General features: G+C 39.2%; 6 protein-coding genes and 1 pseudogene across 6 annotated transcripts in view; 4 read left to right on the top strand and 3 right to left on the bottom strand.

Annotated features, from left to right (window-relative positions):
* The window catches only part of LOC123602212 (putative olfactory receptor 10D3), a 9,923-nt gene extending 9,765 nt beyond the window's left edge, over positions 1–158 (bottom strand). The window contains exon 1 of the mRNA XM_045486559.1: positions 1–158. This exon is cut by the window's left edge and continues 754 nt beyond it. Within this exon, the coding sequence (XP_045342515.1) occupies positions 1–158 (158 nt within the window).
* Positions 159–11,136: 10,978 nt separating this feature from the next.
* On the top strand, positions 11,137–12,066 carry LOC123602211 (olfactory receptor 10G9-like). The gene has a single exon (XM_045486557.1). The coding sequence runs from the start codon at positions 11,137–11,139 to the stop codon at positions 12,064–12,066; it is 930 nt and encodes a 309-aa protein (XP_045342513.1).
* Positions 12,067–25,845: 13,779 nt separating this feature from the next.
* LOC123602378 (olfactory receptor 10G9) lies at positions 25,846–26,766 on the bottom strand. The gene has a single exon (XM_045486887.1). It carries the CDS (start codon positions 26,764–26,766, stop codon positions 25,846–25,848), a length of 921 nt encoding a protein of 306 aa, XP_045342843.1.
* A 1,975-nt stretch (positions 26,767–28,741) lies between these two features.
* On the top strand, positions 28,742–28,901 carry LOC123602860 (annotated as a pseudogene).
* Positions 28,902–41,844: 12,943 nt separating this feature from the next.
* LOC123602377 (olfactory receptor 10G6) lies at positions 41,845–43,099 on the top strand. The gene has a single exon (XM_045486886.1). It carries the CDS (start codon positions 42,045–42,047, stop codon positions 42,978–42,980), a length of 936 nt encoding a protein of 311 aa, XP_045342842.1. The 5' UTR covers positions 41,845–42,044; the 3' UTR covers positions 42,981–43,099.
* Positions 43,100–55,242: 12,143 nt separating this feature from the next.
* Positions 55,243–56,442, top strand: LOC123602210 (olfactory receptor 10S1). Its single transcript, XM_045486556.1, is given in 4 exon segments — positions 55,243–55,719; positions 55,721–55,944; positions 55,946–56,104; positions 56,106–56,442. Coding segments are annotated over 4 exon segments (1,197 nt in total).
* A 9,748-nt stretch (positions 56,443–66,190) lies between these two features.
* LOC123602376 (olfactory receptor 147-like) lies at positions 66,191–70,690 on the bottom strand. The gene is made up of 2 exons (XM_045486885.1): positions 70,682–70,690; positions 66,191–67,129 (listed from the first exon to the last, which is right to left on the bottom strand). The coding sequence occupies exons 1-2, from the start codon at positions 70,688–70,690 to the stop codon at positions 66,191–66,193; spliced, it is 948 nt and encodes a 315-aa protein (XP_045342841.1).
* Between the last annotated feature and the right edge of the window lie 1,399 nt (positions 70,691–72,089).

Below are 72,089 nucleotides of genomic sequence, written 5' to 3'. Positions count from 1 at the left end.
AGGTTAGAGGAAACCAGAATGGTGAGGAAGATGAGCAGGTTCCCCAGCAAGGTGAAGAGGTAGAAGGCCAGAAAGAGGACAAACAGCATGTTCTCCAGCCCTTCAGTATTTGGAATTCCCAACAGGGTGAACTCCGTCACAGAAGTGTAGTTCTGCATGTTTGTGCCTCGGGGGGTCCTGGAAAAGTACAGCGATAATCGTGATGTGAGACCACAAATAACTGTGAAAATCTCTTCCTAATAGAATTCTTTCTGAGGCGGTGTCTACAAGCAAAGGGAGGTCAAAAAGGGAAAGGAGACCCACGCTAAATCTGGCCTTGGAGCTAAGTCATTTGTCAGATTTGGCCTCAGTTTTTTCATATATTAGATTAAGTAGCAGAATAATTTATCTTTATAGTTGGCAACCTCTCGCAGGAATCAACTCTTTCTAAATTTATTTATTTATACTGAGAGAGAGAGAGAGAGAGAGAGAGAGAATGAGAATGAGAATCCCAAGCAGGCTCTTCACTGTAAGCCTGGAGTTTGACATGGGGCTCACACCCATGAACCATGAGATCATGACCTGAGCCAAAATCAAGAGTCAGACACTCAATGGACTGAGCCACCCAGGAATCAGCTCTTACTACCATTTTTATATAGTTTCTCCCAATCTGATTTGTTGTCATACAAACTGGCATGTTTCAGAATCCTCTTCTCCATGGAAAATTTGTCATCAGATGACAATCTTATTTTAATATCAGGATGTCATAATTAGTTGGTGGTAAATAGGCCAAACTGTGCATAATTGTGGTAAATAGGCCAAATATATGCACAGAAAAATGTGAATCTACATAGAAATGATACACATTTGCCTATTATTACTTTCCACAACACTCTTTCCATTCTCCACTGTTTATATTCAAGGAAAAAGTATACAATTCATATTTATTACTTACCCACACACATACAAAAATTGGACTGAATCTAGAAGAAGGCATTAGGTAACAGAAGATAATAGAAATAACTACTTCATCTCACTAGAAATGTATCTCTCTACAGCTAGACTTTATTTCTATACTACAGATCTCACAAATCTAAATTTCAATGACATTAATATCATTTAGCTTTATTAATTAATGTCAGTAGATAAACCTTTAAAAAAACCCTCAGTTATATTTTCAAAAGGACAGTATCTCCTGTTCACTTGTGTCCCATTTTATGTTAGGCTTCCATATCTGTCATTGGATATAACTGATTTCCCTCTGTGATCAATACTTGTTCATAGAAGATAATCTGATAAGTCTATTCATACCAGTTTATAAATTGCTGATCTGTTACTATTTCCTACATTATTTCCATTTCACAAGGATCAAGTCTTATGTTACAGATAAAAATCTCAGTAAGTAGAATTTCTGGAAAGATTAGAGAAGTAGAGGAAACAGGACCTCTTCAGACCATTCTTGAAATCAAACTTTGTAGCCAGGACCCTGTAGAAAGCTTGTCCTGCTCCAAATGCTTGAATGGGTTTTTATCCCAGCAAAAATAGAGAGACAAAAAGACTCTTTTGCAGCCCAGAGTGCAATTTAAACATTGAGCTTGGGCCATGGCAGTCAATCTAATCTCACAAACATTCATTTTTTATCAACATGCTAGAAATATACAGATAAATAAAATAAAGTATTCTCCCTGTGAAAGTTCATCTAAAGTTATATAAAATTGGTTTGTAACCCTCACTCTATCTCTACCACTTGCTAATGCTGGGGTCATAAGCAATTTGCTTAACATCTCTGGGCCTCATCTCCTGCAAAAGAGTAATGCATCATAATATTGTCTGCCTTATAAGGTCTTTGTGAGGATTGAATGAGATAATGAGCATGAAATGTTTAGCTCAGGGCTTGGCACTTAGTGGTAAATGTTCAATATTAGTTTAACAACTAATTTCATCCATATAAGACTGTGATAGTGTAGGTGATACTATGGTAATAACAAAAGCAGATGTGATGAATATATAAAGTGGGCTTAAAAAAGGATCTGTGAGAGGGGCGCCTGGGTGGCTCAGTCGCTGAGTGTCTGACTTTGGCTGAGGTCATGATCTCGTGGTTCGTGAGTTCAAGCCCTATGTCGGGCTCTGCGCTGACAGCTCGGAGCCTGGAGCCTGCTTCAGATTCTGTGTCTCCCTCTCTGTCTGCCCCTAACCCACTCGCATTCTGTCTCTGTCTCTCTCAAAAAAAAAAAAAAAAAAAAAAAAAAAAATTAAAAAAAAATTTTTAAATAGTGTCTTTCTTTAAAAAAGAAAAGAGAGAGACACCCAGATCAGGAAAATGCTATTTTCATTAGACCCACAACAGAGTATTATGTAAATATACTGGCAAAATTAAAAGATATCTCTATAGGCTGGAAGTGCATAAATTCTCCTTTTAATCTGAACCTTTCTGTTTCTAGATCAGCAACCAAATTCACAAAGATATCTGGTCCAAGCTTTGCCCTAGGCAAAAGTGTAAATTTCACAAATTACCTTATATCCACTTTCAAAATGCTTCTCAGTCCTCCCCTGCAATCCGCACTCAATGCCTCCTCTCCATCCAAACCTATTCTCAAGAAAGAATGTGACATCAGTCCAAAAAAAAAATTTCTAAGGATAGATGTTGCATAATCATAAAGTCATTTGGAAAAGTACTGAATTTCCATCACAGAAGATTTTTAAGCAGAATCTATAGGCTCATCTCTTAAGGAAAGGAACAGAGGAATTATTCTCCTGCTGCAAAGAAGGCAGACAACATGTTTTCTTCCAAGTTGAAATTCTACAATTTTATATTATTAACTTGTTATAAATTTTGTGTTGCACTATCACCACATTTGCATTTTAATGCAATTCCTTCGTCTTAAATGAAGGAATGAAAACATGCCTGTTGAAGGAAGTTCTCTTATCGATAAAAGAGTGGGCTGATATTGATAAGCTGTTGCAAGTGGAGATAATTTCTAATTTTTATACTCTCTGTAAAGCAGAATTCACAAAGATTCTATCCCCTTCAATATCCCACCGTCCCTCCACACACCATTCTTTGCCTTCTCCCCTTCATTTCTTTCAGTGCAGACTTACTAATGGGTCATTGAACTCAGCCACATATAAGAATTTTCTTAAGTTCCGTGATTCTCCCTCTTCAGTGGAGCAGGGGAAATGACCGGGACAAATACAGAGTAGAAATAAGACACAGAGAATGGAAAGAGTCATAAAAGAAGAACATATGTTAAATAGAAGCAGGTGAAGTTTTAGACACATGCCAGCTGATGGAAAACCCATCTAACATGATAGAGACGTTTTTCTGGCCTCTAGGCAAGAAGAATGTGTTCCTAAAGCTAAAATTCTATTTTAGCATAAGATGCCTTGAACCCAAGACACATAGATTCCACGCTCAGCCCTGCTATGCAGTCTGGTCCTGAAATCCTGGATTTATGTTTGCAAACGGGAGAGTTCCTTTTGAGACAGTATCTCCAGTGGCCCACTACTCAGACGTACTGAGCATGAATGAGCAAAGGGAATAATTAAGGCCTTCCTCTCTTTCCTCATGCCTCTTCCCCATCACAAATCTCATTATTTCATAATAACATATATTCATTGTAAGAGTAGCATTGCAACCTTATACGCCACTTGGTCAATATTCAAAAAAGCAAGACAATACACCATACTTCCTCTACCCAAACATTAGCAATGTTAACAGTTTAGTGTTTTCTTTCCAATCACTGAACCACGCGGTTATGGTATAGTTTTCTTAAGTTTATTCATTGATTATTTCTGAGAGAGAGAGAGTGAGTGTGTACACAAGCAGGGGAAGGTCAGAGAGCAAGAAAGAGACACAGAATCCGAAGCAGGCTCCAGGCTCTGAGCTGCCAACACAGAGCCTGACATGGGGCTCAAGCCTGTGAACCCCGAGATCATGACCTGAGCTGAAGTTGGACGCTTAACTGCCTGAGCCACCCAGGCACCCTGGTTATGGTATATTTTTAACTGCTTCCAATCATACCACATATGCAGTGTTGCAAGTCTACCTTTTAATTTCTATTTTTAAATTAACAGTTTTCCTTATACTTCCCAAAACAAGTAAAGCAGGTAGGCAGGTAGATAGGTATACATACAAGGTACACTGTGATGAAACTCTGAGTTCATATAGTTATCTAAACTTGAGATCTTATTAAAACTAAGCTTACCTAGGGCACCTGGGTGGCTCAGTCAGTTCAATGTCTGAGTCTTGACTTCAGCTCAGGTCATAATCTCAGGGTTCGTGAGCTCATGTCAGGTTCTGGGCTGACAACAGGAAGCCTGCTTGGGATTCTCTCTCTCTCCGTCTCTCTCTCTGCCCCTCCCCCGCTCATGCTCTGTCTCTCAAAATGAATAAATAAACTTTTTACCAAAATAAGCTTACCTAAATAGAAATGCTATAAAAATTATGAATATTACGGTTTTTTAAGATTATTCTCAGATTATGTACTTTGTTGGCAGTAGTGTTTAGGAGAGCCAATTTTACCAGCATTACATAATAATGTTTTCAAAAGTTGTAAGGATTATTTCATAAGCAACTGACAACCAACTATTTTTTAATATTCATTTCCAGTAACTCTTAAGGCTTACCATGTTTACAAGCTGTCTATTTATGATTTTTCCTTAAAGCAACTGAAACAATGTGTTGATGTAAGGTTAGACAAATAGACAAATGGAATAAAAGAGAGAGAACACGAAAACATACTTCCTGGATATATGGATAACTGACGTTAAGTCAAAGGTGATACAGAAGATCATGCAGAAATTTTTTTTTCAATAAATTATGCAACTCGATCAATAAGGAAAAGATAAATTTAATCTCTTACCACATACCATATACAAAATCAATTCCAGGGTTTGGTAAATTCAAATTTGTAAGGCAAACAGTGCAACTTGTCAAGTTAAATTGGGGAAAGCATTTCTGACCCAGATATAGAAACCAGTAACAACAAAGTAAACATTGATAATTTTTGTTGCTTTCAAATTGAAAATAACATTAAAAGACTAACAAAGAAAACCAAAAAGAAAAAGTGAAAGTCAGAGATGTTATTTACAGCACATATTACTAATAAGGACTCAGATTCAAAAATATGTAAAGAACTCCTAGAATTCATATTTTATTATTTTATTTTATTTTATTTTATTTTACTTTATTTCACTTTATTTTTAGTAAGTACATTGTAAAAGTAAGCAATCCAATATTAAAGCAGGCAAATGACTTGACCAGTTTTCACCAAAGAAATGCAAATAGCCAATAAACAACAGCAAAAAATCTGCTCCATCCCTTGAAGAAATAGGGAAATGAAATTTTAAATTGCAATGAAATTTGCTTAAAGTAAATGTCAAAATCATCAATTACTGGAACTTTCACATTGCACGAAGGGAGTATAAATTTATAGAACCAAAAAAAAATTTATAGAACCACTTTAGAAAATAGTTTATCATTTTCATGTAAGGTGAGAGATATTTTCCTCATAAGACAGAGAATTCTCTATAGAAATCCATACACATGTGGATCAAAATAATGTATGAGTATTCAAGGCAGAATTTTTTCAATAGCTAAAATGCGAACACACAAATGCCTACCAAAAGTATGCTTTACAATGGAATAATACACATCAATATAAGGAATGAATTTACAGTGATGTATATCTATATGTACATGTCACTGGAACACAATTTTAAATAATAGAAAATGGACATTAAATAGTAGTTCATGATTCCACAAATATAAATTTTAAAAAGGCAAAGTTATTGTCTAGTTAACTTCAAAATTAATAAGAAATCAGAATTACTATAGATGTCATAATAGTTGAGTGGGAGAGGGCTGGCTTCAAGGAAAGGTCTGTGAAGGCTTCAAGGTTGCTGGCAACATTTAACTTCTTAACTTGGACGGTGGTAACATACGTGTTTGCTTGACAATAAACTTTAACTGTACATTTATGCTTATGCACTTTTATCTGTATAAGTTATATTTCACAGCACAAGCAAATGACTAAATTAGAAATTAAATACAATTTTAAAATTTTATGCGATTTTAAGTAAATTAAAAATAAAAACAGTTTAATTAGAGGTTTTTCATTCTGGCCTGTGATATGATAACAGGAACGGGGTTTATTCTCCCACCATAAATATAGAACTTGACCAAAAAATATATAAATGGATATTTTCATCTATTGGACAACAGGCAGCACAAGACTGTAATCTCTGACAGAGGAAAAATAAAGGTGAGCGATTATGCTGGGAGGCACGTTCTGGACCATGATATATGAAAAGAGATACTCTTGCTGAATACCAATTTGTCTTTCAGAAAATTGAAGAACTAAGAAGATTTCCTATACATTCTATGATTCCAGCATTAACTTTGATACAAAAACTAGTCAAAGACATTGCAAGAACAGAGCTACTGATTAATATCCTTTAGAAACACAGATGCAAAACTTCTTAACAAAATTTTACCAAATCAGGTCCTTTATATATGAAAAATAACTATACCTCATGATCAGGTGGGGTTGATTCCAGGAATGTAGGTTTGGTTTAACATTAAAATTCAAGCAATATATTTCACCATATTAACAAACTGAAAAAGGAAAACTATAGTATCATCACAATAGATGCAGAAAATGCATTTGACAAATCCCCAAATGCATCCCAGATAAAAACTGCAGCAAATTAGGAATGGAAGGGTCAACTTATTAAAGAGAAAAACAAAAACAAAAAATTACAAAAAACCTTACACCTACCATCATACTTAATTTTTAAAAAGCAACATCTTCTGCCTAAGATCAGGACCAAGACAAGGAAGTCCACACTCACCATTTCTCTTCAACATTATCTTAGAGTTTCTAGAGGACAATTAGGTAAGAAAAAGAAATAAAAGTCATCCAGATTATAAAGAAGAAGTAAACTATCTATATGTGTAGACAACATGATCATCTATCTATATAAAAAATCTGATGGAATATCTAAAAAAGCTATAAGAGCAAATGAATGAGTTTAGCCAAGTTGTAGGATATAACTATTATAAAAAATCCATTGTATTTCTATTTATTCACAATGAATAATTACCATTTAAATTAACATCAAGACGGAGCGCCTGGGTGACTTTCGACTTCGACTCAGGTCAAGATCTCACGGTTCATGAATTCGAGCCCCGCATCAGGCTCTGTGCTGACAGCTCAGAGCCTGGAGCCTGCTTTGGATTCTGTGTCTCCCTCTCTCTCTGCCTCTCTCTCGCTCGTGCTCTGTCTCTCTCTGTCTCTCAAAAATGAATAAACATTTTTAAAAAATGTTAAATAGTGTCAAAATAAAAAATAGTGATGGGGCACCTGGGTGGCACAGTCGGTTAAGCGTCCGACTTCAGCCAGGTCACGATCTCGTGGTCCGTGAGTTCGAGCCCCGCGTCAGGCTCTGGGCTGATGGCTCGGAGCCTGGAGCCTGTTTCCGATTCTGTGTCTCCCTCTCTCTCTGCCCCTCCCCCGTTCATGCTCTGTCTCTCTCTGTCCCAAAAAAAATAAACGTTGAAAAAAAAAATAGTGATAAATCTGACAAAAGATGTGCTAGAACCTGAACATGGAAATTATGCAACGTTATTGAGAGAAAAGAGATACCAAGTATTCGTGGTCAGATATTGTTAAGATGCCAATTCCCCCAAATTGATGTATAGATTCAATGCAATTCTAATGACACTGTCAGTGGGCCTTTTTGGTATGATTCTAAAATTTACACAGGCATACAAAAGACCTTGAATAGCAAAAACAATTTTTTAGGAACAATGACGTTGGAGAAGTGGTCCACTGGTAGCACAGGCCCAATGATGAACAAGTTCAGGCCCAATGATGAACTTGTGTTTGTCACAAGTGCATGGGGCTCCGCCCTTCTCTAGTCTTTGTTAAAATATTACCAGAAGTCCCAAGAATGTGGGACCAAGAATGGGTGGCCTTAGCTTGCCTTTACCCGTGTGCAAACAACAATCAGCACAGAATTCTTGATGGTTTCAAGTTCTGGCTCATTCATCACCTAGAACTCCACTGGGTTTTAGTGAAATAAAAGGCTAAAAAGCTAAATCACTCCCTTCTTGTTCCTGAAGAGGATGAAAGTTAGCAAATGTCATTATCTCCTGAAGGAAAAAGGGACAGAGGAATTTGTGCAGTATTCTTAACACACTTCGCTAAGTAATCCCTGAACACTAGCTGGGCAACAATAGGGGTTTGGGCCAAAGTGCTAATATAGGAGAGAAAATTAATGGGTGTCTACTTTTGGAAAGGAAAAGAAAATTCCTATGTTATGAAGATGACATGAGTGTATGTCTATATAATCAAAGAGAACAAAATGGAAGTTAATAGCTTTCGTAAGAGTATATAAAAGAAATTGGGTAGGAGTTTAAATTACCAAAATTGTTATCATGTATTTTATAGCAGCATTTTGAAATATATGAACTGGAGTTAAATTGCAAATAATTCTTGAAGTAGCCATTCAAGACAGCATTATGATTTTACCTTGATTATACATATACGCCTCATTCTAAATGGATAGCCCACGTGAGAAAATTGTGTAATATGATGGGCTAATTGATAGAAATATTAATGTGGGAAGCTTCAATTCCTCAAAATCCATCCTATAGAGTCATACAGGTGAGCACTTCTCTCAGCGAAAGGCTAGTAAGGCTACAATTTTCTTTCCCCCAAACCAACAGTGCTGTGTGGGCTTCTGCTGTGTTAGGTCAGGTTTTCTCGGTTTCACAAAGCCCTTTTCCTGATAACTAAGACATACATGAATTCTAGAAGAAAAGTGTATTTTCCCTCTCTTGAGTTATATTAATTCAAAATTTAAAAAAACACACTTTCACAGAAAATGTGAATATATTCTAAGAAGGCACAAAGGCAGGAGTCCCTGAAAAGAGAGAAAATCTCTGAATCAGACAAGGTGAGGTAGCATCATCCATTCTGGACTAGAAACCTGCACAGCCTGCCAAGCCATGGAGGGAGAAAGTTTAATTACTAAGATGTTTATCTAGTGTGAGTAGTACTCAGATCATCCCTGGAGCAAACTCCAGAGCTCCTGTTCATACTGGTCATAATGACTAGAAAGTAAAAAATTCATCAAGGAGACTACGAGCCTCACCAGAGAATTGTCCCTCTGGGGACTAAAGCCCATATTTTCTACCTTTGAATTTAAGGAAGAAATCAGAGAAAAGAACAAAACAAAACATTCCCAGGGCAAAGAATTCTCACACCCAGAGTGTCATTGTTATTTATTTTGGAAATTAATTTTGAGCAAAATAAAATGCTTTCTGGAATGGTGGCCCGTCATATATAAAACCAACTTCAAGGAATTTGGAAAAGAATTCTGAGTGTTTATCATAATGGGGAAGCATTATCTTCATCCATGAGGACTCAAGGGTGAAAGCAGTATCTCCTGAGATATCAAATCAATTTTAAGCTCTGTTGTTTAAAATGTTTGTTTCTCTGGCTTGTTTTTTGTGGTTTCACATATGCAAGAAGAAGAAACATCCTACTCATTAAAGACTGAGAGTTTCTTTTAATGTTGAATTTTGCCTCATGATCCAAACCTTAGCTGTAAATTGGTAAGCAGCAAAAATTGACAAAACTTAGCACTTTCCATCATTGGGAATTGTGGGGTGATTATGACGTATTTATGTTTATCATTTTATTTTTCTTCTTCTTCAGCTTTGGCTTATATTGATTAGTCATGGCTGCCAAGCCAACTTTGCACAGTTTTATAAAACACTCAAAATTTTATAAAATCACAGTCAATAAAGTGCTTTCTCTGTAAACCTTAGCATTACAACTCTGAGTTGAAACAATAGAAAATTCTGTTTTTATCATATACACCAAAATAGAAACACATTGCTGATATGACTGTATATACCAGAAGCACCTTAGAAATCAGTAAAGATTTCTACCTTTTCTACCAGAGAGGCCCAGGTGTCCAACCAGATTTCTCTTCATTTCTTCATGACTATTTGTTTTCTCTTTGAATATATAATTTGGAAGACCTTCAGACCATGAAAGAAAGAAAGAAAGAAAGAAAGAAAGAAAGAAGAAGGAAGGGAGGGAGGAATAAAGGGGAAGGAAGGAAGGAAGGAAGGAAGGAAGGAAGGAAGGAAGGAAGAAAGGAACTTACAGTCTGAGCCCTGGAATAATAGAAATCCTAGAAATAATAAAAATGATTTCAGACTACATATTTTCCTTTATTTTTCAAAGAGCATTGGTGTCTGTTTTATAGTGAGTATCAACATTCAGTTCTGGAACTCAAACCTCAAACATGCCATTTGGTCCTCCTAAGTAAGCAGATCTAATTCTTCATGGGAAGCTCAAAATATATTCTGAGATGACTTGATTACAATTCAGAAGGAGGATGATTGATTGCATCAAGGGAGATATAATAAAAATTTATAAATAGAAATAAATATAGGATAAGAAGAGGTGAGGAAAGTGATAGTACTCTGACCATTACTGACTGCATTAGTTTAGTGTCAGATTTCACATATGATGAGGAGAGTATGATCATGGTTTACTGTAGGACAGATGAACCTGGTTCACTGAGATGCTAAATCCTAGGAGTTCTTCCCTAACACATCAGCTGGCTGCTGACCAGGGAGTTTTAGGAAGGCAGCTTTCTCAGCCATTATGGATGAAGCTTTCTTTATAAATGTATATTTATAATGGAAATTCTCTGATGATTAAAGAGACTGAATCTGTATACATGGCAGTGTGTGGTTGTGTGTGTGTGTATTTTGTGGGGGGTGTGGGGTAGGGGGATGGTTAGAGAGAAAAAAAGAAAGAGAGATGCTTGGATAAAGGCTCATCCATGGGAGAGCATGCCAAAGTTGCTGGTTTGGGTATAACTTTTCTAATTCTATGAAAAACAATACCCAATTTACCCCTCTTTTCTATTTGGTTGATTTGGGTAAAGTAATAAGGAAGTGGATAACCCCCCTCAAAGCCCCACGTAAAGCAAAAATGTCATGTAACATTTATATGACAATTTACATCTTGTGTTTCCATTCAGTGAAAACAAAGTTGCCACAATATGATCTCAGTAAATGCTGAACTTTCTTTGCTTTTGGTAGGGACAGAGCTCCATATATGAGAAGAAATGAGAAACATGAGCGTAGTGACAACGTTCATCCTCACGGGTCTTCCCCACGCACCAGCACTGGACATCCCCCTCTTCGGAATCTTCTTGGTGATTTATGTACTCACTGTGGTGGGGAACCTCCTCATCCTGCTGGTGATCACGGTGGATTCCCACCTCCACACTCCCATGTACTATTTCCTGGCCAACTTGTCCTTCATCGACATGTGGTTCTCCACCGTCACTGTGCCCAAAATGCTGATGACCTTGGTCTCCCCGGGAGGCGGGGCCATCTCCTTTCACAGCTGTGTGGCCCAGCTCTACTCCTTTCACTTCCTGGGGAGCACCGAGTGTTTCCTCTACACAGTCATGTCCTACGACCGCTACCTGGCCATCAGTCAGCCGCTCAGGTATGCCAGCCTGATGGGTGGGAGAGCGTGTGCCCTCCTGGCCACCACCACGTGGCTCAGCGGCTCTCTGCACTCTGCTGTCCAGACCACACTGACCTTCCGCTTGCCCTACTGTGGGCCCAGCCAGATCCAGCATTATTTCTGTGACGGACCTCCTATCCTCAGACTGGCCTGTGCAGACACGTCCATGAACGAGAGGGTGATCTTTGTCAACATCGGAGTAGTGGCCTTGAGCTGCTTTCTCCTGATAGTGCTGTCCTATGTGTCCATCGTCTGTTCCATCCTGAAGATCCGCACCTCCGAGGGGAGATGCAGAGCCTTTCAGACCTGTACCTCCCACTGCATTGTGGTCCTTTGTTTCTTTGTTCCCTGTGTTTTTGTTTACCTGAGGCCAGGCTCCAGGGATGCTGTGGACGGGATTGTGGCAGTTTTCTACACTGTGCTGACTCCCCTTCTAAACCCTGTGGTGTACACCCTGAGGAACAAGGAAGTGAAGAAAGCTCTGTTCAAGGTGAGAAGTCAGTCAGTATTCACCGAATAATGAAGAAAGGCCAGCTATGACTGGCTCCTTTTTTATTTTTTTTTTAATATATATATATTTATTTTGAAAGAGAGAGAGAGAGCATGCACGCAGGAGAGGAGCAGAGAGGGAGAGAGAGAATCCCAAGCAAGCTTCATACTGTCAGTGCAGAGCCCTAAGTGGGGCTCAATCTCACAAACAGTGAGATCGTGACCTGAGCCCAATGAAGAGTCTGTCGCTTAACTGGTGCCCCCAGATGCCCTCTTTTTTATTGATTTAGAATTAAATTAAACCACCAACATGAACATTACACTGTAAGGAATATTTCAATTATTCGATCTTAATTTTTTAATTAAAATTTAATGCAGTTTAATATTTCTTTCTACATTATTTGCCAGAATCCCAGTATAAACAGCCATTTAATGATGATAATCTGGCAGGAAGGATGATTACCTATTCTTCTCTTTTATGTTCTACAAAGTAGATTATCAGAAAAGTAGTTTACTTCCATCCCCTGTACAAATATTTTCCAGAATTGCTCTCCAGGATAATTCACTTACATTTTATTTTGTGCAATTTAAATCAAAGCTTACTAAAGATCCCTTTTTTCCATTTTTAAACCTTTATATTGAAAAATAATCACATATAATATTTCCAATTCATTAATATAGTACATATATGATGAAATTTTTACATTACAAAAGATCACACCAAAAATACTTAATTCTTAATAATGGCTTTATTTATATTTATGAGTTAACTAAAACTGTATAACTCTATAATTTCTTCACTTGGAGTGATTTTTTAAAGTAAATATTTGTCTACTTATGCAATCCATGCACTATTTGTACTGAATCGGTCATGGATACAACTACCTAGATTTTTGTTCTGTATTTACAGAGTTACTGTCTTTTCTCTTAAATGCAAAGCTTCTATTTTTAGCAATCTTAAAATTATTTCTGTGAGTAAACAAGGGACAGATAACAAATATGTGAAAAATAAGAAAATAATCTTAGAGACACAAGGATACTACCAAAGAATATTGAGAGTACCTCCCAATTTTAAAAGCAGACCCTAGGTGGTACTTCCCATGTAATTATATTGTCTTTAGTTCACATTTGTTTGACTTAAAGTGTAAAATGGACTTTGGACACCATCTGGGAGCTAAGACTTGAGCCATGAAGCTTGAAAGCAGTCATTCAAACATACACCTCAATTGATAGCATAAATCAATTTTTCAGAAAATAAATCCTTCATTCAAATGTCACATGAATCCTGTTAATGCCAAAACTGCCTGGCATACCAAGAAGGGAAGAAGAGAAAACTGATAGGCAGCTGTTAGAACTAGGGATCACTTCTGAGACTCCTCAGACTTGGGGCACCTGTCTTCCAGAGACGCTTTAGGAAGACAACCCATCTGTGCTCGTTTGTATATCTGGTTCCAAATAAGCTACACGTCCATGCTGAGAAGAAAACCATACTATCTATAAACGCATGACCTATATAAACCAGTGCAAGAGGTTAATTACTAGTGTTCATTCCAATAAACCAGACCGATATGGCCTATTCTACAGCCCTACTAAATTTGCAAAGGAGAAAACTGATGACGAGTTAGATCAAAATTCCTTAGCCACTGGGTTCACTTGGATGCTTTCCAGTTTCTTATAATTCCTACTATTTTACTTAACTCACAATAGCACAAATGTTATAGGACATTTACTGAGCATTATGTGTGTCTGTATTGATGAAGGCCATCATCCAGTGAGAGAGAAAAACAAGTGTAGCATCATCCAGGGAACAGTGTCCTAAATATAATGGGTGTTTAAGGAAAGACCCATTAATAGTTTTCACTTGGAAAGATGATGAAAGATTTAAAATTCTATAATATGTAGTAAACACAAGCATGTTGAAAGTGATTTAAATTTTTAATGATTTATAAGATAAATATCAGCATCATTTTTTAGCTGAAATTGTTATTGAAATAATTGTAGAATCACATAAGTTGTATAAAATAATATGAAGAGATCGGTTGTATAACTTTGCTCAGTTTCCCCCAATGGCAACAATTTGTACAACTACAGCATAGTATCACAACCAGGATACTGCCATTGATTTAATCCACAGATCTCATTCGCATTTTCCCAGTTTCATTTGTACGTGTGTCTGTGTGTGTGAGTAGATGTGTGCTAATAGCATACAATTATAACACCTGAGTAGTTTTGAGTGTCTACGACCAGAGTAAAGATACTGAACAGTTACAAGACTGTAAGGATGTCTCATGTGAGGAATTTTAGCTAATATAAAAATTGACCACTGAATAAAGTTACCAAATGTTAGTAGTTTAATGGTTAGAGGGTTGGATAAAACAAATTAAAAAAAAAACTTTTTTATGTTCTTTTTTCTCTTTCCTACTTGAATCTACCTACTTATCCATTCAATATATGAATATGTGTTAAGTGGTAATTGTGTGCTATGTTCCATGAGCACCAAGATTAGACAGACACAGACCTCCTTTTCAAGGAGCTTATAGTCACAATATAAGAGAATCATGGGTGGGGGGGGGGGGGGCGGGAGTTGTCTGGGTGGGTCAGTTGGTTAAACGTCCAACTCTTGGTTTCGACTGAGGTAATGATCTCACAGTTTGTGAGTTCAAGCCTCCCATTGGGCCCTGTGCTGATGGTGTGGAGCCTGCTTAGGATTCTCTCTCTCTCCCTCCCTCTCCCTCTCTCTCTATGCCCCTCCCTTGCTCTCTCTCAAAATAAATAAATAAATAAATAAACTTTAAAAAATAAACTAAAAGAAGCATAAGGGCATAAGAAGAGGAGTCAGAAAATTTAGACAAAGTCATTTAGAGGAACTCATACACAACCTAGGAAAAAGGAATTTTCATTTTGCAAATTTTGGAAAGGTATTGAAATACAACAGATGTAACAGTAATGTGATAGCATTTACACTTAGAGATTATAATTAGTAGCAACATGGAAGATAGTTTGCAGGAAGGTAGGCTTTAGGGGAGAAAGATGAACTAAAGAGGCTTTTCAACTGTATCTCAGAAAAGAAAGGAAAACACATTCATGACAATCCAGGTCAGGCAGAAGCAGCAGGAATCGAGAGTGGTGCGGTGGATGGCAAATGGTAACTAATCGTGTGAGGAGGTCAAGTCGATGGAGAAGTTAGGATGCTTTGGCAGTTGTGACATAACTCAACACAGTAGAGGAAGTAATAAAAGTGCGTTCTGAGGGTAGAATGAAAAAGTCTAATTTTGGAAGTATTTGGGTTAAGTACCTGACGAAGTTTCAGGTAAAAGTATCTGGTTGACAGTGTAGTTGAAGGTAAAGCCTACAAGGTTAAGTAAGTAGAAGGGTTGTTCACTACATTCTGTGGTTTGTGCTGGCCTTAAACATCCATTCCCTATATGTGGAGAAGGAACCGCCTCCCATTCAATGGGCGACATAAGGAGGGGCCAGATCAGGAAAGGGTAACCGCCACCTTTCTTACTTTTCCAAAGCAAACCCAAGAAAGATAGCCTGGGAGATCTGTACAAATCTGTTGTTGAAGCTTACAGAGTTATCTCACACAATAATACCCAAAGACCTTTACAGAGATTGTAAATTTAAAGAGAACTGGAGATAGCACTTACAAGAGCAGCTGCTTCTTGATGGCATGGTCCTGGGAGATACCAAAGGATAAAGGGCCAAACTGTGTTCTTCCAGTTCCCAAATGCTATTGAACTATTCCGCTATGGAAATTACATTTACATCGCATCAAGAGCATATTTGAAGGAGATTAGAAAGAAATGAAGTCAAAAGCTGTAATTTGAATCATGAAGGGGGAGCTGGAAGGTTTGCAGGATGAAGGTGTACATAGTAGCCACAGAAACATACAACCTGTGTGTTTAAAGGTAGCGATAAGCATTGTAAATCATAGTAATCCAGAGTGTGCCAATTGGCATAAGTATTGACATACAGATCAACGGAGAAGAAAAGGACTCCAGACCCATACATATCACTCAGTTGATTTTTTTAAACACTTTTTAATTTAAATTCTAGGTAGTTAATATACAATGCAATATTGATTTGAGGAGTAGAATTCAGTAATTCATCACTTACATACAACACCCAGCGCTCATCACATCAAGTGCCCTCCTTAATACCCATCATTCATCTAGCCCATCTCCCACCCACCTCCCTCCATCAACCCCCCAGTTTGTTCTCTATCATTAAGAGTCTCTTGTGGTTTATTTCCCTCTTTTCTTTTCCCCCCACCTTTCCCACATATTCATCTGTTTTGTTTCTTAAATTTCACATATGAGCAAAATCATATAGTATCTATCTTTCTCTGATTGATTTATTTTTCTTGTTATGATACATTCCAGATCCATCCACATTGTTGCAAATGGCAAGATTCCATTCATTCTTTTTTGATGGCTGAGTAATAGTCCAGTAATATTCCATTGTGTGTGTGTGTGTGTGTGTGTGTGTGTGTGTGTATACACACACATACATACATATATATGTATATACACCACATCTCCTTTTCCATTCATCAGTTGATGGACATTTGGGCTCTTTCCATAGTTTGGCTATTGTTGATAATGCTGCTGTAAACATTGGGGCGCATGTGCCCCTTCGAATCTGTATTTTTGTATCCTTCAGATAAATTCCTAGTAGTGCAATTGCTGGGTCATAGGGTAGTTCTAATTTTAGTTTTTTTGAGGAACCTCCATACTGTTCTTCAGAGTGGCTGCACCAGTGTGCATTCCCACCAGCAGTGCAAAACATTCTCCTTTCTCTGCATCCTCACCAACACCTGTAGTTTCTTGTGATACTCAACATCCCTCACCATAAGGGAAATACAAATCAAAATCATGATGAGATACAACCTTACATCTGTCAGAATGGCTAAATTAACATCACTCAGTGGATCTTAAATCAAATCTGCCAAAACACTTAAAAAGGGATAAAGTAGTGCTTTCAACAAATGATGCTATCTACCCATCAATAAATACTGACCTTTGACTACTACTTTCCTGTATATACAACAGTTATCTTAAATTGGATTATTAGCTTTAATGTAAATGCTACAACTATTACATTTGTAGGGCAAAAATCATGAGAAAACCTTTGTAAATATGAAGCACTTACAAATTTCTTAGAAAAGACATAAGAGCATGCACCATAAAAGTAAATAAAAATTAGATTTATTAAAATTAAATAAAAACTGTGTTCTCCAGATGATATTAAAAGGGCATGAGTAGGCAAGATACACACTGATATGCATATTAGTAATGCATATGTCAAAGAAAAAATTTATATCCAAAATGTGTAAAGATATCTCACAAATCAATTAGCAAAAACAAATAACCCAATGAGAAACAGGCATAAGATTCAGCCACACACTTTGCAAATGAAATACGTGAGTGGCCAATAGAAAGATGAAAAAGTACTCTACATTATTGATCAGCAGTGATATCTAAATTAAACCATAATAAGATACTACCACACTTAATCAAATGGATAAATTTTTTAAAAACCTGGCAATGTCAAATATCAGTAATGCTAGTGGATATATAAAATGATATAATCAGTTTGCAGAACAATCAGTTTCTTAAGGTATTAAACATCCACTTGTAATTTGACTTGCCTTTTTACATAGCAATTCCACAATCTGATGTTTACTCAAGAGAATTGAAAACTTATGTCCACACAAATACTTGAAAATGAATCTATATAGCATTTTTATAAATAATATGCCCAAACTGGAAGCAATACAAATGTTAAACAATAGGTGATCAGTTGTGACATATTTACACAATAGACTACCATTCAGCAAGGAATGAATTATTAATAGGCACAAACACATCAATGAGTGAGGAAAAGAAGGATGAGCGGAAGAAGCCAGTCACAAAAGTATATGTACTATACGATTACATTGTAGGAAACTCAAAAAAACAGATCTAACCTGTAGTGAGAGAAAGCAAGTCAATTGGTCTCAGGTTGGAATAACAGAAAGGACACAGGTATTCCACTGTGGTGATGGGAAGGTTTTTTACCTTGATTGTGGAAGTAACCAACATTTGTTAAAACATCAGACTGGGTGCCTAAAATGGATACATTTGATATATGCAAATTATACCTTTATATCATTTTTTTTCCAAAGCAGGCAAGGAGAAAAGTTAAATTACAAAGTAAAAACAAAAAAGAGGAACCATTATTTCTACACAGCCATGACAAAGTAGCTGTCAGACTTAAGCTCCCTCTGTAAGGAGTATGAACTGCATAAAATATAACCGTGCACTATAAAAATTACTAAAGGAAATTCCAAAATTGAATAAAATGATCCCAGATCAAAGTATAAGAAGGAATAAAAAACACTGGAAAGGGAAAATATAAGTAAATATAAAACACTGTTGACTATTTAAAGCACCATAATAATACAAATCAATTAATTAATAAACTGCCAATAATAATGTCCTGTAAGGCCTATAATATATTTAGAAATAAAATATAGGACAAAATATAAAAGTATATAAGATGCTACATGGAATCAAATGACTGTAAGGGACTTGGGTCATATAGGATATGGTAAAAGTGCTAATTTAAGTAAATTAAAAAATTAAATATTATATTAAATATCATAAAAAGATAATAGAAAAAGAAAATACTTAAATAACAAAAAAGCAAATAAAATAATGAAAAAACTTGATTAATACATTAAATACTTTGATTAATACAAAGGAAGACAGAAAAAGTACAGGAATAAAGAAAAAAGAATTTAAGGTATGAACTGAAAACAAGTAGCAAAATGTTCAACTTAAACCTAACTATATCAGTAATTACAGAAACAGTAACCACGGCAAATAAAATAAAAATATCACAGACAGCCTTAAAATTCTTAATCATATCTAGTTCATAAGAAACTGCAATGGAAATTAAAACAATGGAAATTAAAAAATGGAAAGCAACAGAGTAGGAAAAAAAGGATATTTTTTAAAATTTTTATTAAATGTAGTTGACATACAATATTAGTTGTAAGTGATTGGACAATGATCTGCATTAGGAAATGCTCACCAGGGTAAGTTGAGTCACCATCTGTCACTATACAAAATTATGCATATGCTCTACTTTTAATCCCCATGACTTACTATTTTATAACTGGAAGTTTTTACTTCTTTATCCCCTTCACCTACTTTGCTCATCCCCGCACTCCCCAGCTGCCTGCCCCCCACTCTGACACCACCAGCTTGTTCTCTATTTGAGCCTGTTTGCTATTGGTAGAGCCTGTTTCTGTTTTACTGTTTGCTTGTTGGTTTGTGCTGTTTGTTTTGTTTTTTAGATTTCACACATAAGTGAAATCGCATGTTATTTGTCTTTCTCTGTCTGACCTGTATCACTTAGCATAATACCCTCTAGGTCCATCCATGTTGTCACGAATACAAGATTTCATTCATTTTGTGGCTGAGTATGAAGGGCATTTTATAAAGATAAAAGAGTCAATTTAACAGGAAAATATTAAAAATCCCAAATTCTTATGAACTTGGCAAAAGAGCTTCAAAATATATGTCTTGTGAAAATTGCTATTAGTAAGTTATTCTTCAATGAAATAATATTTTAACAGCTGACTGAGCCTCAGCAATGATACAAATCAACAAATATTGAAATAAAGTGCCAAGACTGCAAAGAAGTGGCTGTGAAGAGCGTGAGGAGGTAACAATCAAGAATTATATGCTAATAAATACAGAGAACAAACTGATAGTTGCCAGAGGGGCTGGGGGGTGGGTGAAGTTGATGAAGGGGAATGGGAGGTGAGGGCTTCCAGGGATGGAATGAGGAAGTCAGGGGATGAAAGGTGCAACATAGGAAATATAGTGAGTGTGATATTGTAATAGCCTGTGTGATGACAGATGGTAGCTACACTTATGGTGAGCAGAGCATAATGTGTAAATGTCCAGAATCACTAGGTTGTACACCTGAAACCAATACAACATCGTGTATCAACTGTATTTCAACAAAAAATAAACATAATTGAATGCTAAGCAATTATCAAGAATGAGTGTGAAATACCAAACTCCACACCTGAAAAACAAATAACCCAGTGAAGAAATGGGCAGAAAACATGAATAGACACTTCTCTAAAGAAGACATCCGGATGGCCAACAGGCACATGAAAAGATGCTCAACGTCGCTCCTCATCAGGGAAATACAAATCAAAACCACACTCAGATATCACCTCACGCTAGTCAGAGTGGCCAAAATGAACAAATCAGGAGACTACAGATGCTGGAGAGGATGTGGAGAAACGGGAACCCTCTTGCACTGTTGGTGGGAATGCAAATTGGTGCAGCCACTCTGGAAAACAGTGTGGAGGTTCCTCAAAAAATTAAAAATAGACCTACCCTATGACCCAGCAATAGCACTGCTAGGAATTTACCCAAGGGATACAGGAGTGCTGACGCATAGGGGCACTTGTACCCCAATGTTTATAGCAGCACTCTCAACAATAGCCAAATTATGGAAAGAGCCTAAATGTCCATCAACTGATGAATGGATAAAGAAATTGTGGTTTATATACACAATGGAGTACTACGTGGCAATGAGAAAGAATGAAATATGGCCCTTTGTAGCAACATGGATGGAACTGGAGAGTGTGATGCTAAGTGAAATAAGCCATACAGAGAAAGACAGATACCATATGTTTTCACTCTTATGTGGATCCTGAGAAACTTAACAGAAACCCATGGGGGAGGGGAAGGGGAAAAAAAAAAAGAGGTTAGAGCGGGAGAGAGCCAAAGCATAAGAGACTCTTAAAAACTGAGAACAAACTGAGGGTTGATGGGGGGTGGGAGGGAGTGGAGGGTGGGTGATGGGTATTGAGGAGGGCACCTTTTGGGATGAGCACTGGGTGTTGTATGGAAACCAATTTGACAATAAATTTCATATATTGAAAAAAAAAGAATGAGTGTGAAATAATGATATTTGGAGACATTAAGAAATGGAAAGTTCTTACCACTACTAGAACCATAAGTAACTTAAAAATATACAACACAATAATAACTTATCCTGAAAGGACTATTTGAGATATAGGAAGGAATAGAAAGCTTATATTATTCATACACTGTATGTAGTAATTATTATGAGTTGTGTGGTTGAAGCAAGCTTTTGTTACCTGTACACGTAATTTTCTTTATTTTCACCTGGTAATTCAATCTACTACCTAATCTGTGTTAGATGCCATGTAGTTTACTGTAGCACCTCATATATACTTTAGGACACTGTAAGATTCATTTGTTTACTTATATGTTTCCCATTGGACTCTGGAGTTCTGGAGCACAGATTCTGTCTTAACACTGTATTCCCTGTGCCTTAAATATAGAAGTCACTTAAATTGTCGAAGGACTTATGGCATTGATTAATTATTTGAAAAAGTATGACTGAATGAACAAGTATCAGCATTGGAATAATTTTAAAAAGTCACCTGGGCACCGGCTGGCTCAGTTGGTTAAGCATCTGACTTCTGCTCAGGTCAAAATCTTGTGTTTCATGAGTTCGAGCCCCACATCGGGTTCCACACTGACAGTGTGGAGCCTCTCTCTCTCTGCCCCTCCCTCACTCATGCTTTTCTCCCTCTCTCTCTCTCAAAATTAATTAATTGATTTATTGATTAAAAAGTCACCCTGTTTATTCCAGATTTGAGCAAGATTCTTTCTATATTATTTACTTCTTCCAACTGAGCTATTACTTCTATAATAGAGACCATGTTCAACTACCAGTAAACTCAGAAAATATAGCTTCAAGGAATCAATCAGACACATCATGCTATTACCAAACAATATTTTAAAAATTCAAGTTACCAGTGCAATGGCATCACTAAGAATGAGCCTCAATACACAAGTTCAATACTGCAGAGCTGCTATTTTGAGGAAAAACCTAAGAGGATACATCAGAATGTGGCTCAATGTGATGAGAAATTTGCTCAGATTTCATCATTCGTTATGTGGAACACAAACACCAATTTTCCAGTATTTTATTCTTTTTTTCATTCCCCCTCTTTTAAAAACAGTCCTAATAGCTCTTGGGGCATAATCACAAAACAATGAAATATTTACAAAATAAGGTTGTCCCAATTATTATTTGATAATGTAAAGGATTCATTATTGAATATTAAAATTATCCAAAATTTTTTATTTTTCAGAGCTTTCTCATGCCCTCTTTCCTCCATCATTTCTTCTCTTACCCCTTTTTCAATTTCATGAATAAATACATGAGTAGAGACTATGGGAAAACCTTCGAGTTTCGGGGTAGCTTTTATGTTGCCAATCATACCACAGAGAGACAAATATTGAAGAAGAGGCAAAAAAAAAAGTTTTGGTTTGGACATGCAAAGTTTGATGTAGTAGCTTTAACTCCAAATGGAAAGATCAAATGAACTAAAGTTATCAGGGGCTTGAACAAAGAAGGTAGAACTGCATGGAGGGAAAGAACGCATCTGTTTAGGAATGATGTCTAATATTATGAGTGTAGATCAGAAGCTGGGTCCCTCAAAAAGTAAATATTTGGAAATAGAACAGGTCTGTAGCAGGGAGAACATGCTAAAGAAAACAGACCAAGATTTATGTCAGCAGATTACTACAGAGCTATGACAGTATTTTTCCTAGAGGAATCCACAGCTTAATGTGGAATATGTAAATAAACAGATGGAATGATATCAAGCGATGAAGCACTTACAACCTCAGTTAGGTGGAGGTAGGGTAGATAATACACTTTTCATAGTCTATGAGGGAAAATGTAGCTTCTTTAAAAATCCTACATTGGATATAGAAAAGGTGCGTAACTATTCAAAAATCTGTTTTGTTATTCCAGTAATTATTGATGTTCATTGACATTGCTCTGCTCCTCACAAAATGGAAAGTTCCTGAAATTAGCGATCATAATGTATAGTAGAATTTAACACCAATGGGCTTTAGTGCCAGATAGTCTGAAATCAAACCGTATGCCTTCACCATATTCCTTACTAGTGTGTGAATTTTACCAAGTAATTTAACCTTCTTTATTTTCTCAATATATATAATAATGGAACCTATCTCACAGATGCTGAGAATATTTTGGGGTGACAGTGGGGTTCATGGGGTCCGGAGCCAATTGCCAAGAAGGAATTCTTGAAGATGTCTTTGGTGCAAAAAGGTGATTTTATTAAAGCACAGGGACAGGACCCGTGGTCAGAAAGAGCTGCCCAGGGACCATCAGGAGACACTGGTTATATACTATGGAGTTGGGGGAAGTAAAGTCCAGGGGAAGTTTCCAGTGAGATTTGCATATGCTAAAGAAGGCTCACAGGATCCTGGAGGCCCAGATATTGTCAAGCTAAGGCTGTTTGTCCCTCTAGCAAAGAATTAGCATCAAGACAGTAGGGAGTTCTGGAGAAATGTTTTACTCTGTCTGCCTCAAGTATTTGTCAATGGGCTGCAGGTTACACAGAAATTTAATTTTATCTGCAATTTCTGCCTTTGTTTCCCACATCAATAGAGTTCATTTAATAAATTAAATGATTAATTTATGAAGTATCTAGTATATCCCAAGCTCAATATTGTTTACTGCTTCTGCCTCTGAATTATTCTAGAATAATTTCATTTATTATATATATTTTTTCATTTATTATAATTTTAACCCTTTAAGTATTTTCCTACAGTTAAATTCCTTGAAAATAGTAAACATAGGAGTACCACATTTATCAAAATAGTTAATTAATCAGAATGATTAAATTGTCCACAAATTAGCTACAGTAATTTATTATGTATAATTTAAGGTGATTTAAAGAAAGCAACATTCATGCGTCTTCAAAAATACTATTTCAGTGGCTGGGAATCATGAAAACAATTTGTGTAGAGAATAATTCTGAGAATCCGGCTATCTGGCTGGTGGCCCCAGGATTGAATTTGAGGACTTTAGTTAAGATTCTGTAATGAATCAGGAGTACCTGGGTGGCTCAGTTGGTTAAGTGTCCCACTCTTGATTTTGGCTCAGGTCATGATTTCACAGTTCGTGAGATTGAGCCCACATCAGCCTCTGCTCTGACAGCATGGAGCCTGCTTGGGATTCCCTCTCTCTCTCTCTCTCTCTCTCTCAATTCCCTTCCCCTGCCCTCTCTCTTTCAAAATAAATAAACACTTAAAAAAAGAATTTATTCTGAATCAGTGTCACTCAAGCCACTTCTATTTAATCTCATTTAATCCTCATAACAGTATTTTGAAGTCTTTATTATTATTATGTTAATTTTATTTTAGAGAGAGAGAGAGAGAGAGAGAACCCATGGGAAGGCTCAGAGAGAGAGAGGGAGAGAGAATCCCAAACAGGCTCCACGTTATCAGCACAGAGCTCAACTCTGTGCTCGATGATCCCATGAACCATGAGATTATGACCTGAGCTGAAATCAAGAGTCAGACGCTTAACCAACTGAGCCACCCAGGTTCCCCGAGAGAGAGTCTTTTTTTTTTTGAGATAGAAAATTGAGGTACAGAGCATAAAATTATTTCCAAACTCATGTGAGCCAATATTTGTTTTTGTTTGGATGCAAATACAGCATTTCATCCGTTATATGTGGAAGCCCACAAGTATGAACTATGTAGCTCGACATTAAGTACTTTTACAGTGTTTTGTCCTCACTAGACTTTTTTCCTGATTTGGAAAAGAAATATGTTGAAACCCCATGAGGACATATTCCTTAAATATATTTTCACTTTTCTACCTTTTACACCGGAAACATCACTGGCCCCAGCCTGCAATGTGGGGTGCTCCTGTCCTAAAGCAGTTTGTAGTTTGGTGCAGCTAAATTTCCAAGACCCTAGGATGGTAGGAGAGGCAGCTACCTGGGCAGATGACCAGCAGCCACCAGCTGTAGTAAAAGAATCCAGTATCAAATGGTTTGATCTATCTGCTATCCAATACTATCTGGTCAGCTAGCACAGGAATTCAAGGTCAGAGTATGTGACGGAGACGAGTGGTTTCTGCCCTTAACTTCATCCTCATCTGCCTCACCCAATCAGGGAAACTGCAGGGCTCTCACAAGGTGAAGACTGTTTGCAGTCACTGAGAAGAGCACGTCAGCACCACAGCCTGTCCTGGCAGACCCGCCTAGGGAGATAATGAGCTGCTCTGAGCTTAGAACTCTTGTAGTATGGGCATGGTTAGCACGATTGTGATGTACCAGGAAGAGGGGTGGTCACACGGGGACACCCTCACACCACACACACACACACACACACACACACACACACAGCCACTAACAAGACTGAGAAAGCAGTTAGTTGCACCCTTGCAACCATGAGTAAGTGATGCTGATATTTGTTGCTGTCCTTGAATGGTATGCCCAGGATTGTAAATTGTGTACAGAAGACTTCAGCCAAAAAAAAAAAAAAAAAGCATATTATAGACTTAGGCATGTGACCTAACCTGTGTGTCCAACCCTGTGTGTCCAACATCCAACCAGAATACTTAACTTTTTTTAAGAAGGCAAAAACAATGGTATATGGATTGTATCTCGATGAAATGGAAAAAAAGATAAACCTTTTACAGAGACATGCATTGATAGATCAAAATTTAAGCAAGTTCATCACAAACAAAAATTTAATTGTGATTTTTGAAAATTCCTCAGACAAATCCATGAAACAAATATTGCTGAGTAGATGGTTTTGGACAACATTTAACACTGAGCTACACATGTAATAAATTTCATGGTGATGACTAAATTATACTACTACTTTTTTCAACAGGAACATCTACTTTCCAGTGTTTATTTTCTCTGAGACTATGTTACTTTGTCTTTAAGCTTCAATAAAGCTTTCTTCACTTCCTTGTTCCTCAGGGTGTACACCACAGGGTTTAGAAGGGGAGTCAGCACAGTGTAGAAAACTGCCACAATCCCGTCCACAGCATCCCTGGAGCCTGGCCTCAGGTAAACAAAAACACAGGGAACAAAGAAACAAAGGACCACAATGCAATGGGAGGTACAGGTCTGAAAGGCTCTGCATCTCCCCTCGGAGGTGCGGATCTTCAGGATGGAACAGACGATGGACACATAGGACAGCACTATCAGGAGAAAGCAGCCTGAAGCCACTACCCCGATGTTGACAAAGATCACCCTCTCGTTCATGGATGTGTCTGCACAGGCCAGTCTGAGGATGGGTGGTCCGTCACAGAAATAATGCTGGATCTGGCTGGGCCCACAGTAGGGCAAGCGGAAGGTCAGTGTGGTCTGGACAGCAGAGTGCAGAGAGCCGCTGAGCCACGTGGTGGTGGCCAGGAGGGCACACGCTCTCCCACCCATCAGGCTGGCATACCTGAGCGGCTGACTGATGGCCAGGTAGCGGTCGTAGGACATGACTGTGTAGAGGAAACACTCGGTGCTCCCCAGGAAGTGAAAGGAGTAGAGCTGGGCCACACAGCTGTGAAAGGAGATGGCCCCGCCTCCCGGGGAGACCAAGGTCATCAGCATTTTGGGCACAGTGACGGTGGAGAACCACATGTCGATGAAGGACAAGTTGGCCAGGAAATAGTACATGGGAGTGTGGAGGTGGGAATCCACCGTGATCACCAGCAGGATGAGGAGGTTCCCCACCACAGTGAGTACATAAATCACCAAGAAGATTCCGAAGAGGGGGATGTCCAGTGCTGGTGCGTGGGGAAGACCCGTGAGGATGAACGTTGTCACTACACTCATGTTTCTCATTTTCCACGCCTTTGGCACCTCTCCCTAAAGAATATAGAGAGAGCACCCAGCATTTCATTGAAAACTGAAAACCCATTTTCATGTGGCAACTGCATCATCCATAGTAGATCATCCTAAAGTTAACCTCAACTTTGCCTGTTACAAAACTTATTTGGTAAAAATGAAAGAATGATCCATCATCATCCTCTCTCCCCCCCCACACGCACACAAAGGAAGGTGCACACAGATGTATGCAGTAGAAAGTCAGAGAAACCCACTGTATCAATCTCTATTTATGTTTCATAAATGACCACCCATTTAGTAGCACAAAACAATGCAAATGTCCATTCTTACAGTGTTTTAGTCAGGTGAGTGGGGTGTTCTGCTCAAGGTTGAAATCGAGATGTCAGCTGAGTCTGGAATCTCATGAGAGGCTTGGGATCTGCTTCCAAGCTTATGGAAGTTGTTGGCAGAATTCTCTTCCTTGCACATTTAGGACTGAGGTCTCTGTCTTTCCTGCTGCCCGTTAGCAGGGATCATTACTCTCAGGCTTCGAGTCCAACCTCAAGTCCTAACCACCTGGCCATCTGATAACCACCTGGCAGCTTACTTCTTCAAAGCCAGTAGGAGAAGTTCTCTTGAGTTTGCTGTGACAAAAGTGTGAGGTAACAGAATGCATCAAGAGTGATATGCCATCACAGCCTTGGGTCTCACCCACACTCAAAGGGAGGCAATTTAGCAGGGAATGTACACAGGGGACAGCAATCTGGGGAGCCTTTCGGAATTCTGTTTTCTCTCCAGAGTCCATGGGGAAACTTAAAGAACCAAGAATTTAACATTGATAGCAGTGCACACTTCAAAATCTACGTTCGGTATGGCCGAACAAATCTCTGGGATCCTTATAGGTAATCTGGCAATAGTAATCCCAGCTGAGAAATTACAAGTATTAAATAAGACAATAGATGCGAAGTCATTAATAAAGTGTCTGACACTTGAAACCTGCTCAAAAAATGATAATGAATCATACAAAATTGTTGCCTTGTAATGCAGAATTACCTATCTCTATCTATCTATCTATCATCTATCTATCTATCTATCTATCAAGAGGGAGGAATAGGAGGGAGAATAAATTTTCTTTCTACTGTAGAGATTTCTCAATTTCAAAACTAGATCTTTGAGGAACATTTCATCGCTGGTGTTGGAACTGGTGTCTCACTACCACCATCACCTGCTTGTAAAGGGACTTTCCTCAGAGGAGACTGAGAAACTCAACTCCATGACATGGACATCCCTACAATCTTCCATACGATCCAGAAGGTACCAAGCCTTGTACACTGCTGGCTCAACACTTCTCTTACACTAGACGATCCTTTATGAGGCTCTAAGAAGATAAAATTCCTGTGTGTTCTCCCAAACAGAATCCACTGGCAATTTTCTTTTTCTTTTTCTTTTTTAATTTAAATCCAAGTTAGTTAACATGTAGTGCAATAATGGTTTCAGGAGTAGAATTTAGTGATTCATCACTTACATATAACTCCCAGTGCTTATCCCAACAAGTGTCCTCCTTAATGCTCATCACCCATTTAGTCCATCCTCCACCCCACTTCTCTCCATCAACCCTCAGTTTCTTCTCTGTATTTAAACGTTTCTTCTCTGTATTTAAACGTTTCTTATGGTTGGCCTCCCTCTCTATTTTTATCTTATTTTTCTTTCCTTTCCCCTATATTCATCTGTTTTGTTTCTTAAATTCCACATATGAGTGAAATCACAGGATATTTGTCTTTCTCTGACCAACTTATTTCTCTTAGCATAATACACTCTAGTTCCATCCACGTTGTTGCAAATGGCCAGATTTCATTCTTTTTGATCACTGAGTAATATTCCACTGTATGTATATACCAAATCTTCTTAATTCATTCATCAGTCGATGGACATGTGGGCTTTTCCCATAATTTGGTTATTGTTGATGGTACTGCTTTAAACTTTGGGATACACAATCGCTTCTCGGCCTTTTGGCTAAGATCAAGTGTAAACTTTGGGATACACATCCTCCTTCAAATCAGCATTTTTGTATCTTTTGGATAAATACCTGGTAGTGCAATTGTTGGGTCATAGGGTAGCTCTATTTTCAATTTTTTGAGGAACCTTCAGACTGTCCTCCAGAGTGGCTGTACTAGTTTGCATTCCCACAAACAGTGCAAAAATATTCCCCTCTTTCCGCATCCTCGCCAACATCTGTTGTTTCCTGAGTTTTCATTTTAGCCATTCTGACAAGTGTGAGGTGGTATCTCACTGTGGTTTTGATTTGTATTTCCCTGATGATGAGTGATGTGGAGCATTTTTTCATGTGTCTCTTAGCCGTCTGGATGTCTTCTTTGGAAAAGTGTCTGTTCATGTTTTTTGCCACTGGCAGTTTTCTAACATATATTCTTTCATCCTAAATACCCAGATATTTTCTAATTTGGCTTTGTTAGAGATAATATCCCTCTCTCCATCTTCCACTCCTCATACCCATAAATTCAGGCAACACCCTTATAAGAGAAGACATCTCCATCAAGTATATGATTCTTACTTAAGAACTACTACCTGAAAGAGGAAGAACAGAACCAACACCCGAGGAAATGATATGTCAGCTTGATGTCAAGAAAAGTTGGGATTCTGTACAATGAAAAGTGAGGCATAAATGATGTTTTTTATTTAGCCCAAATTAGTGTTGAGTTCAGGATTATTTTCAATCATTCTTCAGAAAAGACTAGGAGGGACACCTGGGTGGCTCAGTCAGCTACGCGTCTGACTTCAGCTCAGGTCATGATCTCATGGTTGGTGAGTTTGAGCCTCACATTAGGCTCTGTGCTGATGGCCTGGAAACTGATTCAGATTCTCTGTCTCCTTCTCTCTCTCTCTCTGCCCATCCCCTGCTCACTCACTCTCTCTCTCTCTTGCTTTCTCTCCCTCTCCCAAAAATAAATAACTAGGGGCACCTGGGTGGCTCAGTTGGTTAAGTGTCCAACTTTGGCTGAGATCATGATCTCACAGTTGTGGGTTCAAGCCCCATGTTGGGCTCTGTGCTGATAGCTCGAAGTCTGGAGCCTGCTTCGAATTCTGTGTCTCCCTCTCTCCCTGCCCCTCTCCCACTCGCACTCTGCTTCTCTCTCTTTCTCTCTCTCTCTCTCTCTCAAAAATAAATAAACATTTAAAAATAAAAATAAACAAATAAACATTTTTTAAAAGACTATGAAACTGGCTTTACCATATGAAAGAAGCCAGGATCTCTGTTCTCAGCAAAGCTTAGACAAAACGTATCCTGTGTCTAGACAACGTGGCTTAAGCTACATCAAAGCTATAATTTTCGTGGATGAACGGGAGTGGGAGTGGGAGGGAGGTTCAAGCTTCCAGGTATGGAATGAATAAATCATGGGAATAAAATAAAATACGGCCGATGGTATTGTAATAGTGTTGTATGGTGACAGGTGGTAGCCGCACTTGTGAACATAGCACAAAGATAGAGAAGCTGAATCCTGATGTTGTCCACCTGAAAACACTGTGACACTGTGTGTCAACCATACACACAAAACAAACTTGGAAACATATTTTTCAAATAAAAGAATAAATAACAGGGCGCCTGAGTGGCTCAGTTGGTGAAGCGTCCGACTTCGGCTCAGGTCATGATCTCACGGCTCGTGAGTTCGAGCCCCGTGTCGGGCTCTGTGCTGACAGCTTGGAGCCTGGAGCCTGCTTCAGATTCTGTGTCTCCCTCTGTCTGCCCCTCCACTGCTTGCACTCTCTCGCATTGTCTCAAAAAAAATAAACATTAAAAAAAAAAGAATAAATAACAGTGACAGAATTATCATAATCATCTATATGGATATCAGAATTCAAAAAATGGTACTAATAGATCTGACACTTCTACTTTACCAGTGGGATCCCGTAACCTGGGTAACTCCGCATTCAGATTAGATGAAATATGAACCTTTTCATCAGGTGAATTGCAGAGTAGCCTGAGATTTAAGGCATGACTATCGATTAGAGGTGTCAATATTGACTTTTCATCCATGCTGCAGCAATTTGGTTCCTATTTGTAGGCCTTTAATTAGTAATTGTTTGTGTGTGTAGAGAGAGACAGACAGGGAAAGGAGAAACAGAGAGACAGAGAGACATAGAGAGAGATTGTGACAAAATGAGACTTGATAACCCAGTGTAGAAGGTTGTCTAACCATCCCCAAGCATCTTATCTCTCAGCAGAAGTTCACGAGGGAAGGCAGGGAGACTAAGAGAAATCTGCTTTTTTAAGAACTCACCTTACAGTATGTGATTCACTTCAGTACAAAACTCACCTGTGTTTTTTCTTCAAGTTTTTCACTATCTGTGTCAAGGAAGTAGTTTGCAAGCCATTACTCAAAGAACAGAGGTACCTGTGATTCCTTGGTGAGAAAGAGTGGCTCGTTTCTATTCAAGGACCCAACTGGTTCAAGCACAGGGAATGGAAACTAACAAAGCTAGATGGGTAGGGACTTAACTGGATTCAAGATCTCCGGGGCGGGGACTCCTCTTGGGTCTTCAGGTTCCCTTGATGAGCAGAAAAACAAGAAACTAATCAAAGGTTTTTAACAATTGTTTTTAATGTATTTCCCACTGTGTTTGCTTTTTGAACCCTCCTGAGATGAGTTCATGTCTCTCTGAAACTAGTATTTATACTTAAGAGGAAGGGAAGAGGACCCAGTTACCTTTTTCCCTCAATAGTGATGCAGATAAACACACAATTGCTGACTCTCAACTTAAAATTGTCCAGAATCCATAAATGGTCACCACCTGTCCCTAAACTCTCCATCTGAATGCAACTCTCTCTTCCACTATCTTTTTGCAGTGTGTTTAAAACATATCAATTTCTAAACTTTTTTTTATTGTTTCAAGTTTTAGAGTGACTTTGCCAAGGAAATACCTAAGGATACGTAACTATTTCCCACTTGTGTAACTAATAGATTGCATTGCTATCATAACTTTTATTGTCTCTATAAGCATGTGTAAACACACGGTATATTGAAGTGTATCTTCTTTTGTAAATTAGCTTTTCTTGAACTTTATTGATTTCTTTCTTTTAAGGTAATAGTCTTTCTCTTATTGGTTTGTCTGAACTTTTACAAATTAAGATAGCGAATTCAAGTTACTAATATCAACATCTACTGCTGGCTCAGACAAAAGAAAAAGCTTCATTTCACATAGAGTTGGCACAAATCTGTATAATTATAGTACCTTCTTTAGGAAAGCAATACGACAGTAGTTATTGAATCTAAGATTATATATACTCTTAATTCTAGTAATTCCTCTCCAGAAGTTTATTCATGATTATAAAAGCACCAGTATATAAGGGTCTTTATTCAAACATGTGTGTTGATACATGGTTTGTAGTGGTGACACAATTGAAAACCAAAATATCCCTAAAGAGAATAAATCATGATAATGCTGCATCATGAAACATTAAGCAGCTACTAAAAGACTGAATTTCAACCACACCAGTTAACTCTGAGGAACTTGCAAGGGACGTTTTCAATGGGGAGGGGGAACATGAGGCACAGAATATGGTTAGCATCATGCTGCTTTGGTAAAGCAAATAATCACATTGTATAATACAGGGACATGCAGAAGGGAGTGGAAGGATATAAGTGAGGATATTAATCTGGAGTTGAGAAGTTGAGAGTTTGTTGAAAAACACACAAAAAAATTAAAAATAAGAATAATAATATGGCATATCTGATGTAATTTAATTACTTTAAAGTTATATTCATTATTATCTTCATAAAAAACAGAAAATAGGGGCACCTGGGCAGCTCAGTCAGTTGAGCGTCTGACTTCTGCTCCAGTCATGATGTCCCAGTTCAAAGGTTCAAGCCCCACATTGGGCTCTCTGCTGTCAGCACAGAGACTGCTTTGGATCCTCTGTCTCCGTCTCTCTCTGCTCCTCCCCCACTTGTGTGTGTGTGCGCTCTCTCTCTCTCTCTCTCTCAAAAATAAATAAACATTAAAAAAAAACAGAAAATAAAAGAATTGGATCTTTATCTACTGACCTGTAGGGATGTCAACATTATATGTTTTAAGTAAAAAAGGCAAGCTAAACAAAAATTTATATTTATATAAATTTATGAATTTATAATAATATTTTACATTAAAACACATTCTCCTCCCCACCCACACTCATGTAACAAATGCCTAGAAAGCCAAAGAATCAAACTTGAAAGTGGAACAAGAGACAGGAAGGCCAAGCAGAATTATTTCAAATTCATACCTAATAAATATGTGATGACAGTCCACTGACATTTCCATGGGGGGTTCGTCCACAGGACCTTACCATCACCATAGACGTAAACCCCTTGACACACTGTGGGATGCTGTCGCCCTGCCTTTCAAAATTCTACATTGCTAATCCTGTCATGCCCATCATCTGAATCATCCTCTCTTGTATGTGCCTTTTGTTGTCCTTGCTTCTGACCCAACTCTAGGTTGATATATCTCATTGGTCAAGTCTATACCCCATGTCCATGTTCCATATCTGCTAGAAGGAATGGGAAAGCCTCTGGTATTTCTGTTTCTATAGCAAAATGCAGGCCCACTTCCAGGAAGAGAGTTTAAATGACACACAGCCAAAATATATGAACAAGTAAGTATTCCAAAAAAGATCCATGACTGTCCACCACACTGACCACACACCATTTGTGTACCTCCTTCCCTTCCTATTTTACACACACACAATGTCAGCACGTAATACAGTGCAACTGTATTCCTAAGGTCACTCCCTTCACAGAGGGAGCCATTTTGATATATCACCATTTATTTCATCCAGATCCAAATCTGAAATCTCTGAGTGATGTCAGTTCCAACTCTGGTCTGAGGCAATCCTAACTCAACGTGGTGTGCCCTATGGGCAAAATGGTAAAATCGCCACGAATACGTCTTAAATATAATAATGGAGTAATAATATAATGTAAAAATAGAGGGGAGGAAAGTAAAACATGGAAATAAACACACACAAAAGCATTGTAGAAATACATGTAGAAGGTACCAGACTTATTTTGCAACTGTGAGGTAGTAGCTAACATTAGGACTTCTGTCTTCTTCAACACATTTTCTTATCAGGAAACTCAGCATGTCAATGCCGCCAATGGGGTGAATCACACCGTCATTTCTGCAAGACACAAACAGGTATTGATCTTGCCAATTAATGCTGCAGTCGTTTATGATTAATTTTTACCTCTGACTGTTGTTATATGCAGAGGCATTCCTTAGAATTATCGAGATTCACTGTCTGAGTGAGGAAGAAGGCAAAGTAGAAAATTACCGCCCTATGCGTTAGTGCAAATATTTTTTCAGCGGGGGGGGGGGGGGGGGAAGCCAGTAATTCCACAATTTTGTATTGTATGACACGCCAAATATTATTCGTCATGCAATGTGTCAAGAAAATGAAACCCTCCAGGTGGAAATAAGAACACCAGGGAACTCATATCCTTCATCCTATGTCAGTACATCATACAGAGGCTTTGAACTACCTATTCGGTACTTCCGGAGTGACATGAAATAAAAAAGTGAGCACAGTACAAGCTGACTTTCCTGAACGTTGTCAAAACAGGAACAGATTTTGTAGACTAGCCTAACTCACCCCAAGGCAACTAGATGGCCAGAAATGTCACTGACGTGGCAGTTTGTTTCCATAGGTTTTCTTCTCACGGTGTGGTACACATATAAATTTGCAGGGCATCTGGATTTTATCTTCTATTTCCCACTCACCAGCTCCTATTGGCATGATGTTACCGACATAGTAGCCTCTGAGTCTGTGAGTGCACAGCCACTAAAGTTAAATTGTTACCCAATAACCGTGATCCAAAACAGTACCTGTCCCCTGATAAAAGTTAACTTGGAATAAATAAATTCATGGTGTAGAAAAAATTCTTTTTAAAAGACACAAAAATATCATTCTTTTTTATGGCTGAATATATTTATTTATTTATTTATTTATAAATTTATTTATAAATTTATTTATAAATTTATTTATAAATTTATTTATAAATTTATATAAATATAAATTTTGTATATATTTATTCCACCTCTTCTTTTTTCCACTCACCAGTCGACGGACATTAGGGCTCTTTCCGTAAGTTAGCTATTATAGATAATGCTACCATAAACGTCAACGTGCATGTTTCCCCTCGGATTAGTATTTTTTTGTATCCTTTGCGTAAATACCTAGTAATGAACCTGCTGGATAGTAAGGTGATGGGGAATAAGAAGGGCGCTTGTGATAAGTGCCGTGTGTTGTACATAAGTGATGAATCACTAAATTGTGCATCTGAAACCAACATTACACTGTTTATTAACTAACTGGAATTTAGATAAACACTTAAAAAAAGACACAACAAGAACTAAGTAAAAATTCTTAATTTTGTTATGGTTGAATTATCGAAAACATCCTAAAGACAGAGAAGGGGTAAATTACATCTTAAGAGAAAATACTACACATAAACTAAAGAGAAAATAAAAAGTATTAGTAGTTGTAATACAGAAAAATGTATACAGCAAGAAGTAAAAATAAATACAAATAAATATAATAGACAAAAGGCACATAGGCTTTCCAGAAAAATGGAAAATTAGAAAGGTTGAAAAAAAAACAAGGAAAGCATGTTCAACCTCCTTAGTAATCAGGGAAATGCATGTTAAAGCTACGATAACATATAATTTCATACTTTCAAGGTTAGATTTTAAAATGTGTCAACGGTGGGGCACCTGGGTGGATCAGTCAGTTAAGCCTCTGGCTTCTGCTCAGGTCATGATCTCACGGTTCATGAGTTCGAGTCCCACATCGGGCTCACTACTGTCAGCACAGAACCTGCTTCAGAACCCCTGTCCCCCCCCGACCCTTCTCCCCCCTCTCAAAATTAAATAAGGATTTTTTTAATGTGACAAATGTGTCTATACCAAGTACTAGCAAGAATGTGGACCGCAAGAGCCCTCTCACTCTCCTAGTTAACGTGAATATTGGTATGAATGCTAGATTTTCAATACAGTTACAAATCTGTATACTGTGTGGCCCAGTAGTGCCTCTCCAGGGACCTACATAGATTTGTACATATGTGTTTCCTATCACATATACAGCTCTGCTTACGTGTAGAAAAAAAAAATATTCACAACTCAAGTGCTGTTTGGAAAGAGAAGAGTGTAAATGGAGAGAGAGAAGAAAAATGTGCTTTGTTCATAAAAGAAATAGCACAGAAGTAAGAAAAAAAAGGCAAATAAAGCAAGTCATGAAAATCAGTGAGTCTCAAAAGCATCATTTTTAGGTAAGAATACTGCTGGATGATTCCACTGATACAAAGTTCAAAATAAGAATGAACACATATTTGGTAAGCTTACAAAAGAAAATCAAGGAAAGGAATCACAGAAGTTTCAGGAGAGAGACACCTGGGTGGCTCAGTGGGTTAAGCGTCCAACTCTTAATTTCGGCTCGGGTCATGACCTCATGGTTCCTGAGTTCAAGCCCCACATCAGGATGTGCGCTGATGGTGTGGAGCCTACTTGGGATTCTGTCTCCCTCTCTCTCTGCCCCTCCCCTGCTCGCTTTCTATCTCTTTCTCCAAATAAATAAAAATAAACTTTAAACCAATTATTAAAACAAAGAAAATATGCAGATTCCAACTTCTTAGACCCTCCCCATAAGTTGTTACTTATATTAGAATTTGCCACCACCCCCCCTCTCCCCTGCAGAGATCTTCTATGACCCCATCCATAAAGAAAATCAGTTGTGAAGAAAAGGAGATGTGGAGTGCGAAAACCACCACGTAGGCTCCCTAAGATACATAAAATATCTTTCCTGACGTTCCAAGGCCAAGGATCCACACCAGAATTTAGAACCAAAGCCCCAATTTGCGATCAAGTATTCTTTTGCCTCGTGTTATTCTATGTAACTATTTATTCCTATCAGGAATATCACAGAACTTAAAAAGTCCCCTTTGACAGGGGGACGAAGAAGTGTTTGGAGTCCTAAATTCCTTCCACCTTCTTTCTATATGTAGAATTCTCTCTTAGCAGAACCCCAAATCTGACTTAAAATCTGTATCATGAAGAAGTATAGGAAAAGTAGGAAATCGTATCCTTATAATAGGAAAAGCTGAAATACCTGATACTGATTTTATGTAATTTAAAAAAAATTTTTAATGTTTATTTATTTTTTAAGAGAGAGACAGAGCATGAGTGGGGGGAGGAACAGAGAGAGAGGGAGACACAGAATCCAAAGCAGGCTTCAGGCTCTGAGCTGTCAGCACAGAGCCCAAGGCGGGTCTGGAACCCATGAACCGTGAGATCATGACCTGAGCTGAAGTCAGACGCCCAACCGACTGAGCCACCCAGGTGCCCCTGAGTTTTTTTTTTTAAAATGGAGAATGGCTCGTGTAAAAAATAGACCAAGTGAAAAGTGGTGTCTCACAACACATTACTTAAATTTGCACACCAACAGTGGTTCAAAGTAAATAATTAAAACATACTAAAAAAACAAAAACTTTTACAACAGATATTTATTGATCTATAGTTTGCGCAGCACTATTCCAGAACTAAAGCTCCTCTATTCTCATACATGGGGGATTCTTTATCATAGATCTACCTAGACTTGTAGGGGATTTTTATCTACTACCTACACAGTACAATCTCACCTTGGAAAGAGTCCTTATTCTCTTTAGAATTCCGTTTTTTTTTAAGTGTACACGGGGGTGTGCTCTAGATCATTTCTCTAAAAGTCCTTCCTGGTCTAATCTAAGTGTGTTTGACTTTTAAGGGATTGCCAACATTTTATACTCCATCTAGCTTATTTGCATATTGGGTGATCAAGACATTTCTGCCTGAAACAGTGTTGCCTCTCCTAGAGATGTACTTTTTCAATCTGAGTGAAATTCAAAGGGCACTTGTAAGTAATTAACATATGGCATTCATGTAGCATCTTTGGCTTTAAAGTTCTTTCAGATTCCATCCCCACATCTTTATGGGATAAACAGATAAGGCAACATTATCTCCAATTTAGAGGTGAGAAATAGAAGGAGTGATCCTTCCTGACTCCTAATCAAGTGTGCTCGTAGCAGAATCCCAAGCTACAGAGACACTACTAGCAACTAGGTCAACTTCCTGGAATAGACTTAGCAAAGATTTTGCTCTTAACAAAGCCCACTGCAACTTGTTTTCATGCAAGTTAATTGCCCCTGAAGGGTGAAGCAGAAGTGATGTCAGCCCAACCCCTACCCCATGGGGACTACAGGAAGGAAGGAAGAAGCTGCTTGACAGAAAGTTGAGACTCAAGAGATCAAAAGCCCAGGGACATCGCTGCCAACACTTTCAAAAAGGCTACACAGAGGAGGGATGAGCCCAGAGAACTGCACAGAAAAAAACACAGTGACAAAACCAAGTAGGGGCATGTCAGAGGAGCCCAGGGAATCTGTCCAGCTCAAAAAGGTGCTTCCGCAGGAAACAGCAAAGAGTGAGAAGAAGCTGAAGCAAGCGACAGACCATGACCTCATAGCAGATTCACAGCCAGGTGGTGGCCTTCAGAAGAGAAGACTCCAGAAGGGAGGCAGAGGTGTAGTAATGGAAATTCTTCTGACATACATATTTATTAAAAGTATGTGAGAGGTTTTGGGAAAACAGAAGGCAGCCAAGATCTCCTAACGGCATGTGCTTTACACATACATGGTGGGGAGGGAAGGACCTTTATACTCTACTCACCAAAGAAGTTCACCTCTCAGAGTTTTCTGACCCAGATGAGTTTCAGGGTCTACCTTAAGCCTAGTTTGAAATGGCCAGAGAAAGCTAGTATATGGGTTCTAATGTCCTTTTCCCCAAGACTGCTTATGGAGACTACTTTTTTTCCCCATCACATAGATGAATATATCATATATTGAAAATATCATGTGATCCTGACTAAATAGTCTACGCCACCTAACTGTGGCAGTTTTAGTTTCTAATAGGTAAAGGAGGGTATTTTTTTGTTTTCCCAGGGGAGAAATTATTTCCCAGGGGAGAAAATGAAAGAGGACAGAGATGGCAGGGAAGCAGGGAGACAATAAAAAAAAAGTAGAGTACAAAAGAGAATTGAAGCTAGCAGGAAAGTTCATCTTCTCCGTGTAAGAACCAAATTTAAAAACTAAATTTAAAAGGTGAGTTGATATGGATGCAGGAGAGATTGTAATTCCTTGTTTGGGATGAGAATCTAAGCCAGCTCTCAATCTCTCTCTCCCTCTCTCTCTCTCTCTCTCTCTCTCTCTCTCCCTCTCTCCCCAAAGGAGAAACTGAAACTAAAAATATTAAAAGACTTGTTCAAAACACTGTAACTCATAAGTAGTGACAGTCTCAGTAATGGAATTCTTATGATTTCAGGAGCTAGATTTGACACCTAACTGATATTATCCTGGATTCAGTGCCGAGCTAACAGGAACATCCAGACAGAAGGCAATGCATTTATTCAATAAGATTTAAGCATTGAGGAGGGCACCTGTTGGGAGGAGCACTGGGTGTTGTATGGAAAGCAATTTGACAATAAATTTCATTAAAAAAAAAGATTTAAGAGTCTTCCAGTGCTAGATATACCACAAACATGGGACGAAAAACAAATGAGACTTAAGTCCATTTGGAGCTCGCAGTCTAATGGCGGAAATCAGGTACTCAGAAGGGTAAATTGCAGCATGTTTTGTGAGCCTATAGACACATGAAGGACTGTGGAGGCTACAAAGAACGTGTGACCATTTGGGAGAAATTGAGAAAAGGCTTTACTCAGTGGATCACAAATTAATGAGATCTTGAAAGATTAGTGGAAATTTTTCAGGCATCAGAAGAACAAGGTCATTCTAGAGTAAAGGACTGATGTATAAAGACATAGGAAAGAATATCTGGGGACAGCACACATTTGTGGGATGGAGCACAGAGAGAGGAGGCTAAGGAAGGAGATGAGTAAACACATATAAAATTCCTTGTTCTAGGGGCGCCTGGGTGGCTCAGTCAGTTGAGCATCCGACTTCGGCTCAGATCATGATGCCACGGTTGGTGGGTTCGAGCCCTGCGTCGGGCTCTGTGCTGACAGCTTGGAGCCTGGAGCCTGCTTCCAATTCTGTGTCTCCCTCTCTCTCTCTGCTCCTCCCCCACTCATGCTCCGTTTCTGTCTCAAAAATGAAGAAATGTTAAAAAAAATAATTTAATAAAAAAATAAAATTCCTTGTTCTAGAGGCCATGCCAGTAATTTTGCACTTTCCCCTTGGCTACTGTGGTGCTAATAAAGGTTGGTAATCAAGAAAGCATCTAGGAAATCTCTCAGAATTTTCTCCAAAATTCTTTCAGAATAGATTCTGTACTTCTATGGTGAGCGATTATCCAGTTTCTATGTGGTTTAGACCCTTCCTTGGGGTGACCACCTGTCTCACCCTGAACTCTCCTAGGTTTAACAAGGAAAGTCTCATGACCAGGAAATTGTTTAGTCCCCAGAAAGCTTGTTTTCACTGATAAGAGTAGTCTCTGTGGCACTGAAGAATATTGGAAGGGATAAGTTTACAGATTCATGGTGTAGAAGGAGAAAGGAAGAGCCAGATGGCAGTGTTTCGTCCTTTGCCCTGCAGAAGGTCCAACTAGAAATCAAATTTCTTGCCACATCCCTGAAGCCTTCTGAGTGATTCTGGGAGGACCCTGCGTCCTCAGAAAGGTGACACACCATTTTGGATGCTTGACTCCACTTGGTAAACAGACCATAAAAGCAAAACTGGGTGGCAGGAAGGTGACATTAGGAAAGATCTCCTCACATGGGCCCTCAGTGTCTGGAAGAGCTCTGGCCATGTCCCTGATTTCTCCCTTTCACGTGGCTGATGCAGGTCACCTGTAGTCCTGGGACAAAGGCTCTTTATGTTGTTGCTTCAAATTTGGGGACTTAGATGTGCTGTGGGACAACTTACAGGAAACTACATAGATTCACTTCAGACCTGAGGCACAAATGCAATGACTGAATTTGCCTCATAAGGAGAACCACACCACATAGTGGATGGAAAATAATAACTAATGTTGACTGAGTGCTGCTGTGGATTATGTGAATTTATTTAATCCTTACAATGGTTCCATGAAGTGGACACTATGATTGTCCCCACTTATACAATTAGGCAAGGAAAGGGGAAATGGTTTTCCAAGTTTTCCATTGAGTATAAATGGAAGAGCTAGGATTTTTAATTCTGCTCTCACCTCTGAGGCCATGCTCTTAGGATATAATGCATGCTTCCTTAGTGAGTGAACAGATAGACGGATGGATGGATGGGTGGATTGACAGATGGGCTGCACTTATCCAGAAGCAGAGAGAAGAGATGACAACAGGTACCCTTTGGTTGAGATTTTGTATTTCTTCACTATCCTGAAAGATTTTTAAATGGCATGTGTATTTTTGAGGTACAGTTTATGAACATAGTTATTTATAGCTCCCATGCCATTCGATGTGTAGCCCATACAATGCATGTTTAAAAATCTATGCTGATTTTTATTGCACACACCTACATTAGGAGCTGTTGTTAAAAAATAAATAAGCTGTGGGGCGCCTGGGTGGCTCAGCCGGTTGAGCGTCCGGCTTCGGCTCAGGTCATGATCTCAAGGTTTGTGAGTTCTAGCCCCACGTCGGGCTTTGTGCTGACAGCTCAGAGCCTGGAGTCTGAAGCCTGTTTGGGATTCTGTGTCTCCCTCTCTCTCTGTTCCTCCCCCACTCGTGCTCACTCTCTCTCTCTCTCTCTCTCTCTCTCTCAAAAATAAACATTAAAAAATAAAATTAAATACATAAATAAATAAATAAGCTGTTACTTACCTCTCTGGTGTACAGAGCAGAGATCAAAGTTAAGGAACACCATGGAATAGCCATTTCTTCATGAACTGATTTAGGGTTTATGTGACTGTACTACTTCCTTGCACGAAAGGTTCTGTGTATGGTCTTTCCTTCCTTCATTCTCCTGAATTACATACAGATAATCTGTTACATAGGTTTTAAACTTGGACAAAACAGTTACCCCATGGAACCCAGCAGAATCCCAAAATCAAGAGTTGGGCAGGTAGGTGGGCGTGAGGGGTGGTTGGGGGTGGGATTACAGAATGATTGAGAACAAGAGCTAGGGCATAATCTCTCTTTCTGAGATGTCTTTCTGAGACCCTTCTCTGTCCGTGTTTGGGAACAGCACAGGATATGTGTTCCATGCCTAGAGAATCTAAAGGGCCTTGAGCTCTCCTTTTTGCTACTTCTTCTAGCAGATGTGAACAGCAAGGAAATGCACAGTGGAAACCAGACTTCTGTGTCTCACTTCATTTTGGTGGGCCTGCACCACCCACCACAGCTCGGGGTGCCGCTCTTCCTGGCTTTCCTGGTCATCTATGCCCTCACTGTCTCTGGCAATGGGCTCATCATCTTCACCATCTTGGTGGACACCCGGCTCCACCGCCCTATGTACTGGTTCCTGTGTCATCTCTCCTTCTTGGACGTGACCGTTTCCTCTGCCATTGTCCCCAAGATGCTAGCTGGCTTTGTCTTGGACAGCAGGGTCATCTCCTTTGGAGGCTGTGTAATCCAACTCTTTTCTTTCCATTTCCTGGGCTGTACTGAATGCTTCCTTTACACGCTCATGGCTTATGATCGCTTCTTGGCCATCTGTAAGCCTTTACATTATGCCACCATCATGACCCGGAACGTCTGTAATTACCTGGCTTTGGGCACCTGGCTGGGAGGTACCCTCCACTCACTTTTCCAAACAAGCTTCATATTCCGGCTGCCCTTCTGTGGCCCAAACCAGGTAGACTACTTCTTCTGTGACATTCCCGCCATGCTGCGTCTAGCCTGTGCTGACATCACCGTCAATGAGCTGGTCACCTTTGTGGACATTGGGTTCTTGGCCCTCACCTGCTTCATGCTCATCCTCACTTCCTATGGGTATATAGTGGCTGCCATCCTGCGAATCCAGTCCGCTGATGGGCGCCGCAATGCCTTCTCCACCTGTGCTGCCCACCTCACTGTCGTCATTGTTTACTATGTGCCCTGCACCTTCATTTACCTTCGCCCTGGCTCTCAGGAACCCCTGGATGGAGTGGTCGCCGTCTTCTACACTGTCATCACCCCCTTGCTTAACCCCATCGTCTACACGCTCCGCAACAAAGAGATGAAGGCAGCATTGTGGAGGCTGGGAGGTCGCAAGGATGTGCTGCCTCACTGACTCAGGCATTGCAGACATGCAGAAGACACTAGAATTTAGGGCACCAGATGGGACATCCGTAACTGCGGAGTTTTTAATACAGAGAGGAAAGAAGGATCCATGCAGAGAGTAGAAACTCCTAGGTGGAAACTCGAGAAAGTTTCCTGCTTTCAGACATGATTTTTCCATATTTGTTCTTTCAATTCCAATGGAGATGGGGCAAAACAACTCAGCAAGGATGGCAGCTTGTGGAAAAGATCCAAGATAAGTAAAATATCCACATAAAAAGCCTGTTTCTCTGTGGCATCAATTATATGTTTATTATTGCTTCTAAGCCTTGAGCTGATACCCATATTGCTTTTTACATGTTACAAATAACCTTCATGCAAAACTTGAATTCAAGTTTCTCCAATGTTAAAAATAGTAACTAAGGGAGCACCTGGGTGGTTTAGTCAGTTAAGCTTCCACCTTTGGCCCAGGTCATGATCTCACAGTTCATGGGTTCAATCCCCACGTCGGGCTCTGGGCGGACGGCTCAGATCCTGGAGCCTGCTTCGGATTCTGTGTCTCCCTCTCTCTCTGTGTTCCCTTCTTGCTTGTGCTCTGTCTCTCTCTGTCTCTCAAAAATAAATAAACATTAAAAAAAAATTTTTTTAAATAGTAACTAAGGACACACTACTGTTTAGAGTTTGAGTATTGAGTATGCTTTGGTTTCCTTCTAAATTTGGCTTCATATTTTAAAAATTGAAACAGCTCTCTGGCTTCATGTTTTTTAAGTAGGTTCCATGCCCAGTGTGGGGCTTAAGCTCATGACCCTGAGATCAAGAGTCACATGCTCTACCAACTGAGCCAGCCAGACACTCCACTGCCTTCATATTTTAAAACTTAAACAATTGATACAACTAGAATTTTATATTAGAAAAAGAAGCAAATTGTAAAATTTGGTTAACGTTCATTTCCCAAATGACTAATTGTCACACTACCCTTATTAAATATTTGTCACACAGGCTTGCTTAATACTCTACACTTTAGGGGCACCTGGGTGACTCAGTTGGTTAAGTAACCGACTTCGGCTCAGGTCATGATCTCATGGTTACTGGGTTCGAGCCCCTCATCAGGCTCTGTGCTGTCATAACAGCCGGGAGCCTGGAGCCTGCTTCGGATTCTGTGTCTCCCTCTCTCTCTGCCCCTCCCCTGGTTGTGTGTTCTCTTTCTCTCAAAAATGAATAAATGTTTGAAAAAATCTCTAAAAAATATGCTACTTTAAAAAAATTTTTTTAATGTTTATTTATTTTTTGACAAAAAAGAGCCAGAGTGCCAGTGGGGGAGGAGCAGAGAAAGAGGGAGACATAGAATGTGAAGCAGGCTCCAGGCTCTGGGCTGTTATGACAGCACAGAGCCCAACACGGGGCTCAAACTACAGACCACGAGATCATGACCTGAGCCGAAGTCAGACACGTAACCAACTGAGCCACCCAGGCGCCCCCTCTACCTTTTAAATATATTAAATTCTTACATGTACTTGATCTTATTTCAGAATATCGTATATATATGTATACGATATACATATATCTATATACACACTATATGTGTATATATATGTATATACACATATATAAACACATATACACATATATATGTATATACACATATATAAAATATAGGTTCCATTAATATATGTCTGTTAGCACAAATTTTTTGAATAGCTGCATTAAAAAAATACTTTTAAATTCCCAGTAGGGCTACTCTCCCATCTTTTCTATTCATATTTAGATTATTTCCAGCTATTATATTTATTTAGGTGCATATACAAATACTCTGTATTATTATATTTTATAGGTTATTTCTATGCTGTATATCATAGTGTATCATATATTATGTTATTATAAATGTCTTGATTTATATGTTTTGCTGTCATGACCTAATAGTCATTCTAAGTTAATGTTTTTATATATCTGCTCAGATTACTTATGTGTTATTTTTTAAACTTTAGTATTCAGCAAAAAATCTGATTATCCTTGTTTCTAAATTCTTAGAGAACATTTCAATTTACCTCTCCTTCACTTAACCTCTCTAGGACTCATTTTCTTTACCTGTAAAATAAAGTTAAGCAAGATGATCTCTAAGCTACCTTTTATTTTAATATTCGAAAGCTCTATAATTGTTCTATTCCCACTGCTTCCATGAAATTTTCTTAAAATTGGTGTGTGCAGGCATAGTTCTTAAGAGAGAAATAGGAAAAGAGGAGTCACAGAAAAATATCAAAGATCGATAGTCAGTAGCCAGATTTTTTCATCCATCATTTACGTGCCAGAAGTGATAAAATATAGTATGGACAATTTTATCAAAAATTTGTTTTCTATTTGCACATGTTGCCTAGTTTGACAATTTCATTATATTCCAAGGGCCAGGATAGAACTAAGTGATAGAAGTTAGATATCATTATTTAAACTGCATGTAAAGAATATTCTAATATAGATGAACTGTCCAATAGTGTAATAGTCTTTTCTGCAAAATAATAGTATTGTCACACTGAAAGAGTCACGGGGAAATTGGTGGGTTGGGTAACTGGTTGAGAAAAAGTGAGGATGTTGTACTCTGTCCCGTGTCCCAGGGTTAATGGCCACTGTTAACAGATCACTCATCATGTATCGTTATTTCCATTTTAAAAATGTGGAGTTGCAAGGCGCCTGTGTGGCTCAGTCGATTAAGCTTCTGACTCTTGATGTCGGCTCACGTCTTGATCTCAGGGTCATGAGTTCAAGCCCCGCATTGGGCTCTGCACCAGGTGTGAAGCCTACTTTAAAAAAAAACAAAACATTTTTTAATGTGGAGTTGACATACTGAGCATGAGATGAGGAGTTGAGCCTTCCTGCCAATAAGTGATGATGATAAGATATCAGCCCAAGTCCATCTGACTCCAAAGTTCATGCCCTTTTCTCTGTGCTCTTTCAAAGATGCTTCTGGAAAGCACAAAAATAGGTAGCACAGTCCTTCTTCCTGGGGGCTATGATACATACACGGAGAAGAATCACATAGTACACTAAGACAGTTTGGGAATGGGACACCTAACAGAATACACTGTAAATACCACTGGATTTCCAGAGGAGCTAAAACACTCTTAGAGTAGAAAGACCTCCTAGAGGAGAAAAGCCTGATCTTAATTTCAAATAGTGGCTTAGATTCTTGCGTCTCAAAGTGCAACCTATGAAATAGCCGCATGGGCATCACAGGGAGCTGTTCAGAAAGGCGGAACCCCAGGCCCTCCTCCAGACCTGCCTACTTAACACTTGTATCCGAAGATTCTCATATGCACAACAGCGTCTAAGAAGCTTTATGAAGCTAATGAAGACATTAGTAGATAAAAAATGAAGATTGAGAGGCGCCTACGTGGCTCAGTCAGTGAAGCGTCTGACTCTTGATCTCCACCCAGATCTTGATCTCAGCGTTGTGAGTTTAAGCCCCATGTTGGGCTCCATGCTGGGTGTTGAGCCTACTTTAAAAAAAAAAAATGAGGGCTGATTTCTTCAAGGCAAAATAGAGCAGAGTGAGAAGAATGGGAGGAAGTTATGGTAAATTTAAGAAAGGGTGAGAAAATCTACTTGAATAGAGAAATGTACTGAATAGAGGAAGGGTGGAGGAAAGAAGAATAAATAGATAACAAGTAGTCAGGTTTTAGATAGTCTTGAATTATAAAGTGAAAATGTTATGCAGCATAGTAAGGAAGCGTGTGAGGTTGGGTGGTTAGCATTTCTGGGAGGGGGACCGTTTGAGATAACCCAGTGGGGATTGAATCAGGCAGTGATGAGCAGGATGGAGTGAATCATTAAAGGAGAGAGATGAGAACTGAGGAAACCTTATAGGAGGCTATTTTTCTAATCATCCAACTGTGATGAAATAAGAGAATAATGATAACGGTTATAAAAATTAAGATGCAGATACAGAGGGGGGGCACCTGGGTGACTCAGTGGGTGAAGCATCCAACTTCAGTTCAGGTCATGATCTCATGGTTTGTGGATTCGAGTCCCACATTGGACTCTGTGCTGACAGCTCAGAGCCTGGAGCCTGCTTCAGATTCTCTCTCTCTCTCTCTCTCTCTCTCTCTCTCTGCCCTTCCCCTGCTCACACTCTGTCTCTCTCTCTTTCTCAAAAATAAACATTTGAAAAAAATTCTTTTAATTTAAAAAAAGAAGCAGATACAAATGGAGCTGCATTTCAGAACTGAAGTCTAGTTGGATCGAAATGGAAAAGAAAAATTCAAACAGAACTTTGGTGTTGAACTTGACCCATCGGAAAGATTGGAAAGGGTGTGTGCTGAAGACATTTCCTAAAAATTCAAGGAGGCAAAATCTGTGGAAGATCATGCCATAAACCACATGAATTCCCTTTCTGACTATTCAGTGAATACACAATCCGAAGCTTTGGAAGAATCTATAAAGCTCGGACTACAAAAAGCTCGCTCTGGATGTGTGGAGGATGGGACTACTGTGTTTCTACCAATGTAATGAAATAGGGACTCCAGGCAATAGTTTATACAGGTTTGATAAACTTTTCCACACCCCCTAGAAATAAGGCCTTGCCCATCAACATCTGCAGCTCTAGAAACCCTTTAAAAAGCAGGATAGGAAAAGTCTGGGAGAAATCAAGCTTTGCAAGACCTTCAGTGGGATTTTCCAGGCTCTCTTGGAGATAATGTATTTACTCGGATAGGACATTACGTATACCCCATGCACCTAATGCAGTGAGCAATCTCTCTACTGAGAGATTCATTGAGAAAGGAAGTAGGCAATGATAAAAGTCAGTGACTTTTGAGGACCCGCAGAGTAATCTTATATGTCTTTAAATGTTCCATGAGGCAAATCGCACTTGGAGGTGACCACGTAGAAAAAGAAACCATTAAAATGTAAAGATTGGACTCAGGTAAGTAAAAAAAAGGGCACTATTCAGCTACTCTAAGTGAAAAGATGGTCATGGGGACAAATGGTCCAACTACAAGCAGGTAAATCACTTCCTCCTGAGTAGCACATCCAGTATCCCTTTGAGAATCTCTTGTCCTAACAACTGTGGGCTCCAGAACTCACCTCTCCCCTCTGAATCTCTTCTTGTATCACTGCTGTAGGGACAGCATCTGTTAGTCTTCGCCCACCTATTTTTATTGAGTATCTAAAATATAAAAGACATATCTAGGCCCTTCAGGAGATACGCATATAACCCAATGAAGCATCAAGCACTACTAAGAGGAATTGGCTATTTACACGGAAGGAGAGTGTTCAGGTAACAGAAAGGAAACCAACCTGCCTTGAAAAGTTTTGATTGTGCCTCAGATGGTGGAATCTCTATTTGCTAAGTGGAGAATGAAGAACGGTCAATGCGAAAGCATCATATGGAAAAATTGAGAGACGTGTGACAGACATTAGCGTGACCAATTAACAGCAATCAAAATGTATCAACTGTGAATGTCTAGGTTATTAACTATAGTGATTGCAGAGAAAATACAAAGGTGTATGGTGGAGCTACTTCAAAGATGGGCACGAAGTCATAGAATATTAGACGTGGAATTATAAAAAGTGACCAGTTAGCGAGCAGATGACTCAGCAGTTTTTATAGCACACCTGGAATCCTCGCAAAACCTTATGGCTTAAGTATTTTTTTATCCACTTACATATGTGAGGAAAGTAAGGCTCAGAAATTTCAAGGGACTCCACTTTCATGGAGCCTGGTTTGGAATAGAAGTCTACCTCTTTCCAGAGCCCATACTGGGGCGCCTGGGTGGCTCAGTCAGTTAAGCGTCTGACTTTGGCTCAGGTCATGATCTCACGGTTTGTGGGTTTAAGCCCCGTGTCGGGCTCTGTGCTGACAGCTCAGAGCCTGCTTGAGATTCTCTCTCTCTCTTCTTTCTCTGACCCTCCCCTGCTTGTTCCCTCTCTCTCTCTCAAAAAATAAATGAATAATTTTTTTTAAAAAAGAACCCATATTCATTTACTTCTTTCACTGTATCTTAGTGCCTTGAGACCATCACCCACAATCCCTTGGTTACACGGGATACCACCTCATACAGAATATTCTTAGTTGTGATTGGCTTTTTTAAAACCAGATTTATTGAAGGAAAATTTACTCATTTAAAGCATACAGTTTTTTTTTACATTTTTTTAAGTTTACACAAGGTGTGCATATTCTAATTTTATAGCATTTCTATCACTTTATGCCTATTTGCAGTGAGTCCTGTCCCCACCCCAAGCCTTAGGTATGAACTAATCTACTTTCTGCCTCTGTCCATTTCACACGCATGTAGGTAATCATATATGTGATCTTTTATGTTTGACTTCTTTCATTTAGCATGCTTTTGAGGTTTATTTACAGTCACATGATATTCACAGTCATGCTCTTTTTTGAAGGTCATTATTTTAATCATACTATTCACATGTGTAGCATATCAGTACTTAATTCTTTTCTATAGCTGGAAAGTATTACATAATATGCATATATCATGTTTTCTTTATCCATGCACCAGTTGGACATTTGAATTGTGTCTATATTTCAGCTATTATGAATAGTATATTTGTATATACGTTCTCATGAGAACATGTCTTCAATTCTCTCATGTGTATAAATAGGAGTGGAATTATTGTGTCATATGATAACCCAGGTACAACTTTTTGAAGAAATTCCAAACTGTTTTCCATAATGGCTGTACCACTTTGCATTCCCACCAGCATGTTCCAATTTGTCTACCATTTTTGCCAATATTTGTTCTTTCTTTCTTTCTTTCTTTCTTTCTTTCTTTCTTTCTTCCTTTCTCTCTTTCTTAATACAAGAGGAGCTTGGAACATCTTGTTGTGCCAGGAAATGAGGAAGTATATGAAATAGATGGAACCTGTCAATAAGACAAGGTGACACATTGAAGGCGCTCCAAATGGCCAAAGCTAGCATAATTTGAATTACAAAATAAATAGTTATCATATTGGATTATACTTAATCTCACGATAAAAAAATATATCCATGAGTCCCTACTGATGTAAATAATTGAATAAATAAATAATGGGGAAGAAGAAACAGCTCTTCCTTCCAGAAATTCCAATTAATAATGTAGAAGATCGAGGGAAATTTTTTTAAAAATCACCATTAGGGGGCGCCTGGGTGGCGCAGTCGGTTAAGCGACCGACTTCAGCCAGGTCACGATCTCGCGGTCCGTGAGTTCGAGCCCCGCGTCAGGCTCTGGGCTGATGGCTCAGAGCCTGGAGCCTGTTTCCGATTCTGTGTCTCCCTCTCTCTCTGCCCCTCCCCCGTTCATACTCTGTCTCTCTCTGTCCCAAAAATAAATAAACGTTGAAAAAAAAATTAAAAAAAAAAAAATCACCATTAGGCAGGGTGCCTGGGTGGCTCAGCAGTTAAGCTTCCGACTTTGGCTCAGGTCATGATCTCACAGCTCATGAGTTGAGCCCTGCGTCGGACTCTGTGCTGACAGCTCAGAGCCTGGAGCCTGCATCAGATTCTGCGTCTTCCTCTCTCTCTGCCCCTACCCCACTCGTGCTCTGTCTCTGTCTCTCAAAAATCTATAAATACTGAAAAAAAATCACCATAGGCAAACAACAGGGTAATAATATTTTCAGGCAAAATACACAAATGTATGCTAAAATCAGTGAGTGAGAGTTTGACGAGATACAGAATTTAAGCATAGTGTAAAAGTATCTCCTCCACAAGACAGTTAACATAACCAATAACAAGATATAGTGGCACCATGTATAACTCTGAAATGATGCCCGGAAAAGGATATAACATCGTTTCTGTGATATTATTGTCAAAATGCGTAAGCTCTGCCTACTCAGGAGAAAGCATCATCCCTACCCAAACTGAGAGACATTGTATGAAATAATTGACCATTACTCACCCAAAGAGTAAAGGTCATTAACCACAATGAAAGAATAAGGACTGGGGCATCTTGATGGCAGTTAAACATCCAAGTCTTGATTTCAGCTCAGGTCATGATCTCAGGGTTCATGGAATCGAGCCCCATGTGGGCCTTTGCACTTAACTGCATGGAACCTGCTTGGGATTCTCTTTCTCCCTCTCTCTCTCTCTCTGAAAATAAATAACTAAACTTAAAAAAAAAAAAAAGAATAAGGACTAACACAGGTTGGAGAAGACTAAGATCCTGTGCTGGATCCTGATTAGGAAAAGGAAATTGATGAAACACCAGTGCCATTTTAATATAGTCTGTAGTTGAGTTTATAGTATGATACTGTCGATTTCCTGACTTTTATAATTTTACTACAGCTTATAAGTTGTTAACAGTAGGAGAAGGTGGCTCAAAGCATATGTTAACTTTATTCTAGTTTTTATTTGAGTATAGTTTATACATAACATTACATTAGTTTCAGGTGTACAATATAGTGATTCAATAAGTTTATCCATTATGCTGTGCTCCCAAGTATGGCTACCATCTGTCACCATACAACACCATTACAGCACCGTTGACTATATTCTCTATGCTATGCCTTTTATTTCTGTGACTTATTCATTTTTTAACTTTCCTGTAAATGTAATATTTCAAAATAAACTGTTTCAAATTTTAGAAGGAATTTAAATATTTTTTATACTCATATTGAGCAAACAGTATCTTTCTTTCCATTTAAGTCATGTTTTGTGTCAATCAGCACATTTTCCTTCTTTAAGTTTCTTTCTTTTTAACAGCTCATTAAAATGTACATTGCAACCATTAAATTAACCTGGTTAAATATACGATTCAATGGTGATTATTAAATTTACAAAGTGGTACAACTATTACCACAATCCAATTTTAGAACATTTCCATCACTTCAGAAAAATCTGTCCATTTGTGGTCATTCCCTGTCTCAGCCCGGTCCTAGACAACCACTAATCTCCTTTCTCTCTTTATAGACTTGTCTTTATGGGACATTTCATCAGAATGGAAGCATACGATATGTGACCTTTGTGTCTGGCTTCTCTCACTTAGCACACTGTTTTTGATTTCTATCCATTTTTATGCATTAGTACTTTGTTCCTTTTTGTTGCTAAGTAATAGTTCATTGCATGACTATACTCTTTTTTCTTAAATCCATTCAACAATGAACAATAAACATGATTGTTTCCAGGCTTTGGCTATTAGGAGTAATTCTTCTATAAACATTCAAGGTTATTTGGACATAAGTCCTCTCTCTTCTGTAGATTCCTAAAAATGGAAATGCTAGATCATTAGGTAAATTCATGTTTAACTTTTTTTAAATTTTTTTTTTAAATTTACATCCAAATTAGTTAGCATATAGTGCAACAGTGATTTCAGGAGTAGATTCCTTAATGTCCCTTACCCATTTAGCCCATCCCCCCTTCCCACAACCCCTCCAGTAACCCCTCTGTTCTCTCATTTAAGAGTCTCATGTTTTGTCCCCCTCCCTGTTTTTATATTATTTTTGTGTCCCTTCCCTTATGTTCACCTGTTTTCTCTCTTAAAGTCCTCATATGAGTCTCATATGATATTTGTTTTTCTCTGACTGGCTAATTTTGCTTAGTGTAATACCCTCCAGTTCCATCCACATAGTTGCAAATGGCAAGATTTCATTCTTTTTGATTGCCAAGTAGTACTCCATTGTGTGTGTGTGTGTGTGTGTGTGTGTGTGTGTGTGTGTGTATATATATATATCACATCTTCTTTAACTATTCATCCATCCATGGACATTTGGGCTCTTTCCACACTTGTCGATAGTGCTGCTATAAACATTGAGGTGCATATGTCCCTTCAAAACAGCACACCTGTATCCCTTAGATAAATAATTAGTAGTGCAATTGCTGGGTCCTAGGGTCATGTTTAACTTTTTAAGAAACTGCCAAGCTGTTTTCCAAAGTGGCTATACCATTTTGCATTTTCACTAACAATATATAGAAGTTTTAGTTTCTCTACATTCAGTAACACTTGTTACCTCTTATCTTTTTTTAAATCATATCCATTTCAATGAATATGAAGAGAGAAAATCTAAACTAAATTGGTTGAAATATCAGGGATCCCTATCTACCACTGATATGAAGGACATCATATATATTGATCTAGCCAACATTGGAATGGAATTTCTTGCAAAATAATGATTGCTTCATCACCGAATTCATTCAAACAGAAACTATGTAATTGCGGGGGGGGGGGGGTCAGGCACATAATGGGAAATATTACTACATTGAATAAACCAGTGAGTATAAAGAAACATAGGTCATATGTTATGTGTCCTACTGCATTCTAAGTAAAATAATAATTACCTAAGTAAATAATAATGATATCCCCATTGTTAAATAATAATTTATTTAAGCAAAATAATAATGATATCCCCATTGTTGATTTGACAACTGGAAGAACAGAGAAATTAAGTACCATGATCCCTCTCTCTCAGCTAATAACTGCCTGACCAGGGAGTTAAACTTAAGTTTATAAAAATCAAACTAAAGTTGGCTCCTTAACATTTCCACTGCTTAATCCCCAAAATGCTCATGGGAAACTGGAGAAGGTGTGTTTCTCTTAGGAAGACATGACATATGCTCGTGGAACATCCAAGTAGTCCAAGGCACCACATGCTTGGGTGTTTATGCATAATTACCATGAACGCTAGAGATTTCAGGTATGAATAAATCAGTGTGAGATAAAATATTCATAAAGGGCTTGTAGAGGAATTAATGTCCCAACTTCACTACAGAGAGTAAATTTGTGAGAGATTAAAGGAATTTCATTCATGTTCAAAAATGGAAGGCAGTGAGGAGATCAGGGAGAGATTAGAGCAAATTGCAGAGAAGATGAGGCAAACAGCATCCCTAGATAAGAGAGGTTTCTTCAGGGGATTGCAGGAGATAAACATTTTCTGATACTAGTGGAAGCGATGTATAGATAATTTTGAATATCAGACAGATATATTTTATGCCTGAGGCAGCGAGGAGGAGAGAGAAATTAAACAATGTTGCTGTAAGAAGACTGACAAAGAAGCTGATACAGACCATTTGCTACATTCCAGACCTGAGAGAGATGGGGTAGAAAATCATTGGGAACATCTAGGTGTGAAATAGGCATATGCAGGGTTAGATCCATGGGAATCGAAGATACAATAGAAATCAGGAGTTCTGGGGCGCCTGGGTGGCGCAGTCGGTTAAGCGTCCGACTTCAGCCAGGTCACGATCTCGCGGTCCGTGAGTTCGAGCCCCGCGTCGGGCTCTGGGCTGATGGCTCAGAGCCTGGAGCCTGTTTCCGATTCTGTGTCTCCTTCTCTCTCTCTGCCCCTCCCCCGTTAATCTCTGTCTCTCTCTGTCCCAAAAATAAATAAACGTTGAGAAATCAGGAGTTCAGAAAAAAATCATCAGGGGCGCCTGAGTGGCTCAGTTGGTTGAGCGTCTGACTTCAGCTCAGGTCATGATCTCACAGTTCGAGAGTTCAAGCCCCTCATCGGGGCTCACTGCTGTCAGCGCAGAGCTCACTTTGGATCTTATGTCCCCTCTCTCTCTGCCCCTCCCCCACTCGCACATGCATGCTCTCTCTCACTCTGAAAAATAAATATAAAACATTTCTTTTTAAATAAAGAAAATCTTCATAGAAAGTAACACTTAATTAGGTTTAGGAGGTTAAAGGATGGAAAGAATCGAAGAAAACTCTTAGATTTCAATCCAGACTCAACAATAAAGTCACAGGAAAACGTTTCCCAAAAGACCGAAACGACTTACAGGAATAACAAGAAATGTACTTAACAAGTTGTCCTTATGATTATTCAGCCAATTCTCTAAGGCTTCGTTGCCACACACTTGAGAATTGGCCGTGGGTACCTATAATTCAAAGAGCTCTCTTTGGGTGAGGAACGGATTGAACCACTAGGCCCCCATCTGACGTAACAGCGCCTAAACTCCGAGCAAGTATCCCCAGAAGATGGGACACAACTCCCTGATGGCAACGGCAGTAAGATCCTGCTTATCTACTTCCACAATATGGCAGAGAAAATGAGGAGAGTGAGGGCATCTCAGTTCCGGAATATTCGCGAAAAAGATATGGTCCACGAGAGTAAGATTTGCGAATCCATATTTATATTGGTGTTATTTAGGGAATGCACTTCGCCAAATAATTGTTACAGTCCTTTATGTGCCTCAAAAAGATTGGGGGTCCCCTACTGAAATATGCAGCAGCCAGAAAACACGAGAACAGGTCCAAAGGACAAAATGAGCCTGTCTGTCTCATTTATGGGGCAAGACCAAGCTGACATAGCCCAGGGGCTAATGACATTTCAGGAAGGAGGAATGGCTGTTGATTATGTCTGTTGGTGACAGTTGTGTCGCAAAGGGGATAAGTAGCCACTCCGTGTGTGAGGAGAATGCCATGGAGACAGAGGCCCCCAACCAGGCTGTGCTGAGCCACTTCTTCCTGGAGGGTCTCATGTACACAGCTGAACATCCTGGCCTCTTCTTCCTTCTCTTCCTCCTCATCTACAGCATCACCTTGACTGGGAATCTCCTCATTCTCATAACTGTGAGCTCTGAGCCTCACCTCTGCTCCCCTATGTACCACTTCCTGGGGCATCTCTCCTCCTTGGATGCCTGTCTGTCCACAGTGACAGTGCCCAAGGTCATGGCAGGCCTCCTCCTGACGGTGCATGGGAAGGTGATCTCCTCTGAGGGCTGTGCGGTTCAGCTTTACTGCTTCCATTTCCTGGCCAGCACTGAGTGCTTTCTATATGCCGTCATGGCCTACGACCGCTACCTAGCTATCTGCCAACCCCTACACTACCCAGGGGGACATGAACAGACGGATGTGTGCAGGGCTGGCTGGGATCACTTGGGCCGTAGGTGCTGGGCACTCTGCCGTCCACACCGCCCTCACCTTTCGCCTGCTCTACTGTGGTCCTCACCACATCGCCCGCTTCTTCTGTGACATGCCCCCCGTGCTGAAGCTGGCCTGCGCAGACACCACCATCAGTGAGCCCGTCACGCTTGCCAACATCGGCCTTGTGGCGCAGGTGTCTTCCCTTCATCATCATACCGGACGTCTTTAGTGTGGCGGCCGTGCTGCGGGTCCGCCCTGCCCAGGGCTGGCAGCGTGCCTTCTCCACCTGCACCTCCCACCTCACCGTGGTGCTGCTGAACTACGTGCCACCTGTATGCATCTACCTGCAGCCTCGCGGGGGCAGGGGCTGAGGCCCCTGCTGTCTTCTACACAATCGTCACCCCCACGCTCAACCCTTTCATTTACGCTCCGCGGAACAAGGAGGTCAAGCGGGCTCTGCAAAGACTTCTGCGTGGAGGCTGCCGAGAGTCTCCAGCCCACCCCCTGACCTGCTTCGTGACTCTTAATGTGCCTGCCAAGGAAATGACTAGCCCCGGAGCAAAATGGGGAGGGGAAATCATTCAAGTGAAAATCAGCACCACTGAGTTTCAGCTCAGCCATGAACTTTCCCCCCTCCCTTTGGCCAAGCGACATTTATCAATGTCTCAGTCACAAACTCTTCATCTATAGATGGAAAGATTGCTTAGGTGATGTCTAACCTCCAAGATCTAGGTTCCATGGCTCAGAGGTATGTGGAATGCTCATTTGTTTTAGTAAGTGATTCTTTTTTATTTCGTATGCAACAATTTGATTAAATTAGTAGCACATATTAAAGAATACTGATAATGGGGCACATGGGTGGCTCAATCTGTTAAGCATCTGACTTCGGCTCAGGTCATGATCTCACTGCTCATGGGTTCAAGCCCCTCATCGGGCTCTGTGCTGACAGCTCAGAGCCTGGAGCCTGCTTCGGATTCTGTGTCTCCCTCTCTCTCTGCCCCTCCCCTGCTCATGCTCTGCCGCTGTCTCTCAAAAATAAATAAACGTTGAAAAAAAATTTGTTTAAAGAATATTGATAATGAACATGTAATCAACAAATAATAAATGAAAATTTACCTGTATATCACCTAGCTTAAGAGAACAAACCACATTTTTAAGATAATAAAATACAATTACAAAGAGAAAAGTGACTTCTCAAGGTCACCTAGAAAGTGTCATCATCTTTATTTTCCCACTCAGGATGTATAATGAAATAGTAGAAATACCATGGATTTTGAAGTCAGTTAGACCTACCAGTATTCTAATCCTGATCCCACCAGTAGTAGATGTAGAATCTTGTGCAAACTTTTTAATAATATGCAATGTCTTCTATTAATAGTAATGTTGGGGTGCATGGGTGGCTCAGTCAGTTAAGCCTCCCACTTCGGCTCAGGTCATGATCTCACAGCTGGTGAGTTTGAGCCCCATGTTGGGCTCTGTGCTGACAGCTCAGAGCCTGGAGCCTGCTTTGGATTCTGTGTCTCCCTGTCTCTCTGCCCTTACCTCACCAGTGTTCTGTCTCTCTCTGTCTCTCAAAAATGAATTTTGAAAATGTTTAAAAAAATAGTAATGTTAAAAATAACTACTTTGTAGGCTTTTATATGAGTAAATGATATAATTATGTTAAGTGCCTGTGCAAAATAAATGTTCCCATTTCTTACCAAGCAGGCTAAAGATGTCAAAGAGAACTTATTATACTAGCTAAGGTTCAAAGTATCTCTGAAGAACTGGCAGGGTTTTGATATCTTTGTCGAACATGGAGGAAGCAACTACAAAAATATATGTACTTCTAGACTTTGAGGTGACAAATAATAACTCAAGGCTCTAGTTAGAGCAGCTTGCCATATGAATGGGTGGAGCCGTGCTGTATTCAAAAAAGGGTGTGAATGACCCTGAACTACTCTATGGACTGAAAAAGGGCTTTGAATGTCAGGCTAAAGAGTTTGGATTATGCACCAGGCAATCTGCCTCTTTATTGCTCCTGTCCTTTAGGAAGAAGAAGAAGCCACATTCATAAATGCTAAAACATGGGATACGTGGAAGAGAGAGGAAAAGACAAATGGTGGAATGACCAGTTAATAGACTATTATAACATCCTAGACATGAGAGAAAACATTGTCTAACTTGCGTGATAACATTGGAGATGGAGAGGCATTTTACAGAATTGTGTTACAGGTGTTTTAAAGGGAACAGACTGAAAGAGTGTCGGAACTGGAACAGTAATCATAATCATTTTGGGCACACACATGTGCAAGGGACTGTACCTATTACTTTATATTATTTCTCCTTAGAACTATATTTGAGACAATGTTATTGATCACATTATACAGACAAGGAAACTGAGACTGAGGGAGGTGATGTAATTTTTTCAAGGTCATGCAGCCAGTAATAATTGGAGCCAGGATTTCAACTCACATCTCTGTGGCTTCAGAGCCCTCACATTCCGAATATACCATAATATCTTAGACAGTTGAATCTAGCCTTTGCTGTTAATAAACTCCCAATTATCTTAGAGGTCTCAATGTCATGCTAGACCTTTAACTAAAGGAAGTCTTCTTTGAGATAATTATTCCTTGACCTTTAAATAGCTCCTTAAACTCTTGGGTAAATCAATGGCAGATGGTAGGAGACAAGTATCTTACTGTGACAATGGCAGCTTACAAACAAGCAAGGAGAGAAAGAAGGTGATAAGGGATTAGATTTGGAGTCATCAGTATGAACTCATGTTTAACGTAACATAGCTACAGATGATTGCATATGGACATATTTTTAGAAATGTACACACACACACACACACACACACACACACATACACCCTTGTTCTGTCAGGTTAGAGGGCCTAGAAGCAATGATACCCTAGTAACAGCTAGTAAATCTAATGCCCAGACATTGGTTTCTAATGGTGTTCTCCAAAAAAAAAAAAAAAAAAAAAAAACCAAGATGAAAAAGAAACCAGGAAAGGAACTTGGGCAGAAAAGATCATCCTGGAGCATTTTGTAGTGGCACAAAGCAAAAAAGTACTAAACTACACACACACACACACACACACACACACACACACAGATAGGGTTATGTCAGAGACACAAGAACCAATTGAAAGGGTTCTCAATGGCCAAAATTTGAATAATGTGAGCAACAGAATAAATAAAGCAGTAATGGATTATAATTTAAATGTGAAATAGGGGCTCCTGGGTCGCTCAGTTGGTTAAGCCTCTGACTCTTGATTTGGCTCAGGTCATGGTCTTGGGGTTCCTGAGTTTGAGCCCTGCAATGAGCTTTTCACTGACAACCTGCTCAGGATTCTCTCTCTCCCTCTCTCTCTGCCCCTCCCCCACTTGTATTCACAGTCTCTGAAAATAAATAAATAAACTTAAAAAATAATAAAAATTTAAATATAAAATAAAAAATAAATGTCTCAGTCCTCTGTGATATAAATGACTGACTGACTGAATGAATGAATGAATGAATAAGTAAATAAATAAATAAGGAGCACAGACAAATCCCCACTGCAGAAGCCCAAAGAACACAGAAGAAAAGAAATAAAAATGATAAGAGCAAAATTATATAAGCCAGAGACAACGTCTATAATCCACATGCCCAACAAATGACTTCCTGGAACGAATCTAGAATGTATTTAAGAAGAAAAAAAGAGGGGCGCCTGGGTAGCTCAGTCAGTTGAGCGTCCAACTTTGGCCCAGGTCATGATCTCACTGCTCATGAGTTCAAGCCCCACGTCAGGCTCTGTGCTGACAGCTCAGAGCCTGGAGCCTGCTTCGGATTCTGTGTCTCCCTCTCTCCCTGCCCTCCCCCACTTGTGCATGCTCTGCCTTTCTCTCTCAAAAATAAATAAACATTTAAAAAAAAAGAAAAAAGGAAAAGAAAAACTCTCAAAACTCAATAGTAAAAACAACAACAGCAATGCCAAAACAGAAAATGGGCAAAAGATATGAAGAGACCAGTCACTGGAAAGGACATATGCCTACCAAATAAGCACATGAAAATGTGTTCAATATCATCGGGGATTTAGGGTAATAAAAATTAAAACCACAATGACATATCAGTTCACACCCATCAGAATGACCAAAATGAAATATAGTCGCAATACCAAATGATGGCATAGATGTTGAAGAACTAGATCCTTCGTATATTGCTGGAAGGAATGGAAAGTTGTACCATAGCAACTCTGGAAAGATTTTGGCCGTTTCTTTTTCTCTCTGTCTCTCTCTTTTTTTCCTCAATCTAAATTCACTTTCTTTTTCTTTTTTTTACTGAGATATAGTTGACATATAATACTGTGAAAATTTATGGTGTATAATGTGTTTATTTGATATATTTATATACTGCAATATGATTACCACCATAGCATTAGCTAATACCTCTATCACGTCATGTAGTTCTTTTTTTGCGGTGAGAACAATTAAAAGCTAGTCTCTTAGTAAACTTGAAGTGTATAATCGTGTTGCTGACTATAATCACTATGCTGTGTGTTAGATCTCAAAGATTTATCTACTAGTTGCAAGTTCGTACCCCTAAACAATGTCTCCCCAGCCCCTGGTAACCACCATTTTACTGTTTTTCAAGCTTTTTTTTTTTTTTTTTAGATTCTACATGTAAATCGTGTCATATGGTATTTGTCTTTCTTCTTCTGATTTATTTCACTTAACATAATGCCCTCAGTCAGGGTCCATCCATATTGTCAAAATAGCAGAATTTTCTTCTTTCTCAAAACACTTAAACATGCAACTACCACTCAACCCAGCAATTGCACTCCAGGGCATTGATCCTAGAAATATTTACACAAAAAATATATGCATAAATGTTTCAGCAGCTTTATCCATAACAGCCAAAACCTGGAAAGAACTGGGATTTCCTTCCAAGTGTGAGTGGTTAAATTATCATACTTCCATATCATAAAATACAACCCAGTAATAAAAAGACAACTATTAATACATGCAACAATTTTAATAAATATTCAGAGAATTAAACGGAGTGAAAAAAAATGTCAAAATGTTATGTACTGTATGATTCCATGTGTGGGACATTCTGGAAATGGCAAAATTGTAGAAATAATGAGCAAATTAGTGACTGCTAGGTGTCAAGGAGGGGGTGGGATTGAGAGAGAAGTGAGTTTGGCTATAAAAGGGTAATGTCAAGATCCTGGTTGTTTGATACTATTGTTTTGCAAGATGTCACATGGGGAGGAAATCGGGTAGATGATACACAGGACCTCTCTTTATTACTTCTTACAGTTGCATATGTATCTACAATTATATCAAAATAAAAACCTTAATCAAAAAAGACTAAGCAAAAAAAAAAAAGGAAGAAAAAAAGAAAACAGAAAACAGGACAACGTAACTCCAATAATGTACCAATATCGTATTTAAAACAATTGATTAAATATGTTAACATAATAAACTTTAGCTAGTGTCACTAACGTTTTGAACTTGACATGAAAATTTTTTCTTTAAAAACAAATTAGGCGCTCCTGGGGTGCTCAGTCAGTTACGTGTCCGACTCTTGACTTCAGCTCAGGTCATGGTCTCATGGTTTGTGAGTTCGAGCCCTGCATTCGGCTCTGCACTGACAGTGTGGAACCTTCTTGGGTTGAGATTCTCTCTCTCTCTCTCTCTCTCTCTCTCTCTCTCTCAATAAATAAATAAATAAATAAACTTAATAAAAAATTAAAAACAAATTATATTTTAATTTTTTTTTAAAAATACCAAAGAGAAATTTTACAGCTAAAATTTACAATAAATGAAATAAACTCACAGAATGGGCTTCAGAGTAGATTAAAGACAACAGAGGAAAGAAACAGTGGACTCAGAAGTAAATCAAGAGAAACTATATAATGTGAATAACAGAAAAAAAATAGACTAGATAAAAGTAAACAGGGCCTCAGAGACCTATGGAACAGTAACAAAACCCCTAATATTTATATCTTTGGAGTCACAGAAAGCAAAGGGAAGGTGAGTAATGCTAAAAACAACATGCAAAGACATAGCAGCTAAAATGTTCTCAAAATCAGTGGAAGATAGATTCAAGAGCTGTGCAAACCTCAGACAGAATAAATCCAAAGAAAGCCATGTCATGGCTCATCATAATCAAACCTTTGGAAACCAAAGCCAAACAAAATCTTCCATGAAGGTAGAGAGAAGTGACAAATTACCCACAGAGATACAATGACTAAGAGGACAGTGGATTCCCCATGTAAAATAATGAAGGAAAGGGGCTTCCAGTGAAAGGAAAGAACTGCCAATTTTGACTTCTATATCCACTGGCAATATCCTTCAGGAATGAAGGGGAAATAAATACATTTTCAGAGGAAGGAAACCTAAGATTATTTGTCCTCAATATACTGATCCTTACAGAATGTCTTTAAAAAGTATACCAAACAGAAAGGAAATGATCACAGGAGGAAGCTTGGAACTCCAGAAAGGAAGACCTTGTGACTGTGTAAAAATAGAGGTAAATATAACAGACTATCTTGAAGATTTTTTAAAACTATTTTTTGACATTTGAAGCAAAAGTACACCATCTGATATGACACTCAATGCTTGTAGAGGAAACACTAAAGACAGTTCTTTTTAATGGAATGACATAAAAGGAAGTAAGTAGAAGCAAGTGTTCTCCATTTTACGGCAAGTCATAAAATGTCAATGCCAACAATGTAAGTTACATATGTATGTTGTGATACCTACAGTATACAGACAGATATACTTCAAATTACCAAGTATAAATCAAAGCTGAATTCTAAGAATGATCAAGTAATCAATAAGAAAGCAAGAAAAGGGGAAACAGAGGAATAAGAAACAGTGGAAACAAATAGAAAACTAATAACACAATGGTAGGGTAAGCCCCTCAGACATCAAAAGATCAATAATGGTCTAAATAACGTAAATGGAGAGGCCAATTAAAAAGCAAAGATTTTAGGGGCGCCTGGGTGGCGCAGTCGGTTAAGCGTCCGACTTCAGCCAGGTCACGATCTCGCGGTCCGTGAGTTCGAGCCCCGCGTCGGGCTCTGGGCTGATGGCTCAGAGCCTGGAGCCTGTTTCCGATTCTGTGTCTCCCTCTCTCTCTGCCCCTCCCCCGTTCATGCTCTGTCTCTCTCTGTCCCAAAAATAAATAAAAACGTTGAAAAGAAAAAAAAAAATTAAAAAAAAAAAAAAAAACAACAACAAAGATTTTAAAGGTCCATTTAAAAATGACCCAACCACAGGCTACCTGCAAGAAGCTTGCTTCAAATATAACAACATAGGTAGGTTGAAAGTAAAAGAATGGAAAATAATAAACCATACAAACATAAGTTGTAAAGGTTGTTTATATTTTCTTAACACAAGTCCATTATCAGATATATATTTTCTTGGCATATGATTTGACTTTTCATTTCCTTAATTGCATCTTACAATTTAATATTGAGTAGAGAAATAACCAAATCCGAAAAAGTCATGGACATGAAAAGTACAGCATAGGGAATATAGTCAATAATATTGTAACAACATTGTATGCTTGCAGATGGTAATTACATTTATCATGATGATCATTGCATCATGCATAGAATTGTCAATTCACTATGATGTACACCTAAAATTAATATAACAATGTATGTCCCCTATACTTCAATTAGAAAAAAGAAAGTAGGTACACTTTTCAAGCAGGTATTTCAAAGAAGATATACAATTGGCTAATAAGCATATGAAAAAATGTTCAGTATCAGTATGCATTAAGAATGTGCAAATTAAAACCAAAATGAGATACCACTGCACACCCACCAGAATGGCTATGATTAAAAAGAAAGACATTACTAAGTGTTGGCAAAAACATGCGGGAAAAATTGTCATGTATTGCCGGTGGGAATATAATAATAGTAAGGCCTCTTTGTTTTTGTTTTGTTTTGAATTTTTTTAACGTTTATTTATTTCTGAGACAGAGAGAGACAGCATGAGCAGGGGAGGGGCAGAGAGAGAGAGGGAGACACAGAATCTGAAGCAGGCTCCAGACTCTGAACTGTCAGCACAGAGCCCGACATGTGACTCGAACCTGTGAACTGCGAGATCATGACCTGAGCTGAAGTCGGAGGCTTAACTGACTGATCCACCCAGTAGAGCCTCTTTTGAAAGCAGTAGGGCAGGGGCGCCTGGGTGGCGCAGTCGGTTAAGCGTCCGACTTCAGCCAGGTCACGATCTTGCGGTCCGTGAGTTCGAGCCCCGCGTCGAGCTCTGGGCTGATGGCTCAGGGCCTGGAGCCTGTTTCCGATTCTGTGTCTCCCTCTCTCTCTGCCCCTCCCCCGTTCATGCTCTGTCTCTCTCTGTCCCAAAAAATAAATAAACGTTGAAAAAAAAAAAAAAAAGAAAAAGCAGTAGGGCAGGTTCATAAAAAGTTAAACATAGACTTTCCATTTCGCCCAGCAATTCTCCTCCCCACACTTTCACGTAACCCCCTGAGAAGCACAGGGGCATTCATCAGTGAACCAGCACTGCCAGATCCACACATCTCCCCTCCTCCTCGACCACTACCTCTGGGTCCAGATATCTTTGCTGACCTATCTTGAGTCTGAACTACTTTTCAACAAAGGGTTGCGGAATAATTAGATATCCATATGCAAAAACATTTACTCAGATCAACAGCCCACACCATACAGAAAAAGTAATTCAAAATGATCATGGGTTTAAACACCATGATACAGGGGCGCCTGGGTGGCGCAGTCGGTTAAGCGTCCGACTTCAGCCAGGTCACGATCTCGCGGTCCGTGAGTTCGAGCCCGCGTCGGGCTCTGGGCTGATGGCTCAGAGCCTGGAGCCTGTTTCTGATTCTGTGTCTCCCTCTCTCTCTGCCCCTCCCCCGCTCATGCTCTGTCTCTCTCTGTCCCAAAAATAAATAAACGTTGAAAAAAATAAATAAATAAATAAAAAATAAATACCATGATACATAGAGAAGAAAACATAAGCAAAAAATCCTTGGGACTTTGAGATAAGCAAATATGACACCAAAAGTTCAATCCATTATTAAAAAATTGAGACATTAGAATTCATTAAAATTAATATTTTCTGCTCTTTGAGAGACACTATCAAGAGAATGAAAGGAGAAGGTGGATTAGTGGAAAATATTTATGAATCATATGTCTGATACAATTTGCATTCAGAAGACATAAAAAATCCCAAGTCTCAAGACTACGAAAACAACCCTACGTGCCCTATGAGAGCACAGACACTGTGTGTCTTTTACTTCTGTGTCTGCGATGTTTAAAAACAGAGCCTGATGGGGCGCCTGGGTGGCGCAGTCGGTTAAGCGTCCGACTTCAGCCAGGTCAGATCTCGCGGTCCGTGAGTTCGAGCCCCGCGTCTGGCTCTGGGCTGATGGCTCAGAGCCTGGAGCCTGTTTCCGATTCTGTGTCTCCCTCTCTCTCTGCCCCTCCCCCGTTCATGCTCTGTCTCTCTCTGTCCCAAAAATAAATAAACGTTGAAAAAAAAAAAATTAAAAAAAAAAATAAAAACAGAGCCTGGTATAGGATAGGTGCTCAGTATCTGTTTACTCATTAAATAACTACATCGTTTGTGCCAGTAAACCTCTGAGACAAAAGGCGGAGTGAAAATAATAAAGGGAAAATGCTGATTGCTGTGGGATTAGAGATTATTAGGTCTATTTGAGAAAAGGACAAACATTCTCCTACCAATAATTGGTAAATGTTTCTAGTAAAATTAATATAGCCTCTCCTAGTACCTATATTTCCTGCCCTGAAGTCCCAAGAGGTAAAACCCAGTATAGGTTCCATTTATTCCTGATGGCTCTATAAAGTTACCTCGGTTTCTTGTCCTTAGGATCCAGCATCAGGAGGAAATCTCCATTTACCACAGTCCTTTGAGACCAGAGACCAGACGCAGAAGAACATCTTCCTATTTTTATCTTCATTTGGGAAATGAAGGAGTCTCCCCGAACAAAATGCCCTACAGCACTCAAACAGACCACTCTCATGGCCACCATAATCTTTCCATACAGGTTTATTGAACAAATGAATACAAGGCCAAATCTAAAGTCCACCAAAGTCCACATATCCAAGACAAAGCTTCACAGGAATTCCAGACATGCCTCAGTCAAAAATCCCAAATGTTACCATTTTTGGATTTACCATCATTCAACCTTTTATACTTAAAACTTTATAACTTCTAAAAATAAGCTGGAGAATGGCAAATGAACTGTTTTTTTACTTCCTATGAAAAGATAAAGGACGGATCCTCCTCCTCCTTATATTGTCTTTGTGAAATAACTTATAAATAATTAGCTTAATTTACCCTGTATTTGAATCATTTGCATTTCTACCTTGATTTCTTACTGTTCTCTCCATAGCTTCATACACTGTCTGCCTTTACTAGGAGTTGGCATCTGTAACTAACACCGTTTCTACTCAAGAGAACACCCTTTTCTTAAAAGTCTTACTCAGTGCAATTTTGACATCTTTGTTCCTCAGACTATAGATAAAAGGATTCAACATTGGCCCCACAATGGTATAAAAAACTGTGGATACCTTATCTTGATCCAGGGACCCAGCAGGAGAAGGTTTTAGATACATGAATGCCGATGCTCCAAAGAAGAGAGAAACAGTAACTATGTGGGAGCCACAGGTACTGAAGGCTTTGGACCTGCCCCCTGTAGAACGGATACGGAGGATGTTGGAGACGATCAAGGTGTAAGAAATGGTGATGGTGAGACTGGGCATGATTACATTGATTCCCACCACAATGAAAACCACCAGCTCGTTGACGTAGGTGCTCGTGCAGGAGAGCTGAAGGAGAGGAGGTATGTCACACATGTAATGATTAATGATGTTGCCATCACAGAACGTGAGCCTCAGCATGCACCCGGTGTGGGCCATGGCACCCACAAACCCCATTGCATATGTTCCTGCCATCAGCATGAGGCAGACCTGGTGGGACATGATGGCCTTGTAAAGCAGGGGCTTACAGATGGCCACATACCGGTCATAGGCCATCGATGTCAAAATATAGCACTCATCAATGACAAAGAAGGAGAAGAAACAGAGCTGAGCCACGCACTCTGCGTAAGAGATGGTGTTTTGCTTTACAAAACCTATCAGCATTCTAGGCATTATGACAGACGAGTAGCAGAGATCAATGAAGGAAAGGTTGAAGAGAAAGTAGTACATGGGAGTGTGCAGGTGAGGCTTCAGACCAATCAGAATAATCAAGCCCATGTTCCCCATCACGGTGACCATGTAGATTCCTAAGAAAATGAAGAAGAGAGGCAGCTGGAGTTCTGGCTGTTGTGTTAAACCCAGCAGGATAAACTGGGTCACTGAAGAGTCATTGCCTGATGCCATTGTTCCCTAGGGCGTATCTGTGAGAACAGGACAGAGGGTGACATTAAAATGAGCACCCAGCTCTCTTCCCCCAACCCCTCCGTAATGAGACAGAGTTCCAGAATGAGAATGAACTCACACCCACCCTCCTGTGTGCCTTTGCTGTCCCCATTGGATAAAGGCTGAGATTGTTTAAAGATGTCTATCAAAAACACCAGCAGGCAAGTGCTGTAGGGGTAAGACTGAGTACCCCTGTGAGGGATCAGGACTCCATCATCTCTGCTCTTCTTCAGCTTTCACAGTCCCCCAGCCCCAGCTAATGCTCAGTGGCTGTCTTAGCAGACAGGAGAGCATGGCATTTCAGATCTTCAGCCTCATAGCTGAGGTTTGGAAAAATAAGGGGATACATAAAATTCATCACTCACCCTTCTGCATTGGGATTTCACTGCTGGGCTGTACTAACCCTTCTCCCTTATTTTCAAGGGGGCACAAGTGGCTCTGATGAATTTTCCAGGCAAGTAGCCCAAAACGGAGATTCTTCTTTGTTACTGGGTTTGTTCTGAGCGAATTTTGTATGAAAGGAACCAGAGCACAGACTTCTGAGAAGCCGTGAGTTATAGATCATGATATCTAATGGTGGCTTTGCCCAGAGTATTTTTCTCCAGGCTAGCGGGTAGTAAATAGTATCTACTCATGCCCAAAGAGCCCCCTGCTAATATGACCTCAAGGGTTTTCGTGAGTTAGGAAATCCTAGAGACCTGACTAAATATTGGAAGACATTTCTCCCAGTGTTTTCCCCAGAGATCAGGCTTTGTAGCAAAATTACCTACTCTGCATTTGTAGCCTAGTTCATTATAATAACACTACATTATTGGAATTTACCCTTTTACATACATTTTGGTCTGTTGCCAAATAGGGCATATCCCCAAGCAGAATAGCAGATGATCTTTCCTGCATCCACAGCACCTCTTGCTACATGAAATACTATACATTATTTGTTGGTTTGTTGTGTCTTTTCACAATCCATACACACATACCTTCATACACTCACATCCATGTTAATTTAAGTTTCAAAGGGGGCAGGATTTTGTCTGTTTTCTTCAGTACTCTTTCCGTAGCAACTTAAAGTATTACCAAGTATATATAGTACTGAATAAATATTTGCTTAATTAAATGAATGAATGAGAATCCCTTTTTTTCCATCCTTCCTGGATACTAACTACAACAGAATTCTTGCCCCACAGGCAAAGGCTTACGTGGTGTCAACTCTTTTCTTTGCACACCTGAGTGTACAACAGGAAAAACACTAGTATGTAAGTGAAGGCCACTGCGGAACTCTTAGTGGTCATGTAGGAGCACTTCAGATCCAAAGTATTGAACTCAAAGAAAGAATATAATCTTCCTCCTCTCTGAATGTCACATAGAGGACTTCCACAGGCTCTCACGATGTCTCTCCCCAGGGACTACAGCATACACTCAGATCAAAAGACAGATTTGGATTAGTATACGAAGCTCTAAAATGCCAAAATCCAGGTCAGCTCATGATGGGAGGGCATTAGGATTTTTATTTCTTTTTTGGCACAGGATTGAAATAATCAAAATGCAGACTCGAGAAGATTAACACAGTGTTCACCAGCAAGATGGACTGGTATGAGAAAGGCAAGAGGCAGGGTCAGCTTTGGGGGGCAATCACAATAACCAGTGAATGATTTTTAAGTGCCCTGAATTAATAGTGCTACTGTGAGTAATTCCAAGAAACAAACATACTCTTAGAGATGTTGCAAAGGAAGATCCATTAGGACTTCTTACAAAGAAAGTAGAAATAGACAAAAAAAAAAAAAAAAAATTCCAAAAGATACTAACCTAGGTGTTTGGATAAACTATGCTATTATCCTACAAACAAAAATAACTCAAAAATATTGGAGATATTTAAATTTTTTTTTTCAACGTTTATTTATTTTTGGGACAGAGAGAGACAGAGCATGAACGGGGGAGGGGCAGAGAGAGAGGGAGACACAGAATCGGAAACAGGCTCCAGGCTCTGAGCCATCAGCCCAGAGCCTGACGCGGGGCTCGAACTCCCGGACCGTGAGATCGTGACCTGGCTGAAGTCGGACGCTTTACCGACTGCGCCACCCAGGCGCCCCTATTGGAGATATTTATAACAATCATACATTCAGTGTTGAACATGATGAGTGCCAGCTGCTAACAGGACATCCAAGCATAAGTGCATGTTAGGAAAATGCCCAACTAAGGTCAAATAAATGTAAGAAGGAAAAGGAGGAAGGTTGGTACATGAGAAGAAGATTTGGGGATGGTTTCCCTGGAGGCTAAAGCCATGGGATCAGGTAAAACCCAGTGAGAGAAAATAAAGAGAAAAAGATTAGAAGGGCAAGAAGAAAATTTGAGAAATCCTCCAATTGTGGGTTTTATGCTTAGGATAATTTAAAACCAAACAGTGACTGAAATGAGTCCCAATTATCATTCTCAGACCCCTCAAAATTACTAGGAGACTAAATATTTCTCAGACCAAACTTGAACAGTGTCTCACTGGACAGACATGCCTTGGACTGCAGCAGTGATGAAGAAAAACTTCTTTTTTTTTTAATCTGTTTTTTAAAGTTTATTTTTTTTTATCTTGAGAGAGAGAGTACGCAAGCAGGGGAGGGGCAGAGAGAAGGGGAGAGAGAGAGAATGTCGAGCAGGCTCCGCGCTGCCAGGACTTGAACTCATGAACCATGAGATTATGACCTGAGCGGAAACCAAGAATCAGACGCTTAATTGACTGAGCCACGCAGGCACCTGGTAAAAATGCATTTTCTATGGAAAGTTACAAACTCTTTTTTAACTGATACAATAACCAGAAATGCTCCCTCCAAACTCTATCAAATCACATTAATAAGAAAAATCTTGGGCTAAGGTTCTAAGCTAGAGCTGAAAGTATTTTTTCATGTTTAATACACACCATGTAAATATGGGCAAGTGTGGAGTGACTATAGGAGATTCTGGGCAAGTGTGGAGTGATTATAGAAGATTCTGGGCTTAGCCTTATGTCACAAAACTCTCATTTCCTCCCTTCCTTTCTCCCACCTGCATAATGGTCACCTTAGCCTAATTCAGTTATAACAATGCTAAATGGTCATCTTTTCCCTGAAATGTATCATAGCACCTCTTGCCCACGCCTGACTCCTTTTTAAGTAACTCAAGCCCGATATGTTCTAACCTGTCAAAGTCAGGGGCAATTAAACCTTTATGTGATGCTGTATTTTCTAAGGATGCAGAAAATGAAACCATGTATCTTAACATTGAGCATGATGTTTTGATATATGTATACATTATAAAATGATAATCACAACCAAGCCATGTAACATATTCATTACCTCATGTAATTACGAATTTTTTGTAGTGAGAACACTTAAGGTCAACTCTCTTAGCAAATTTCAAGTATATAATACAGTATTGTTAACTATAGTTGCAAGGTTGTACATTAGATCTCCATAACTTATACATCTTGCATAACTGAAACTTTGTCCCCTTTGAAGAGAAGCGACCCCTTTTGGCCACTCCCCAGCCCCTGACAACCATCATTCAACTCTCTGCTTTCATGAGTTTGACATGTTTAGACTACATATATACGTGAAATCATGCAATATTTGTCTTTTCATAGCTGCCTTACTTCACGGAGCATAATGTCCTCCAGGTCCATCTATATTGTTTCAAAAGCAGCCAGTCTGGAAAAACAGTATGGAGGTTTTTCAAAGAGTTAAAATTACAACTACCTTATGACCCAGCAATTGCACTACTAGGTATTTATCCAAAGGAGGCAAAAACGCTGATTCGAAGGGGCACATGCACCCCAATGTTTATAGCAGTGCTATCAACAATGACCAAATTATGGAAAGAGCCCTAATGTTCATCAACTGATGAATGGATACAGAATTTCTTTCTTTTTTTTAAGGATGAATACATCATAAGCATTTTTTTTTAAGTTAGCTCATCCTAAGATTAATTCTTCTCTAAAATCTAATCAGTAAAGAAATACACGAAGGCCTGTAGTCAAATAAGATAAATGAATCAGCTGAAGCAATGGGCAGGTGGACCATTATCTGTAGAAAGCAGAACTCTCTAGTAAATATTGGACTGGAAAAGTACACCTTCATCTTAAAGCCAAATGAAGCCTCTTGCCTATTCCCTCTTGTCTGATCCACTGTAAACAAAAGGAAATTGTGGACATTCCCTACAGACAGAAAAGGGATTCCATGTACCAATTACGTTGCAGGAGTAAGGGTGGTGAGATAGTGCCAAAAAGTGTCATTTTTCTGTTTATAAATGAACTGGTCCAAAGAGGAGGAGGGAGCGGTCTTCTTGCTTTTGAAGCACAATAGCTCCACCTAGTGGTAAAGGTATGGCTCAAAGAATTTTAGACCCTTCATATTAGCTATTTCTCTTCTCTTATGAAATCGGGTAAAAGGTAGAAAAAGCCCAAATTTCCAGTATGTGGAGAAGAAAGGAAGTCCTTTCCTCCATGGAAATTTGAGAGGAAAGAATAAATATTTCTGACATGCTAGGAAACAGGATCTGGCACAGACTAGGTACTCAATAAATGTTTGTCAATGATAGATGCTGCCATCAGATTATATTTGTGAAATAATCACACATATGAGGAAAACAGTCTAATAAAGTGGGAAGTGGGTAAGAGCCTAGCTCCTAAGGCAAATGACCATATTTTTTTTTCAAAAATTTTTTTTAAATTCTAGTTAGTTATCATACCATGCAATATTGGTTTCAGGAGTAGAATTCAGTGGTTCATTCATCACTTACACACAACACCCAGTGCTCATCATAACAAGTGCCCTCCTTAATGCCCATCACCCATCTAGCCCATCCCCCCACCCACCTCCCTCCATCAACCCTCAGTTAGTTCTCTATTGTTAGGAGTCTCTTATGGTTTGTTTCCCTCTCTCTTTTTCCCTTCCCATATATTCAT

This window comes from Leopardus geoffroyi, chromosome D1, assembly GCF_018350155.1.
Source record: "Leopardus geoffroyi isolate Oge1 chromosome D1, O.geoffroyi_Oge1_pat1.0, whole genome shotgun sequence".
Lineage (NCBI taxonomy): Eukaryota > Metazoa > Chordata > Mammalia > Carnivora > Felidae > Leopardus > Leopardus geoffroyi.
The sequence above is the reverse complement of the archived record's forward strand: the minus strand, read 5'-3'. Positions and strand labels throughout refer to the sequence as shown.

Bases quoted from the DNA above. Each gene is read 5' to 3' on its own strand.
- LOC123602211 (XM_045486557.1), top strand. From the start codon at position 11,137: ATGAGAAACATGAGCGTAGTGACAACGTTCATCCTCACGGGTCTTCCC.
- LOC123602378 (XM_045486887.1), bottom strand. From the start codon at position 26,766: ATGAGAAACATGAGTGTAGTGACAACGTTCATCCTCACGGGTCTTCCC.
- LOC123602377 (XM_045486886.1), top strand. From the start codon at position 42,045: ATGCACAGTGGAAACCAGACTTCTGTGTCTCACTTCATTTTGGTGGGC.